Source organism: Pogona vitticeps, chromosome 11 (assembly GCF_051106095.1).
Source record: "Pogona vitticeps strain Pit_001003342236 chromosome 11, PviZW2.1, whole genome shotgun sequence".
Taxonomy (NCBI): domain Eukaryota; kingdom Metazoa; phylum Chordata; class Lepidosauria; order Squamata; family Agamidae; genus Pogona; species Pogona vitticeps.
Window position 1 is genome coordinate 18,048,614 of NC_135793.1, and position 72,089 is coordinate 18,120,702.

Genomic DNA, 72,089 nt, shown 5'->3' on the forward strand with positions numbered 1-72,089 from the left:
AGTAGTGAAACATTTTAATTCTATTATCCTACAAATGTCTCAGAGGAAGTAACTGAGACTTTAAGTGGCAGTTAATGAGAAAGAGGTGGACTATCTGGGTAATTTGTTGCTCTTCTCCTCTGTGAGTCTCTGTACTTTTGATGCATCGTTCGTTCGTTTAGTCATTTAGTCTTGTCCGACTCTTGGTGACCCCATGGACCAGAGCACGCCAGGCCCTCCTATCTTCCACTGCTTCCCGTAGTTGTGTCAATTTCATGTTGGTTGCTTCACAGACACTGTCCAACCATCTCATCCTCTGTTGTCCCCTTCTCCTCTTGCCGTCACACTTTCCTAACATCAGGGTCTTTTCCAGGGAGTCTTCTCTTCTCATGAGCTGGCCAAGGTATTGGAGCCTCAGCTTCAGGATCTGTCCTTCCAGGGAGCACTCTGGGTTGATTTCCTTAAGAATGGATAGGTTTGTTCTCCTTGCAGCCCAGGGGACTCTCAAGAGCCTCCTCCAGCACCACATAGCACAAGGAATTTTACCAGAAACTCAAAACGCTGCAACACCGATAGGCTCAGCTCTCGAACAACTTTGGGTATTCTTCATCCCTCAGCAACAATCCCTGCAGACAGCATCATCACTAGGGCTGTAATTGGGTTGGAGAAACTGGGGCTTTGCCCGAGGGCATCAAAATCCAGAAGTGGGTCTTAGACAGATTATTAGGTAAAATAATCAGCAGTATCTCTCAGCCATATTTCTCCCTTTCCCCAAGAAGAAAAAAAGTTATACTGAAGTATAAACTTCTTTTTCTTCTGGGGGGCAGCACTCCTTTTTTGGGGGGGCTCACCCCGATGCTACCTGGCAGAGCAGAGGGGAGAAGGTGTGGCATGCTCTAGCTTCTGAAACGGCTACCTCCAGCTCTGCTCTTCCCTCTGATTCGCAGCATGTTTGCGATGAAATGCTTGCCAGCCAGAGCGACCTTTGGGTAACCGCAAAGGTAACACTTAACTACGGCAAAAGTCGCACGTTGAATGGGATGTTCTTTCCACTGTGTGTACGTCTGCTATAGTTGCATTTTGAAAAGAACATACATTTAGGAAAGCCGTTTCCTGGCAGAAGCAAGCGTATGGCAGAGCTACCGAAACCTGAATGGAGCGCTCTTCAAAATCATTTGCAAATGGCTTTCGAATGGCAGCGAAGGGTGTGATTTGGTTTCCTTTTGACCAGTTTCTTTGCAAAATAAGGAACACCTGTGAGAACAAATACCAAACCAATTATATCTTCATGGCAGGGGAAAGGCGCGGATATGTAGCCAGCAAAAAACAAAAACAGAAGAACGAAATCCAACCCTAACCAGGAAATTGATGATTAAGTAACAAATGTATTGATCTGCTATGCACAGAGATAAGACCTTGTTGTTGCTGCTGCTATGTGCTGCCACGTTGCCTCCAACTTACGGTGACCCGGTGAATGAGCAATTTCCAAAATGTCTTTCCTCAACTGTCCTGCTCAGCTCTTGCAAACTCGAGCTTGTGGTTCCTTTAGGGTGTCAGTCCATTTCATATTTGGTCTTCCTCTTATTCTAACAAATTATGTCAATTTATTTATTTATTTATTTGATTTGTATCCCGCCCATCTGGTCTATGCGACCCCTCTGAGCGGCTAAGGAAAGGCGTGCAAGATTTGTCACTTTTAACCATCAGAATTAGAGATGGTCCATGCCTGTTCATTTACTGACCGAAGAGGTGCTCAACACTTCCTAGTCCCACCTCCTCTAGTGGGCACCCGCCCAGAGGAGGCAGGGCAGTGAATCTGGGACACTGACTCTGAGAGGACGCCTGCCTGAGGAGGCAGAGCTGACCTATCTCTCTAGAGCCTAACAAAACATTAGCTCAGTTCCACTAATAATACAATGCAGGGAGAGTGGAGAAGTCATGGTCCTCCAGATACTGTGGAGTGTAATTCCCACAGTTGCTATTAGATGTGCTGGATGTAGCGTCTCAAGATGAAGACTATAGCAAGTCAAGGTCAAAAGATTCCCCCACTGTTGCATGATTGCAATTAACTTTCCATTACCCACTATCTTTTTGTAATTGCTCTGCTTATATTGTTTATGTTTTGGTGTCTAGTTGTTGTTGTTTTTTTGGCTTGTATTGATAGATTTTTTGTTTCCCTTTTTTCCTGCTGCCTTCAGCCTTTCTCAACATTATTGTTTTCTCCAGAAGATGCCTGCCTCTTCCTCTGGAGGAAGACTTTTTTGTTTTGTTTTATGTCGTGTTGTATTTCTTTTTTTCTTCGATTGAAATTTTTTAAAAAATACTGAACTTAACACTTTAGCATTTGTCCACTCCCACATTTCCCTGCATCACAGAAGTCTTACTTTCTGAAGATGGAGGAGATAATTCATGAGGAGGCTCCAAAACATTAAAACACTGAAAACAATGAATTGTGGATCCATCATACAACTTTTTGACACTTGTTATTTGACCTTGGTTTTTGCCTGCTTTGTTCTGTGGGAGTAGAAGATGAAATGAAGATTTAACAAGGTACAGAGAAAGGATGGTATGTGTGAAGATTTTCCAGCTTGTATACTTTACTTTAAAAAAAAAAAAGCAATCTCCTCTTGCCATTTAAGTAAACTCATAAATATCAGTGCTAGTCAAAGCAGATGATTTCTTTGTGATTTTTTTAAAGATAGTCATGCAATTGCCTGGTGGCAGCCAGCTGATTTCTCTTATAATTAAGTCATAAATCAAAAGGGGCCATTTATAATACCCACAGTGAGCAATGCCAAACAGCTCAGGAAGCTCCAGCGGGTGACTCGCAGCCAGTAAACCCATAAATCTTTTATTTGCATTCTTAATTTTACACTCCGAATGAGAAGCACTTATCAGAATTATGGTTGGCCTGGAAGTTCTCCTCTGCTGGCTTCTGCCTTCTAAAGGAAACCCTGCCAAGCGTTTATGTCAGGGCAGAAGAACTAGAAATGAGGTCTGTACATCAACTTTGGTCAAATCCAGAGAATCTCCGTTGAAGGAGCTGTCTGGACCAATTCATGTGATGGCCCTGTTGAAGCTGAATAAGCAGTTTCCGTCTTGGTTTGAAGCCATGTCTATCTGGATTGATTCAGCGATCCAAACATCTAAAATGAGGAAGGGGGATAAGATTGTAGGAAAAGATTCTGTGAGTATGACTAAGAGGGAAGGAGGTGAGAAGCTACTTCTCTGAAACCTGGCCCACTTGCTCCCCTCTTCAGTACAGAATTAATGCAAGCGATATTCAACATTCTCTGATCTTCAGCAATGCTTATATGCTTTAAAATTACTTAACTGCTTCAGGAAGAATAACCACCAGCCAGTATAAATAGACTCTCCATGCTTTAAACTGTTATTTAAAAGCTTATATTGCAATATTGGAAACAAGAAATGAAGAACCTTACAATGCTGTCAACATACTGTGTGAACACATGGCAGGTAGAAAACAATGGGTAAAGTGGATAGATGGAAGCTCTTTCCCCTCTCATGCAATGCCAGAGCCATGTTATACCCATCTAGGAAACCAATGTGTTGTGGTGAACAGGGCAATAGAAGTAGACCCCAGGAGACCTGGATTCAATTCCCCAGCTCTGCCATGGAAACTGACTGGAATGGGAGGACTGGTAAAATACCTTAAATACCTCTACTTACATTGAAAATCCTATTAATAATAATTGTGGACTGTCAAGTCCATTCTGACCTATAGTGCCCATTTCAGGTTTTTCCAGATGGAGAATACTCTGAAATATTCCCTTCTTCTGGGGATGCCCTGGGGCTGTGCAGCTGGCCCAAGGACACCCAGGCTGGCTCTGCTCACAGGGGACGCCGTGTGGAATCAAACTCTCAACCCTCTGGCATCGCAGCTAGAGATCTAAAACCACTGAGCTATCTAGCTGGTGAAAACCCTATAAGGGCCACTGTAAATCAATTCTGATTTAGCAGCACATAATAGCAAATACCCATGTCAAGCAGCTGTTCAAGATGAGGGTCGTTTTGGAGAAAAAGAGGCCATACCCCTAATTTAGAGTAAAGTAGACAAGGATTTAAATCCAGACATTCAGAGGTTAAGTTCTCAGAGCCCTGTTCTTGGACAGATGAATCTGTCAGTTTCATTTTCTCCCCCATTCAATTTGTTGTTGTTTTTTTTAATCTTCAGTCCCTTCCATCCCAAATTTGGAAAAAAAAATGAGAGTATAAATTTGAGTAAACTTATTTTTAAAAATGAACTGAAATGAAGCTCTCGCCCATCCTTTGCTGCAACTCTGCCTTTGGCTTTGAAAATCAAATAGGCAGACAATCTTAGCAAAAGTGAGCCTCACTTCGGAAGATATGATGGATAACCTTCCAGCAGTTTTAAATATCAGAAAATGATAGCTCTAATGATGGAGTAAAAGAACGAAATCTGACCATTGGGGGGTGGGGGTGGAGGAATGTATTTTAAATTGCAGGGCATTAGCAACTATTACAGCCAAGCAAATAAGCAAATGGCCTCACGTTTAAGAGCACTACACTACCAAAGCAAGGAATAGAAAGAGAAAGAGCAGCTAAACCAAGTGCTGGCAAGGTAGACGCAGGAGACGTTTCTTTTAATCAACCTTTGCTACCATCTAGAGCAATAATTTCTAAAGAAAAAGAGTCTTTTGTTGGGGTGGGGAAATGTTCTTTACTCCTGCATATATCAACAGCCCACGTGTTCCTTTTCAACTGGTTTCCGCTCATTCCCTGAACATTGGCATGCTTTATTAAAATGTATTTTTATCATTCCAATGCATTTTGCTTTGAATAAAGATGTGTGGTGCAAAATCTCTCGTTATGAAGGACGTGTTTCTGATGGAAAGGTCATTTTTTTTCTCTCTCCATATACTGCAATGGGCTGAGTCTTTAACAGCCCACACAGAATACGTAGGACTGCCTGGACTTTTCCATGGGAAGTTGAAGAAGCAGAAGTGCCTAGCCCTGCCCTCTCTGTTTGCATCTGATGTGGCCATCTTCAAAAATCTGAGGAGGAATTCCTGCCGTTGTTTAAACTGTCCACATGAGCACAAAACCAGATTTTGCATGATTCTTGCTCACACAGAGAGCCTCTACTTTTTCATCTTGGCTCTAAACCCACAAAAAAAGCAGATGGATAGCCGTAACAGATAATCTCCCCCTCCTTATCAAAACAAAAAACACGCTGATCACCCTAGCTCCTGAAAAAAGCCAACAATTGTTCCCACAGCTATAAATACTCAACTATCCAACAAACAGCAACAGAGCATGGACAGAGTTCCTACTCCAGTCCTCTGAAGATGCCCATGGCCACAGAAACTGGCGAAACGTCAGGAAGAACCACCTTCAGAACACGGCCAAAGAGCTTGAAAAACCCACAACAACCATCGTTCTTTCTCTCTCTTTGCTGCAAGACAACCAGCCAGGCGGGTCAAAGAGTTTTCTACATTAGGAGACTAAATTTTCATCCATAGCAGCTCGTCCTAATCTTTCAATCCAATTCTATCCAGGTTATGCCAGAAATTCCACCGTATTTAGCAGGGAGTTACTGGGGAAAGACTGGGGTCACCTGGAACCTCATGATAGAGAAGTTTCCTGAGGTGCTAGTTTTCTATATGCAGGTTTCCTGATCTGCTACTTCTTCTATACATGGAGATGGGGTTTTTTAATTTAAAAAAAACCAAGGGGACTGCAGCGATCAAGATTATGTGGGACAAGGTGAGGGCTTTTAATTAAACCCACCAAACTAGCCCGTGACTCATCCCAGTTTTAGCCAAATCATGTTCTGCTCCGTAGCCTTCTTTATGAAACAGTTAAAAGGAACATCCTTCCAACACGATGAGAACACACACAGCTGTTCCAGGATCACAGAGATGCCACCAAAGCATGAAGAGCAGCAGAGACAAGAACTTAATAAAGGGCCAGGAATTCTTTAAAGATGAGGACATGAGATCAAACTCAGAATTGCTTTGTTATTGGAAATCAGCCATTTTCAAGAGCTCCTGCTTCAAAAATTAGACTTGGCTTGATTGAACTGAGTTTTTTGGAGCTTAGGAATGTTATCTTTTTGGACTACAACTCCCAGAATCCCCCAGCCAGCATGGTCATAGACTGGGGGATTCTGATCCTCCAAAAATATCCAAGCTGTTGGAGGTTTATATGAAATTGAGTCCCACAGAACTCAATGGCATTAACCCCTGAATAAATGTGATTTGGACTGTGTTGCTTCGTTATATAGACTCAGTTTCTGCCACCCATTTGTCCTATTTAAAATATGTTCAAGCTCGTAGATGAAGAAAACATTAAGGGCTTTGTTCAAAATCTGACTCAGTAATCTTAATGGTCAAACTAAATCAAACTATGAGATGTCTATTTTTCATCTAATGGTCCTATTAAAGTAGATGTTGAAATGAATCCTATTTGGATGTTATGTCCATACGACTGAGATCATGTAAGATAACAACAGTGAATTGCCTGTAATTAATGAGGTGTCGGTCATGTTGCCTAGTTGCATGTTGGGTATGTAACCAGGTATGTGACCAGCACCTTACTAATAAGTGGCAATTCACTAAGGTAACTTACATGATTTCACTTGCATTGGCATACAGTCCCAATAGGATTTTGGCCATTGCTTGCATCCTAACTAGCTCAAAGGGTTATTTTTCTAATATTGCACTGCCAAGCGGGTGTAGAAGCCATCAGCCTGTCCTGTCAGATACTAGGAACAGTTACAAAATTAGTCTATAGATTATTTATTTATTTATTTATTTATTTATTTATTTATTTATTTATTTATTTATTTATTTATTTATTTATTTACTTACTTACTTACTTACTTACTTACTTACTTACTTACTTACTTACTTACTTGCTATACCACCCATCTGACAACCTAGGCCACTCTGGGTGGTTTACATAATAAAATAAAATAAAAAAAAGCAGGCAATAAAATAAACTAATCGATACAATATCGACACATGAAGACAGTATCAATAGAACATTAAAATAAAATAAACAAAGCATGGCGGAGGTTAAATATTAGTGAATTCTGGTTATTTTAGCGTTATTGCATCAGATGTTGTAGAGTCTGGGAAGGCTTGTGTAAATAGCAATGCTTTTAATAGTCGCTTAAAGGTTCCCAATGAAGGCACTAGGCAAATATTGGGTGGGAGAGCATTCCACAATTGTGGGGCTACCACTGAGAAGGCCCAGTTTCTGGTTACTGTTTTCCGGGCCTCTCTCAGGGTCAAAACTCTCAGCCATCCAGCCTGGGAAGATTTTACAGGATGGGCAGATCCGGTCAGAAGGAGGTCTTCTGCCAGATCATGAGGCCCCAAACCGTTTACGGCTTTTTATGTTAACACCATTACCTTGAAGTTGCCACATAAATGAACAGCTAGGCATTTTTTTCCACCTTCATTTGGCAATAATTTTCATGGACCCTGGTTTTCAGATACAACAAGAGTCCTTGTTTTGGCTGGGACAGCCCAGTTAACATGGCTAACCCTTCTGGAAATTTCTAGTGTAAAGATCCTTTGAATGCAGATGTGACATTCTTGGTAAAATGTGAATGCTTCCAACAGGATAAATACAAAAAAACTGATCAAAAATTCACTTCCTTTCTTGAATGTCTTTTTCATATATATTTTTTTCCTTTTTAGCCACAGCACTTTGATTGTATCAGGGATCGTACAGAGCATAAAATGAGAACTATTGTTTGGCAAAGCACAGGGAAATTTGAAATTCACTGAATCAGATATAATAAGGGGAGTGGAGGGCAAATGGCTCCCCTAAATATATTTAGCATTTCCTTCAACTAGACGGCTCCTGGCTCATACAGCAGGGTGCTGATTCCAAACACTGCGGGAGGAGCTACATTTTTTACAAATCATTTCTTCACTGCACTTTTCTCCTCCACACCCTTTCTTCATCCATCTTGAATGCTGATTTTAGACAGCTTGGAATCACAGAAACCTCGGGTGTGAGATAGGTGCTGTGTATCTGATTGCTTGAGAATTAATCCCCCTCTTATTTGTACTTCCTTGTGAGTTTTATTCTTTTGTTTCTGAAATTTCCCTGTCTCACCAAACCCACCTCTATTGCGCACGGGCACAAGACTGCATCCATCAGAATGTTTGGACCAATGCTAGCAGAAGCCTCAGCTAACTCAGCTTAGGCTTGTGTGGCAATTCTTTAAAAATCCATGTTCCACTCCTATAAAATCAGCGAGGTGGACAACCTTTAGACTGCAGGCTGAAGAAGGGAGGTTAGAAGGGATTACAAGGGTCATCAAATCTAATGCCCGGTCAGTGCCGAAGTATCATCTACCTCTCTTCCTCTCTGGTAGTCTTCTAGATGAAAAAGGGCAGAGAAGATTAAGAGAGATTAAGAGGGGTGGTAGAAAGAAGGTAATAGAGAGAAGAGATGGTTTTCCTTTTTCTGGAACAGTAGCTTTCACCAGGCCTACTTTTAAGAAGCCCTAGATACAATTGCTAGGTGATATGCCTATTCAAATATGGTGGGTGTTTTTCTCCTGATAGGCAGATATTTTATTTCAATCAACAGTATGAAGTGGTTTAACTAGTAAAAAAACAGGGAGATGCAGCTTTATTTCTCATTCACTCCAGCTTTTGGTTTGAGACTGTTTGCTATTCTGGGAAACGTGTCCAAACCATGGCAAAGCTCCGTTGAGCAAGAGGTTATGCCCAAAAGAAGTCAGGCAGCTAGTAACTCATAAGCTGTTCCCCTGGGGGAAGGTGCTCTCTTGAACTTCACTTCCATTAATCATGTTACAGAAGCGATGCTGCCCAAGAATTGGTCTGCCATTGTATCTCCCGTGTCTACTGTATGTCAGAGGTAGCAAATTCTGAAAGTTCAGGAGCAATGTTACTTTTAAAAACAAAAGAGGCAGATCTGAACATCAGAACATTAAAGTGCACATTTAAAAACTACTAATAAAGTATCAAGGAAGAATAATACGGACAGCTTGCTCTACCACAGACATGCTCCATTTCGTAATCTATTCAGGGGGAAAAAGCATAAAAAGAGAACATCAAATTTAAAAAAGGTAGAGATTGTATTCTTTCATTCGGCCCCTAAAACAAGTCTTTTTAAAAAAACTTCTAAAACTAAAACAGTTGTCTTTGATTTGCTTATAATATGGAAATAGTAAAATATTGTTGCTGATGTCATTTTGGGTTGAAATTGCTGGTGCTCGACAGCAGGGGTCCCCAACCTTTTTCACCCCGCAGACAGGCTGGGGAAGGTGGGGCACCTCCGCTCTCGTGCGCATGCGCAAACGAACACACACATGCGCAAAGAAGCATGCACATGTGCAAATTGGGGTGTGGCACTTGTGCAGGCGTGCTTGCACTTGTGCGCATGCACAAACAGCAGTGTGGGGCTTGTGCAGGTACACGTTCTCATCAGCATGTGCAAATGGCCGTGCTCACATGGGCTGGAGCGCGCACATGCGCGAATCAGCTGTGAAGAGGTGAGTGTGTAGGGGTGGGGTGGGAGGTCTCTGCAGACTGTGGGTTGGGGACCTCTGCTCTACTGCAGCTTAAAATTAAAATTAGCAATGATCAGGGGGAGCATCATGAGGTGGTGTATCTTTGTATTTTTTTCAGTTTGCAGTCCGTTCCATTACCAGTATCAAAGCAGTAGGTTCTGTAACCCTCGCACACAAAAATACACATACACAAACCAATGCCAAAATAAAGCCTCAAATCAAGAGATTGCTAAAGCTCTTACTGAGACCGTGTGTCTCTGTGATCCTATGCACTCGTTTCCCTTTCTAAATGCAAACATCTCCTTCAGGTCCAGCTGCTTTCCAAGCCCCATGAATATTTTTGAATAATAACCAACATCCAGTGCCCAGTTCTGAGACGAGATCATCAGAGTTGCCTCTTCAAAGTTGTACTGGCTGCCATAAGTTCCTGCTTTTTTTCTTTTTCTGGCTTCCTGCTGTTTTGAATCAACTGGATTTTCCCTGCAAAAGAATCTCTAATCCCATTTAACAGTCTGCCTCCTTCCACAATGACAAAGAAGCAGCAGGTGATGAATTTGGATTTAAATTGCTTCCAGTTTTCTGGCTTAATTGGAGGATGGCCTTCTCTGTGGTGGTCCCCTTTATATCGCAGGGTCCCCACTGTTGTTCAGGGGGATCCCTCTGTTAGATGTTTTCACCACCAATTAAAGACATTATGCCAATCACTTGAGTCTTCCTTTAATGTAGTCTTTCTACATATTTTACCATTTTTTCTATGTTATGTTTTCAACCACTTGCTTTATTTCAGTATTGCAAACTGCTTCAAAATGTTTAAATGAAATGCAGTATAAAGTTCTGTCAATGCAGAAGTGAAGACTAAAAACCCTATGAAGCATCTACTGGAAGTGCGCTCCATGCATAGCAAGGGAGAGGGTCTCCTTCTTGTTACCAAAGGAACTGGTCTGACCCTTCAAGTCCACTCAGTTCTTGGAGGACAGAAAAGTTCAGGTCTGAGTCAACTGACTATAATGAACACTGACTCTTCACTTCATGAGTAGGTGAAGAAAAATCCATAGGCTGAGCCACAATCCTGCCATCTGCCAATGTTTTCTGATATCAAAGGCTACGCAAGGTCATACCAGGTCAGTAACAGCCTAAAACATGAGGGAAAAACCAGCAATCCCCAGATAGGAAGAGGAGAGTTCTGTCAAAACCATGAAAAGATGATGCCAGTCAGAGCTGACTATACTGGATGAGACCAAAGATCTCCCTCAATATCTAACATTTTCCTTTTGTCTGTTTCTACCTAAGATCCATGGTACATCCATAGTATTGTCAGGAATTTGCTGGCTTGTAGGCCTCCTTATGCCAAACTGCAGACAAGCAATCAGATCCGTTCTTCAGGTAAAGTTAGGTAGAAAGGAAAAAAATCTTTCTCTCCTTCTCTATTGGCTCACACGGTTACCTGCGCATCTCATCCAAGGCCCATGAAACCAGGGAGAAATTTTATGTATGCCATCCACCCATCCACAAATACCAATCCTGTTGTCAAACAATGGAGCCCTGTTCTTCATGAGATCTGTCCTCAAATCTTGCAGTGACAGAAAACCATTCGTAGAGTCTTCTAGATGTGCACCCATCTGAACCAGCTTGCCATGTTTCAATGGGTAGCAGATGCCTACAAGGCAGTAAACAACAAAACGGCAGGGCAGATGGAAGAGCACCTCAAGAACTACAACTCAACAGCTTGCTCCAACAAGGCCTGAAGTTCATCTGAAGCCTTTTATATTTGTTGGTCAAGACTATCAATTCCTGGGGAAAATAGGAAGGCTTGAAGTGATAAGCATCTGACTTGGAAGCCTCACATTCTTTCATCTTCTCAGAAGCTTCTACTGGGTACATTTGGAACTCCCTCCCACAGGAGATGAGGCTGGCCCCATCTTTGCTGTCCTTCTGCAAGCAGGCAAAGATCTCTCTCTTCAGGCAAGCCTTCCCTCAGTAATCTAGCGATTGGTGTGTGGTTTTTAGATGTTATTTTGTTTTCCATTATGGGGTGTTCCATTTCTCAGAGTGATTTATCCCCTCTTTTTAATATTTGTATACACATTGTTCCTAGCTTTAATATTTCCTTTTAATAATGTAAGATGCCTCTTTATACTCATTGTTCTAAACTTTAAATATTGTATTTCGATGTTGTAAGCCACCGTGGACCCTTTTCAAGGAGAAATGAGGGGAAAACTTCTAAATAAACAAACAAATACATTGTTAATGCTCTGGTTCACTGGATTCCCAAGATGACAGAGCTTTTTGGAGAAGTGTGTGCCATCTCAGCGCTACCACAAGCCTCACTGGCTACCAAAAGAGAGAATGGGTCCCAGGTTTAGAAGTCACAGACATTTCAGACTCAGGAATACCTAGCCCTTTAAGTTCCAGGAGCTTGGGTCTGATATTTTCTAGGCTGGAATCATAAGTTCGTCATGCTCTGAGTCCATGTTATTGCCACTGCTACAGTTTTTGTTATTTAGTTGTTTAGTCGTGTCCGACTCTTCGTGACCCCATGGACCAGAGCATGCCAGGCCCTCCTGTCTTCCACTGCCTCCAGAAATATGGTGAGATTCATGGTGGTCGCTTCGATGACACTGTCCATCCATCTTGTCCACTGTTGTCCCCTTCTCCTCTTGCCTTCACACTTTCCCAACATCAAGGTCTTTTCCAGGGAGTCTTCTCATGAGATGGCCAAAGTATTGGAGCCTCAGCTTCAGGATTTGTCCTTCCAGTGGGCACTTGGGGTTGAATTCCTTCAGAATGGATAGGTTTGTTCTCCTTGCAGTCCAGGGGACTCTCAAGAGCCTCCTCCAGCACCATAATTCAAAATCATCAATTCTTCTGTGGTCAGCTTTCTTTATGGTCCAGCTCTCACTTACACTACAGCATCAAGTAGTTGCACAGGGTTGCCTTTCCTTAGAAAACACGGCTTGTGAAGGTGAGCACCTTTATTGATGGTGCATTCATTGATTCTACTCACCTGCTGGAGAAGAGGATTGGTCATGTTCGACAAGCTGCAACTTTAAAACAAAATTCATAAACCATAACCTTCTATCTTCATGATGGATTTTATGAAGTTTTGGGAGGAACTGATTGACTTTATGGGATAAGGAAGAAAGCATTATATTTCAGAATTTTCCTTTTCGCTGACTTCAGCTAACACCTGTGATGAGTTCTTCAGAATGGTTTATGAGACACTGAGGTGGCACTGAGCATTAATAGATGTTTATCTTACCCCCAATAAAGATCCAGGAAAGGGTACAAAGAAAAACAAAACATTACTCACAGAATTATAAGACAAGGGCACTTAAAAGAGAATCAATGTCTATCAAAGTTGTCTGACAGCAAAGAATGAATGGGAGAATCTACTTCTTTCTCTCCCCCCTCCCCCCAAAAAAGACCAATAAACCTTCAGGTATTTAATATGAAGAGATGACAGATATTAAAGTGCATATAGAGGATGGGGAGACTGGTAGCAGCAGAATGCATGTTCATTTATTACTATCAGCACCATATTCGGGATGACTTTCAAAAGTAATTTGCCTGAACAGGCCACAGTCAAGAAAGCCTATTTCTTACCAATTGGCTGTTTTGGTTTCCTACAATGATGAAACCATTGTGGGCTGCTTCTCATCACAATAGTCACTCACATCTATCTGGAGCCATGCATCTCAATATAAGCACCAGAATTGCAAAGAATAGTTTGATTCAGTACTCTGACATGCATTCCATTGACCATATAACCAAAACATGTGGATCTCTATCAAGCTGTATTCATGAGTGGGTATGGGAAAAGAAGTGGGATTCTGAGAAACAGGAAGAAACAGGGAGGTGTTTTGAGAAGTTCTGAAAGGACTAATATGTAAGCTTGGGGCTTGAAAGCTTGCCCCTTGCCTGTCACTGTCTCCACATGATAGAGGGCAGTCTGAGGAGACTTTCGCTACCCATGGAGGCCCTTTCTACATAATCAGAAACACTGATTTTTCAAGATGTCCAATATAGGGAGACACCATTAATTTAAGCTGCGGCCCCCACCAGAGTTGGCTTGGGAGGTATGATATTCCAGGCCACAAGCCAATCATAGAGAGTTATCCCATCTGCCACTCTGGAGTGACTTGGTCTTTAATGGGCAATCAAGATACATCAGCATTGCCACAAAACTGTTCCAAATGGAGATGAAAATTTCCGGAACTACTTTGTTGACTTTGGGATAAAGTGTTTCTTCTTGTTGTTAAGGAAAGGGTTGGGCTCTTCTATCAAGACTATAATGATAACCACCTACACATCAGAACACATCACTTGTTCAGACAAAGTCTGATCCCAAACAGTATGCCTTCTCTTAGCCCTACTATTTATGGGGTTCGGTGGCCAGCCTGGATAGACAAACCTGTCCAGAAATGGAGAACACACCATTGTCCAGGAGAATATTCCTGATCTCCCTTTTTTCTATTCCCTGATCCAAGGGAACAGCTTCAGGCTGGCAATTTTCTGCTAATTGCTTAAAATATATGTTTACTTCTAGATCTATGCTGGAGGATGAAGTAGCTCCCATCAACTTATTTTAGCTTTCACTTTTAGCAGAGAAATTTGTTCCACCCCCATACGCATGAGTCATTTTTTGTAAAAGCTGCATTCACACTGCAGGGGGGGAAAGTGTCTGGGTAGGTTTAAAAATCTGCATTATTTTCTCAACCTTAACACAACTGGTTTAGAGATCGGCATTAGTTTAATGATCTTAAAACTTCAGAATTGTTGCTGTTCAGTAATCACCTCACTAGGTGATTAAAAAAAAAAACCCACTTCCCAGGAGACCAAATTCTGTGAGAAATCCTAAATATAGCATCCAGACAGCACATGATCATCGCTGCAAACAAAAGGAGGCAGAATATCCACCGTGTTCCATTATTCTGTCGCGACATGTCTGGGAAATAATTGAATATTGACCTTCTGATAAACTTCGTATCCCTAGAAGCTGCGCTTTTTTGTTTTGTTTTGTTTTGTCTTGTTTCGGTTTTTTACTGTGATATATGTTGGTTATTCAAGATTTCCTGTGCTAGTTTAGCTGACTTAAAGAAAGTGTAACGAAACAAATCAAGAAGATTGGTGAAAGCTTTAGTCCAGTTTATTGTCATTTAATGAAAGAAACCTCTGCAATTTTTCTCTTTTACATTTATATATGTGTGTGCAGGGTCTTTTCCATTTAATGTGATGTCCCAAAGGGAAATGATGGCTTGGAGAAGTATTCTTCATATTGGTGAAAGAAATGGATGTGTGTTTGCTAGAGTCTGTGGGTATTTTTTTTAAGTCCATTGTACTAGAGAGTAGACATGTACTCAGAGTGTGCTAGTCAATGGCTCCTTCTCAAACTGGGAGGAGGTAACAGGAGGGATACCACGTGGCTCGGTCCTGGACCCAGTGCTCTTCCACATTTTTATTAATGACTTGGAAGAGGGAATGCCGATACTACTCATCAAATTTGCAGATGGCACAATATTGGATGGAATAGATAATATCTTGGAAGACAAGAACAACATTCAAAAAGATCTTGATAGGCTTGAGCCCTGGGCTGAAAACAACAATGAAATTTAGCAGGGATAAGTGTGACGTTCAACATCTAGGGGAGGAAAAAAACCCAACTGCATTGTTACAAGATGGGGATACTTAGCTCAGTTATATTACGAGTGAGAAGAATCTAGGAATTGTTGAAGGTCAAAAGTTGAATATAAGCCAGCAGTGGCTGCAAAAAAAGGCAAATGCTATTTTAGGATGCATTTACAGAAGTGTAATCTCCAATTCTCATGAGGTACTAGCCCCCCTCTAATTCAGCAATGGTTAGTCCTCATCTAGAATACTGTGTCCCATTCTGGATACTGCATCTTAAGAATAATACCAACAAACTGGAGCAAATTCAGAGGAAGGCAATGAGGAAGACCAAGCCCTATCAGGAAAAACTGAAAGGGCTGTACATATGTAGCCTTGAGAAAAGAAAACTGAGGGGATATATGATAGCGCTTTTGAAATACTTCAAAGGTAGTCAAACAGAGAAAGGGAAGGATCTATTCTCAATCATCCAAGAGTGAAAGACACATAATAATGAGCTCCAACTACATGAAGCCAAATTTAGGTTGAATATCAGGAATAATGTCTTAACTGTAAGAGCAGTGTGACAATGGAATCAATCACCATGGGGCATGGTGAGCTCTCCAACGCTGGAGGCATTCAAGAGAAAATTGGACAGCCAATCAGATCTGCTTTGATTTGGATTCCTCTATTGTTCAGGGGGTTGGACACAATGTGTGTTGGATACCCTTCCAACCAATTATTCTATGTTTCTATGATTCTACAAGAGAGAATAACTAGAAGAGGGCTGATCTTTCTTCTTTATGGCCTTTCCCATGATATACAGCTCCTTTTCCACCTTGTACCAGATATTTCCCTTCTTACTTGCTCTGTGACAAAGTGAGACCAATGTCTCGGTAGTACAGAGACCCTGAGTATGTTCTTAAGAGCAAAAAAGACAGTGATTAGATTTGGCAGTCTTCCTGACAGTCATCATTCCACACCTCCCTAGACTGATTATAGAACACATTTTGACTCATTGAGCCCCACATTTCGTATACTTATAGAACTGTGGGATTGGAATGGACCCAAGGATCTTCTGGTTCAGCTCACTCCCAATGCAGGGATCAAAAATGTAAGTATCCCTCTGGTTGGCCGTTGACTTTTGCCTAAAAATCTACAATAAAGAGTCCATCACATTCCAAGGTAGTTCATTCTGCTATCAAAGAGCTCTTATCATCAGAAAGTTCTTAGTATTTCAGTAGAATCATTTTTCTTGCAATAGTCAGGACCTTTATTTGGAACAGGAGTAAACAAGCTTGTTCTACCTGGCATGAGAAAGTCCTTCAAAGATCTAAAGCTGGCTATCATATCACCTCTCTCTTATTTCTTGTCTAGACTAAACATCTCTGTCTCCTTCAACTATTCTTCAAACAAAGATGTTTCAAGATCATTTACCATCTTGATTGTCTTCTTTTAGCCATGTGCCAATTGGGCTATATCCTTCTTCAGCTATGGTGGCCAGTATGGGACACAAGTCTCCATTTAGGTCTCATTAGATCTCATTAAAGCAGAACAGATGGGTACTAACTGCTCTGAGTAGACATTGTCTGGAAGGGCAGGATATAAATCTAATAAATAAATAAAATCAAATAAATACTATTAATTCCCCTGATTATACAGTATTTCTATTACATTTCTATTAAAAAAAATTTGCTGTCACACCACCCTGCTGACTCAAGTTTGGTTTGTGGTCTACTAAGACCTAGATCTTTTTCATGTTGACTGCTGCCAGACCAGCTGGCACCCATCTTGTTATTTGTGCCTCTGACTTTTCCTGCTGAAACATAACACTTCACTTTTATCCTGCATGAAATGCATCGTCCCAGGCCTTTTCCATAATGGTGCCAATGGAAGGAAAAGGGTGCATCTCACAGTGGCTACCAATTAACAAGTCCCTGCTTGTCTTCTTGCTTGTGTGCCAAACCTCCTGGCTGGTGCACAGAAAAGAAACCAAGCAACAATTATTTAATGAGCAACACTTAGCCACTGTAAGATACACCACTTATTTTCCACTAGAGGAACTATGGATTTTGGAAATTCTGCTTATTTTGGCCCACATCTTCAAACTATTAAACTCATCTTGAATCTAATCATCTGGATTCTGTTTTCTGAGGTATTAGCTACCCCTTTCTATCTCCAAGGGCTATGTCGCATTTGAGTGAAACACTGCCCACAAAACCAGGCACACATTTGGAAATGCAATTAAATAAAAGTGCATACCCCAAAATATGCCAGATACACAGAAAGCTGTCTGACCTTGACCTCTTGAAACCTGTTTTTAAAACACACAAACAATGGGAGAAACTGCACACATTAGGTAAAATGGCTGACGAAACATACAGGTGGTATAAAATGTGTACCTTTTTCAATGTGGGAAGAATAAAACAAAATCTTGCAATTTACAAGAAATCAAGGGTAACACAACAGAAATGTAACCAAATGGAGAATTCAAATTTTTGACATGACTAGTTTTGTTTAGGATGGAGTACTCCGCTCACCTGAAAGGACAAAAGCAGGCGAGCTATTCAACCATAAAGGTAGAAAATGCTACTGGGTGTTTTTGAATTGTGGGGTCCCTGAAGAACTGTCCCCCAGATTCTCCTCAACTACAACCCCATCATTTCTAGCTAGCAAGACAAATAATTAGAAAGGCAATCCTCAACATCTGGACCACACCAGCTCAGGAGAGCAAAATGGAGGCCACTTCTGCCTGAGTACCTAAAATGTCAAACCATGGTCAGCTTTCTGTTGCTATGGTTACTTTAACTCACTTCCTTAAAATTGGGAGTTTAAAAGCCTGGATATTTAAGATGCTGTGTCTGCATTAACCTCCAGTTTCATAAGCCTAATACTGCCTGATTTTTTTTTTAACCTTGCAAATACAAAACTAGAAATCAATCAAATTGCAGTCCACTCACATTTTGCTCTAAGACTTCTTTGCTTTCATGGTAAATCTGTGTAACCTTGAGGATTCTCTTGATCTTTAAGCTGATTAGGAAAGAAAATCGCACTCTCTAAGCAAGATGCAGCTCCATGCTAAGTGTATTTAATACAGGAGATACAGTTTACATGCTTCATTAAGTTATATGTGAAATTACATTAAAGCTGCCCCATTAGTACACCTCTTTTAAATGACAGCCAAGCCCTATATTTGACAGGAAAATGAATAGCTTCATAAGAGCATTGTGATATATGAAATGATCCTCTAATATACTGAAAAATAATCTTTTTAATATGAACTGAAAACATAAATACGACATACATTTCAATGCAAAATTAACTAAACTATCCTTAATGGATGGGAGTTATTTATTGAAATCCAAAATGCGAGTCAATATAGATTACTGAGAAACATTCATTTTTAACACAAATGTGTCAGATTATAATTTTGTTAATGTTTCTCAATAATTCATTATGATTTATTCTAGGAACTTGAATGAATCCTGTTTAAGATTAATTCCCTTCTGCCCTGTGTCAGATTATAAATTTATTGATCTTAAATGGCTGTTTATCCAGAATCCTCAAACTAGTCATTATGAATTATTGAGAAAAATTAACAGAATTATAATCTGATGCCATGCAAAAGAAATGAATCATTAATGGATCCATTTAAAAAATCAATACTAATAAAAAGAACTGAAGACATGTTGTTAAACTGTTTCTTGGCAACTAGTAAGTTATTATATAAAACTGCAATAAATGGCTGACTTCCAAACATTTGCTTGCACTTGCAAAAATACTGTAACATTCATGACAGAACATGAAAAACTGCATTAACCTCCCTTTGATGTGTGTTGCCTGTGTGGAGGGGCAAAGCTCATAGAAAGGTGCTTTGGGGCCAGACCAGTAGCCACACTCACATGAAATTTGGATCCTCCCAATCAAACTGAACCTTTTCACCTCAAACAGAAAGCCTTTGAGAGTGATTCCTACCTTAAATGACCCCTATCTCCATTCTCCATGCTCCATGTGGTGCTGGAGGAGGATCTTGAGAGTCCCCTGGACTGCAAGGAGAACAAACCTATCCATTTTGAAGGAAATCAACCCTGAGTGCTCACTGGAAGGACAGATCCTGAAGCTGAGGCTCCAATACTTTGGCCATCTCATGAGAAAAGACCCTGATGTTGGGAAAGTGTGAAGGCAAGAGGAGAAGGGGACGACAGAGGATGAGATGGTTGGACAGTGTCATCGAAGTGACCAACATGAATTTGACCCAACTCTGGGAGGCAGTGGAAGATAGGAGGGCCTGGCATGCTCTGGTCCACAGGGTCACGAAGAGTTGGACACAACTTAACGACTAAACAACAACATCTCCATCCTGGTAACCTAATCATTCATGAGTCACTCCTTCACACTAAGCTTCAGGTTTTCATGAAGATATAAGGGGGAACCTTATGTAACGGGATGAATTTTTAGATGTGGGAGAGGGCAAAATTTAAAAAACAGAATTAACAAACACACTCTTTGGTTCTCTCAGCTTGACACAAGCTTCTGCATCTTAAAAACTCTGATATAAAGCAGCTGCCTGCATTTATGTCAGCATCAACCAGATACCTCCAGGAAAACTACAAAGAAGATATCAGCAACAGGCTCCTCCTTGTTTAACCCCCTAGCAACTATTATTCAATAGAGGCATGGTGTTACCTCCATACAATGGAAATGAAACCTCAAGAATACAATGAGAGCTTCATGTCTTTCGCATCTTGCCCCCTAGGACACATCAATCATGACAATTTTGGACCCCAATAAAAGAAACATGGTTGATTGGAAAAAATCTGGAGGCAGTAAAAGTAGATGGTAACCTTAGAGACCCCTGGAGATGCCTTCAAGCATTTGAGAGGTTTTTTAAAAACCTAACCTGAGAAAGCAAGTGGACTCAATTCTAGTGATAATTATCTTGAGCAAACTTGCTTTCTTCTCTCTCCTGCTGACCTTCAGAAGGGAGGAGAGGTTGGATCTGAGTTCAGTAGAACAAGGGTGTGTGTGTGAAGAGCAGCTGCTATACAGGACTAAAATAAAATAATTCAACATTAGAACGTGGTGAGAAAGTCTGGATCAATGATCACCAGAATGTGAAAATGACATGATTTCAGCTGTTATTCTTCATCAAGAGGTTTGCTTGTTGTGTATACATTTGGAGATATTTTTTTCAAGGGTCCTTTGATGTGAAAGGAAGGAAATGCAATGAAGGTGAAAGCATCAATGGCTGGAAACCACATCAAGGAATAATACAGTTTCTCAAGCCCAGCTGGCTCTTAGTGCCTTTTAAAAAATGTTTCTCCGCACCCCATTCCCAGTTCTGAAATGAAAATGACTGTTGGCAGGACCCTGCTGAAGGTATTCATAAGCCAAATTGGATGGCATATTTAGAGTGTTAAATAGTAAAGCAGGGCAATTAGCCCACTCTGCAATTAAAACATGAACAGTAAATAGTGCTGGCTCCTTTCCGAGGCGTTTCTCTCAACAGGTTTCTGAAGTTTAAGCAAGCACCTGCAAGCTTTATCTGCCACCAAGGGCTGTGCAACACTTCTGGCTAAATGTCTGTGGCTATCAGAAATTCACATGGATACAGAGTACCAATTACCTCTCCTTTATACAAAGGGACATTTCTCGACATAGGCTTTTTGGAAGTTGAAGAATCAGAAAGATGGGAGATCTTCAAGAAACAGAAGCACATCTCCTGCCAAGAATATGTTTCGTCTTCAGATAAAAAGGCTCACTTGTAAGACTAGGTGACATATTTCCTTTTGTTTGGCAAACCAAGTGACTATGGCACCATCAAAATCAGATGCCACTGAATCAGGTAAAAGAGAGGAGTCAGACCTGAATTTTCCCCCTTTTCTCCCCTTAAGTATTTAGAATTTCTGTCATTATAAAAGCAATGGGGAAACAAAATGTTCAGAAGATCCTAAACTGAGAAGACAAAATCTCAGGAAGTTAAAGAAAAAGGTGGGGAGGGTATTCTTATAAGTATCTCAATGTATTTGTGGATTTTAATTTTCTATGTTAGAAAAGATATATATTTACATGTAATGATGTTCTGTTCTGTTCTGTTCTATTCTATTCTATTCTATTCTGTTCTTCAACAGTCTCTGAAGGAGGTTACACAAATATTTTCTGGCCAAAACCTATTTTCCAGCAACCTATGACTCTCTCTTTCTCTATCCCGTTTCTCTCTCCCCTCTTTGGCTTCTTTCATTATAGGTAGGCAATAGCTTAGATATGATGTAAGAGGGAGGTTATAAATTACAGTAGCATATGGCTATAGATCTAGAATACACTAAATTCAGGACCCTGGACAGTACCTCAGAAACAGCCCAAAGAAGATATTCTTGAGCTGATTTTAGCGCCATAACTTGCAACCCTGCAACAGGGGTAAGAGACAAATTACCTCAGCACTGACCTGGTTTTATAGGCTGCCCAGGTGAGCTTCAGTCTCTCAAGTGCTGCTTCTGGCTTTTATATAGCTAATACGTTTACTTCAGTGATTAGCTTCTTTGAGGAGAAGGCTAAGAATGTAAGGACTGAGGATCTGGTTCAAGAATGGCTCCCAAGGTCTTTGTGCTTAGAGCCTGCACTAGCTTAGAATCTGAAGCCCAATGCTCGGAGCCAGATAGCAGTGCTGTTTCCCTAAAATTTAGTAGTTTGGTTATTGAATCCAAGATGGAGATACTAGTTTTGACACTGCTTTCCTGTTACATCCCCTGCCACTGCTACTATGCCATTGCTGTTGGTGCTCCTACTGCTGGAGAATCTGATGTCTGAGAGTTCAAAGCTTTGGACAACAATGTGTGCTTTGTCATGTAACCAACCAAGATTCAATCTGGCATCTCATCGATTAGTCACAATTAGCTACAGCAAGCCACACAAATCCTATACAAACACCGGTAGAATTCTAGCCATTCGTCCCTTTAAAATCCATGTAGGCTGGTAAGGAAAATTATTCTTTTCTGATATCCAAAACGTATATTTCGAAGAGGTGAAAGGCCCAAAGTTGCAACCGTGTACTGTATAAAGCTCTACTATGATGCAGAACCAAAGGACACCTGAAAATAGGGATACTTTTGTTCAACTTCAACAAATGACCCATGGTTACTTCTGCCTCCCAGCCACTATCACTAGTCCACAATCTTGAGTAAATAATGCTGACCTATTTGTTAGGTTGTTGTGAAGCACAGTAAAGATGAAAGTGCTACCTACTAGCTAATGTGGTTCTCACCTGAGAGATACAACTCATGCTTCAGTGACATTCTTTTTGAAGTGGTTTAGCTTCCATCTTGGCCAAGCCCTCACAAAGGATAGAGAGAACTGCAAAGTAACATAAGATATATGACTTAACTCATAACAGTTCCCAACCCAATATAAAGGACTCTACATTTGAAAATATCGTCAAAGCTCCAGTGATGTAAGGAAGTGAGAGCTGGACCACTGAAGAATTGATGCTTTTGAATTGTGGTGCTGGAGGAGGATCTTGAGAGTCCCTTGGACTGCAAGGAGAACAAACCTATCCATTTTGAAGGAAATCAACCCTGAGTGCTCACTGGAAGGACAGATCCTGAAGCTGAGCTTTGGCCATCTCATGAGAAGAGAAGACCCCCTGGAAAAGACCCTGATGTTGGGAAAGTTTGAAGGCAAGAGGAGAAGGGGGTGACAGAGGACGAGATGGCTGGACAGTATCATTGAATTTGACTCAACTCCAGGAGGCCAGTGGAAGACAGGAGGGCCTGGTGTGCTCTGGTTCATGGGGTCACAATGGAGTCGGATATGACTTAATGACTAAACAGCAACAACACAATAAAATGCCTTAAAAATATCTAATGATAGAACACCTGCCTTTATCTTAGATTTTTCTACATTATATACAATATTCAAAACCCTCCTAGTCAAATTCGCCATTTGTCATCCCTTTAAAAAAACATTCTGATCCCCTTTGATATATTTTGTAATGAACTTATTAATTCTATTTGCTGAAATTGCTGTAAATATCTTTGCACTTGATTTAATAACGAGATAGGCCTATACAAGCTTGGATCTGTCAGATCTTTATTGGGTTTTGGGATAAGTTGTTAGTGAATTTTTCCAAGATTCTGGTCTTTTTTTCTCCTTCCAATATTCTATTATAGAGTATTTTCAACTTAGGGATCAGTATTGATTTAATAGATATATAATATTCTGATCCCATTGCATCAAAGCCTGGAGTTTAGCCATTCTTTAATTTGTTGATAACTTCTGCAATCTCTTCATCCTTTATTTCTTTTTCTAATTCTCTTTTATCATTCTCTAATTATTTACTCTTTACAGTTTTTTTAATATAACTTTCTACATGGTTGAATTATATGCCATTAGAAAGATGGACTAATGAATGGGTAAAGAAGTACAATAAAGGTAAAGAATGTACAAGGTATGAATAATTTCTATTATCATATGAAGGTATTCAGATGAATTAGTCATTGAATGGCATAGTAAGTAAAATTTATAGACCTGCTAAATTTAGAAGAAGAAGAGATTGAGAATGAAGGATTGCAGCTGGCGTGGAAAGAAGATTTAGGAAAAAGAATAAATGGCGAAGAATGGATTACGATCTGGAAAATGAGTGTTTTACGATTTATGTCGGTGAGAATAAAATAAAAACTTTTAAAACTAAGTTTAAGATGGCATTTGACACCGATAAAATTGAATAAAATTAACTCTAATTATCTGAATGTCTGTTGGAAATGTGAGAAGGAAATTGGTACATACTTTCATATGTGATAGGAATGTGAAAAGTACAAAGATTTTGGAAACTAATCTTTAAGGAATTAACTGATATATGTGAAAGAGATATAGAATTTAATCCTGAGATAGCTTTGTTACCAATATTTATAAATGTGAAATATGATATGATGACTAGAGAGTTGATTGCCAAATTATTAACAGCAGCCAGGTTAATAATAGCTAGGATTTGGAAATCCAAACTTGAATTTCAGATGGAAGAATGGTATAATGAAATACGGAACACTGCTATAAATGATAAATTAACTTGTAATTTAAAGCTTAAGAAAGGAGAGATAAAAAATAAGTTTTATGATATATGGGGCAGATTTATTGAATATATGCTAACAAAAGGGAAAGAGAAAGTTCCAAATCAGGAATCAATGCAGTTCTGGAGAAAAGGACAACAAAGGAAGAAGAAGAATAAAGACAATGGAAGAAGAAGACTACATTGATTTCTATTTTGGTTTATGTATTTTATGTTGTAGATTATTTAAAAAAAGAAGAAAGATGCTAAATATTTATTGTAAGTGAATAAAATACATATTATTGTCTGAAAAAAAGGAATAAGGAAAAGTAAAAGTGGTAAATAAGTTCTTTATTAGAATTGAACCATATGATAAGACGTATGGTTCAGGCAGAATTTTATGTATGATAAATCAGATTTGGAAATACAGTGGTGCCTTGCATTACGACGTTAATTCGTTCCAGTGAAATCGCTGTAGAACGAAAACATCGTAATGCGAAAATAAAAAGCCCATTGAAACTCATTGAAACCCCTTCAATGTGTTCCAATGGGCTGGGAACTCACTGTCCAGCAAAGATCCTCCATTGGGCGGCCATTTTCGGTGCCTGTGCAGCGAGGAATTGATCCCAGAAAACAGCGGGGAGCCATTTTATTTACCCAGTGGCCATTTTGAAACCACCAACCACCGTCCGAAAATCTACGTTTTGCGAAGAATCGGTTCCTGAAGCAGGGAATCGATCATCACAAAGTGAAAAACCCCTATTGAGACCATCGTTTTGCATCGTAATGCGGGGCAATCGTAAAGCAGGGCACGACTGTAAAGTTGTGCTTAGCTCCCAGAGACATGTCACAAAACAAAGCAAATTTGCAAGAGATCTGAGGTTAGAAATCTCCTACTAACAATCATATATGTTCTGATGTTAAGGATTTTCCATTTCTAATAATGGTTGATCTGTAACATATAGTACTGCCTATAGAAACACCAAGGGGAAGATTACCACTCAGATAGGCAGCCATCAGCTAGCCAGCACATTCTGCAAAATACAAGGCCTTAACACCAGCCATCACATGGCTCATACAAGTGCTACTGGTTTTTCATACTTGCATTATCTTGGCACTGTACATGTATCATAAAACCCAGCATTTAGAACATATTTAGAGGGAGGTGTTAAGTCCTAACCCCTTCCCTTGTCACTGTTTTCATGCTTTTGGTGGCATATTTCAGGACAGGTTCCTGCTCAGGTCTACATCTGAGTTCTTGCTCCCATGAGGAGCATACACACAAGAAGGAACTCCTCCTCTTTACACTTGGGGCTGAAAGCATAAAGAAAGCAACAATGAGGGTAATGAGGCTAGGTGTTTCCATCTGCATGGGTTCAGAAACTAAGATTCAGCTTCCTCCAACAACATCTAATAACATCTAATAAGAAGACTGGGTTGGTGGGTCTCCTCCTGGCTTGTAAGCAGTCCTAGTCTTGTGTCATTCCTATTTACTTCCACCTGATTCAAAGATGCACTTGATTTTGGGGGGTCTTGATCTGGCAGTCTATGTGACTTTTCAAATGCAGCTTCATTGTTAGATGACATGTTTCTAACCCCCCTCCCTTTCTTCCCCTCTCCTTCTCGTTTGCTCCGAACAAATTCCTGCATATCCTTTCAATCATTTTCCAAGGCATCTCTGAGTGCTGAAATTGCAGTGATAAAGGATCTCACACAGGCAAGATACCAGAATTTAATCTTCCCAAAATGCTTGTGCGCAGTTTTGGAGTAATTCGAAAAGCTCAAAAGCCATGCAGATAAAACAGACTGCAAAATGGGACAGGATTTGACATATGTCACGTTCATTAGCATACTTGTCTTTGCACAAGTATAAATTGACCTCTTTCTGCACTGGCTGGTTTTAGGGAACCTTGACACAGAAGCAATTCAGAATCCAATTATGACGTTCAGAAGTCAATGCTACAGACCTACTAAACACCCGGTACAAATAAACCACAAGAAAATAAAAGAGCACAATGCTAGGAAATCCAGCAGTTGGCACAGTTGAATTCAACAGATTCTAGATGACTGAAGAAAGCAACCCACTGACAAATCCCAGCATCTGTACATTTCACAGGCTCCACGGAAGTAGCTGGCACAGCACAAAATAGCATCGTTGCATCTGGAATCATTATTTCCCTACAGAAAAAGAGTCTCTGCTATTCTAGATTTGGACTTGTTGCCATTGTCTGTGTTGCTCTTTACAGATTTCCCACAGATCCTCAAATAAAACAGAAATCTTCAAATATTTGCTGTTGGAAATCCCCCCCCCTCTCTTTTCAAAACATTCCAGCCTAATCTGGAATTCCATGCACACATAAGAATGCCGACTCGACTCAGTATTTCTGCTGCTAATGCAGCTTGGAAGGAGGGGGAGGCGAGGAGAGCAAACAATGCACTTGCATTGTGGCTTGCTGGCATAGTGATGGGGATAGATAATAATCACTTGCTGTCAATTCTGACTTATTTCGAGGGTTTTCCAGACACAGAATACGCAGAAGTGGTTTCCCATGCCCTTCTTCTAGGGGTGCCCTGGGATGCTGCAGCTTGCCCAAGGCCACCCAGGCTGGCTCTTCTCCCAGGAGTCACAGTGGGGAATGGAATTTTAAACCACTGGCTCCTACCCCAAAGCTGTGTCCACTGGATCCTGTCCCCAGGGTTGTCGTTGTCGTTTTGCACTATCTCAAGCCCCACTGCAGGTTAGGGGATTAAATAGTCAATAAAGATGTAGCCCAAGTTTCAAACCCATCACCTCTTTATCAATTGGTTGAGGGGGACAATCCTTCATCACTAGAGATGGACATGAACCAGAAATACGACGAATTGAGCTGGTTTGTGGTTTGTGGATAACAATGAATCACGAACCGCCATGAACCCCCGGAGAAATAATCCAGTCTGGAGCTTATTTTTCTGTTTTGTGCCCCCCTTTCCCCCTCTGCCACCTTCCTGCCCCTTTATCACTATTCCCATTGCCTCCCAACATAGTTCTGCCACCTCCTTCTCCTCTGCCGCCACTGCCATCTTTAGAGACAACAGCCCAGCCTCTCTTCCAGGAGCTCAGCCTGCGTTCCCTACATATGTGCTCACCTATCAGTTGCCTCTGAAGGTGGCAGAGGTGGCAGCCGGACCAGGTAAGGGGCAGCGTGAAGGGGGCAGGGGCGGCATCCATTTTGCTGATCCAAAATGAAGCCTCAAGCAGAAAGACGTTTGGTGCTTCATTTCGTTTCAGCAAAACATCTTGCACGAACGGAACCACAAGCACACACGCACACACACACACACACACACACACACACACACCAGTTTGTGTTTTTTTCCCCTCCAGTTTATTGTTCAGTTTGTGCCCATCTCTATTTATCACTCAATATGTCCGTTTGCAAAGGAACTTTGGAGAGACGCATTGCCTGGTTCTGATGTGAATGGCGCATAAAAAAACACAAATAGATTGAGAACAACAATTCCTTGGTTTCATAAACTAAGTGCTGCCATCATCTGGAAATTAAATAATCATTTGACAAGTTCCAGAAAGTGAAAAGCAAAGAGAAAAGCAATGCATCGAATATGGAGGAAATATAGTAACATACACCCTTTTTTTTTTCACTGTGGGAAGCTTCCAGCAGAAAATCAGGATTTGGCTTCTTTTCTGAGAAAGTATTAATGCAGAATACAGTGTTTTCAAATATTTGTTTTATTTTCAAACATACAATTACAGCACTTGAAACATGATTTTTAAAATACTACACAAATGGTTTGTGTTCCTCATCCTTTTTTCAAAGAAGAACAGTCACTATTCATTGCTTTAAGAGCAAAGTTAGGTAGACCGTATTAATAATACCTTTCCATCACTCGTTTCACCAAAACACTCTTAAAAATAAGGAAAAAATGGCCAAAAATCTGCCAAATGACCCCCAAAGAATCAAGGAATCAAAATCATTGGCTGTTCAGGTTGGGGAGTTCTGGGGAAAGTAATTCCCTGAGTTCAGGTCTGTTCTCATTTAAAAACCATCTAACCCAATGGCTATTGGCAGAACTGTAGATCCGAGAGAGACCAGGTATCATCCGCAGAGATGGGAAGCATTTCTTTTTCAGTTGATAGTTCCCAGAATACAATCGGCAGCAATGGTCAGTGGCCATATGGGTTGGGTAATTTGAGGAGTTGTAGCCTCAAAGGAAATATTTTCCATCCCTAACCACCTATAATAACCGCTGAGCGAAACTCCTTTATGAACTCGCCAAGCCAGCTCTCCCTCAGCGTTTTGATCCTGACTGCTATTTCTCTGACTTCTGATTTTTCAAAGGCAATTATCAGTAGCTCAGCAAACCTCATTAAGACTTCTGTGGCACAAAAAGCTGGGCCTGCTGATGCATGGATGTTCATTTTCTCTGCCTTCATCCTTCACTTTCTGTCAGTGGCTGCATTGGTAAATGCTCTGTCAACAAATTCCCCCGTTTTTCTTACTGGATGCCACACTTTAAAAGCAACTGAGCCACTCATCCATTTCAGAGCCAGCCAGCTGCCTGCACAGATTAAGGAGCTCTTATTAATGGGGACAGTTCATGGGTCAGTTGCATAAAGAAGGTTTGCAGGTAGGACTGGAAAATTACTGCCTGAAATCCTGACGAGGTGCCATCAGTGTGTCTCGACAACAGTGAAGTACATGGACTACAGACACCAAGAGTCTGGACTTGAGATAAAACAGCTTCCTATGTCTGCATGATCATCCATTTTTCCTGTTCTTTTTTCTGTTAACATAACTGCAGCATACTGTATAAACACAACATAAGAAAAAGCAGGAAAGAATTTACATGTCTTAATATTTGAAACAACTCAAAACAATTCAGAAAAAAACATAACTAAAATTGGTGTACCCATCACCAGTTTTGATTATGATGCTCTATAACCCTTTCAAAATAACATTATCTTTTGTTTGGGTAGGCAACCTTCACCTTCAAATAATACAAAGCGCAAAAAAGTTTGCCCTGTTCAAACGAAATTGTTCTCTTTTAACAATCCCTTTTTAAATGTTATATTCCGGGTAGGTGGGGCTCATCAGCCATGAAAGGCAGCCCATCTAGGAGAAGGAAAACTCTGATTTCGAACCTCCATTGCCCTGTGGCTATATCCACTGATGGAAAAGGCTTCAGGAGTTAACCTAGATGCAAAATCCGGAGCTGGAGTCCCGAAGGCAGTTCGTGTCATTCTGCCAACTCCTGCAACGTTACTGGAACCAGTTGTATTGGCTCTTGCCTTTCCATTGGACCATTTCAGCAACATGGAGAGGGGGGATCTGCTGCTTGGGTAACAGCCTATCCTCCATATTACTTTACCCAGGCTTCATGCTCTGGAGAGGACACTCCTCGATACAGAGCACGTTACCATGATCTCTCGAGACTGAGGGATGCCTATGATGATGATTCCATGTCAACTTATTGTTAACTGCTGGTTCCCAGACTTTCAGTTAAGTGAAAGTTTCCAACTTCTTGCAATTACTAATCTAGCTGCCATCACCATATGCATAATTAACTCTCTTTTTTTCTCAATCACATCATTCTTCTTCAAAAAATAAGCAATAATGCAATTCTGGAGAAAACGTCTACTGTTATTTGTACAATTGTTTCCATTTCTTTAAATACTAACTTCCAAAATTTCGATACTACTTGACACCACATTTGGAAAAAGATACCTACAACTTGTCAACTTTGGCATCACCAGGCAGGACAAAGTTCCAAACAGAGTAGTCCTAGAACGAGCTGGAATATTCAGCATGTACACATTATTGAAACAGCGACGTCTACGTTGGCTTGGGCATGTTGTGAGAATGGCTGATGGTCGGATTCCAAAGGATCTCCTGTATGGAGAATTAGTGCAGGGAAATCGCCCCAGAGGGAGACCACAACTGCGATACAAGGATATCTGCAAGTGGGACCTGAAGGCCTTAGGAATAGACCTCAACAGATGGGAAACTTTGACATCTGATCGTTCAGCCTGGAGGCAGGCAGTGCATCACAGCCTCTCCCAATTTGAAGAGACCCTTGCCCAGCAGGTCGAGGCAAAGAAGAAGTCATAAAAGCAGCAAAACCAGGGAGCTGGACAGGGGACAGATTGGATTTGTCTTCAGTGTGGAACAGATTGTCACTCTTGAATTGGCCTCTTCAGCCACACTAAACGTTGTTCCAAGTCCTCCATACAGAGCATGTCACCATAGCCTTTCGAGACTGAAGGATGCCTACCTACAACTTGTCCACATCTGCAGCATATTCTAGAGTATCTAGAATCCATCACACTGAATTTCACAGGAGTCAAATGCCATCTCCATGTTAATTTATAATTGTTTTATTTTATTCAGACAGACATCGATTTTAAAATTCTCTTTCTCCTTATACTGTTCCACAGGTTGGTGCTGAGACCTTTCCCTCCCCTTTAACACACACAAGTTGTGCGCTGACACCTTCATTTTCCACACTGGCAAGCCCTAACAGACATTCCCATTCCATCTGATGAGAAAGATATGGGGCAGTGAAGAAGAATCCTTAAATTTGCTTGAGTCCTCAGCAAAATTTTTGAGAGTGTATGTTTGTGTTTTTCATGACTTGACTATTTGTACTTAATTGTGTTGGGGTATCAATAACAGACAATGACACTCCCTAAAACTGTGCAATCTAAGTACCGAAGGGGGATTTTTAAGCAAAATATAAAATTTAACCCATAACAGTGTCTGTGACACATTTGTTGGAATCCAACTGAAAAATTATGCTAGCAAAATGACATTTATTTATTTATTTATTTATTTATTTATTTATTTATTTATTTATTTGATTTATACCCTGCCCATCTGGCCTACATTTATCATATATTTCAGCTGTGAATTGAGACAAATGAAGGAGTCAGCTTAAGCATTTGTTGTTGAGTCATGTTGAGTGAGTCATGTGACTTGTGTGTAACAGCAAATACCTAGGCTAACATCTTAACATGCTGTGACTCACAAATTAGAACTGCTGTATGCTGGCAAGTTTAACTCATAGGATTCTGGCTTTACTGTTTGAGGATAGTGAAGGCACAGTGACATTTCAGCTGCTGGATAGCTCTGTGTTTTAGGCATTTTGCTGTGGAGCCAGAGGTTGGGAGTTGAATCCGCCTCTCTGCCTCCTTGACAGGAGATAGACTCAGTGGTCGATAGGATCCCTTCCAGCTCTGCAGTTCAAAGATTAAGATTTTATGAAATAATAACACAGCACAACTACATTTTGCCTGCAAGAAGTGAGATATATTTATTTCTTACTTCTAAAATAGTGGTTTGGGAAGTTATGTGGGGGCAATTTTTAAAAAAAACCTTTTCCATTTTATTTTTTTTTCAATCAATTTAAAAGTAACAGATTAGTAGCATATTACTGGAATGTTAAGGTAAAGGTAAAGGTTCCCCTGACATTTAGTCCAGTTGTGTCCGACTCTAGGGGGCGGTGCTCATCCCCATCTCCAAGCCACAGAGCCAACATTTGTCCAAAGACAGTCTCTGTGGTCATGTGGCCAGCGCGACTAGGCACAGAATGCCGTTACCTTCCCGCTGAGGTGGTATCTATTTATCTACTTGCTTTTACATGCTTTCGAACTGCTAGGTTGGCAGGAACTGTGACAAGTGACAGGAGCTCCCTCCATCATGTGGATTCGATCTTACAACTGCTGGCCTTCTGACCTTGCAGCACAGAGGCTTCTGCGGGTTAACCCATAGCACCACCATGTCCCATAAACCTGGAATGTTACTCGAAACCAAATGTGGGCAAGCAAATGTGTCCAGCAGACATACACATTCACCCTAGACTTTGAGGTCTGTTCCTACTATCACACATCCCACTCAAAATTTTTTTTTTAATCCTTAATTTTGTAAATACCTGAAAAAGCCCCCTTTTGCCCTCTAGTGGCCATTTTTTTAAAAAAATGGGAGGTGTGCAAAGATGCAGATGTGCTAGGAGACCTCAAAGCATAGCAAAGATAGCATGACTTCCACAGTCAGTTTTTTTAAGGATATTCTTTAGGGCTACTTGGGCAGGCAGGGAGCTCTAGAGAGTACATCTGGACTGATGCGGAATCACATGCACTCCAAACTCCACATGTTGCTGATCCCTGCTCTAAACTAGTAATTGGTGCCCTTTTTTAAAAGTAATGCTCTCTTTTTAAGCAGCCAGCAGGTGCAAGAGGAAAGGTCAAACAGGCTGTGGTGCTAATTGGCTGCCCTGGGTGCATACACCCTTTGTTGTAAATGGGGATCAACCCGGTGAAGAATGTTGCTTCATTGCCTATAAATCAAAAGATGTTTGCACTTAGCTGGGGCTTCTCGTATAGAAAAGGATTAATTCCAGTCAGCATTTTTTTTTATGGGCACCTTTTATAACCAAGTGGTGTTTGCTTCGCTTTGCCAAGCTTTCACTCTGGATCCTCGGTGATTCAGCATTCATGGTAACAGACTGGCTCCAACTGATCTACATTTTCTCCCCGTACTGTTTGGCCTTGATCGAACTAATGATTTTCATCAATGATCTCAACAGCCAGTCTACTTATTTAGTCACGTCCAGCTGTGAGCTGGAATATCAAAACCTGCTCTGCAGATTGAGAAGGGGCAGATCAATTTCTGTTCATCTTCACTTCAAAATGTTTACCGTTTGACGGGAAAATTTTTAAAAGGCAAACAGAAATGGCCACAGTAGCATGTAATGCATTCTTGCATGCTATGCTAAGCCTTGCTCACTGAATGCAAGCTGCCATCTAAGTAGCCCAGCATTCTGTAGCTCCCTATGGATAGCCCACAACAGGACACAGAGGTAATAATACCCTAGATGCTCCCCAGAAACTGGCATTAAGGGGTTAGTGCCTCTGCTGTTGCAAGGAATGCTGCCTTTTAGAAATACTCAGAAACTTCAGTGGGTCCAAAACACTGCACCCAGATTGTTCAGTGGGGCTGTTTACAGGGATCGAATAACCCGCCCACCCATTACAGCAACTCCACTGGCTGCCATTCCATTTCTGGACACAATTCAAACTACTGGTTCTAATCTATAAAGCCCTAAACAACTTGGACCCAAGCTATCTTAAAGACCTTGTCTTCCATTATGAGCCTGCTTGGGTGTTAAGATCATTAAGGGAGGTCTTTTTCTTGGCCCCATCACCCTCACAAGGTGTGTTTGGTGGGGACACGGGAGAGGGCCTCCTCTGTTGCTGCTTCCAGGCTCTGGAACTCACTCCCACTGCCTGGTGGTTTGTGTTCATCTCTAGTGGTAACTGTTGTAGCTTTGGGAACATCTTGCCACTTTCCCAACTGCACCCAAAGTGGTTCCCCTTGTTCTGGGTTGCCATATTACCTGATAAGCTGAGCTTTATCTAGTTTCTGTACCCATTTATCTGGATCTCTTTCAAGTCAGAGTGCCAGCTAGACCAGAAGCAGTTCTACGCCCCACCCTGCCTTTGTGACATCACAAGGAACCATCACTATGACCTCACTAGGCCCCATACTCTAGTGAGTTTTAGCCCTTTCAGGAGGGAGGCCCAAAAGGAGGGAGGCCTGAAAGGAAAGAATGAGGAACTGGGCCTTCTCGGCAGTGGCCCCTCGCCTCTGGAACAACCTGCCCCTAGAGATCTGCCTGGCTCCCTCTCTGGGTGTCTTTAGAAGTAAACTAAAGACATGGCTATTTAGGCAGGCTCTCCCGCCTGCTGTATTTTAATATCTATATTTTTACATCTTGGGTTTTCGTATGTTATTGGTTTTATTGTTTTTAAACTTTGTTATGCCGTGAATAGGGTGTTGCCAGTACCCCATTCCATTCAGCTTAGGTGAGGCTGAGAAGGGATAGCAGATGAAATCATCATTCCTATTAGTCAACAGATGGGAAACCTCGACATCTAACCATTCAGCCTGGAGGCAGGCGGTGCATCATGGCCTATCCCAATTTGAAGAGACCCTTGTCCAGCAGGCCAAGGCAAAGAGGCAGTCCTGGAAGCAGCAAAATCAGGGAGGTGGACAGGGGACACATTGGATTTGTCTTCAGTGTGGAAGGAATTGTCACTCTTGAATTGGCCTTTTCAGCCACACTAGACGCTGTCCCAAGTCCTCCATACAGAGCACGTTACCATAGTCTCTCGAGACTGAAGGATGCCTAAGAAGAAAAATTAGTCAAAAAGTCTTCCTACCACCTAAGAGCCCTAGCTTTATTACGTCACTGGAAGTACCTAAAAGTACTTTACCTATGTTCTCACTGATTTTTTGCCTGTGCAGATGGATCCTTCGGCAGAGTTTTTGAAGGATTCTTCAACACAGTTTGAAGGCTATTGCCAATTTCAACATTGGGAAGGCCTGTGAGATGGGATATGAACCAAGCCTGCAAGCAGGCACATCCTCTCCAAAGAGGCCTGCATTCTGTATTCTTAGTGCTTACTGTGCTGTAAATAATGGAATACATGAAGGAATCCAGACAGGTTCATCTAATATGCCCATTCTGTCACAGTTGTTGTTATTGCTGCCGCCGCTGCTGCTGTTTCCCTTTTATTTTATTTTTTGTAGGCATCAAGCATGGCAATCTTATTTTCGCAAGCAATGAAAGGCCAGGGTTGTCTTTACAAAGGACACTGATGCATCATAAAAGAAGCAGAAAGCAGTGCATTCTCCTTTGTGGCTCTTTCTCAAAAGCGCAAGGCAGGTATGTTGGGAGATTAGCCATTTATCTGCGCCAAGCACTTTCCCCAAAACTTTAACTGACCCAGCACAATTAGGTTGCTGACAATGGCTCTTAAAACAGAGGCTAATTATTCTCAGTGCTCTTTGATGTGGCAGACTTCAGCTCTGCAAAATCTCTCTTCCTTGGGTCTAAATAAGATACGGACCGAAAGCTGAAGATAGGGTGCTTGTACTCTCTTTGTGTGTATATGTTGCATTAAGCTTTTATGGTCATTTTCTCTTCAAAATGGTGTGGATCCCCCCCACCCCCCATGACTAACTGATCATGGATACTGTCTTTAGTAAAGACCAGAGGGACAAATTCAAATTGGCCCTTTGTATTGCTAGTTTAATAATGCAAAGATAGAATATATATTGGAACTGCAGAGCTGGAAAGGACCCTATGAATCTTTGAGTCCAGCCCCTGGCACGCAGGCCTATGGGAAATCAAACTCCTGAGCTATGGGTCTGCAGCCAGATGCCTAAACCAGTGAGCTATCCAGCAGTTCTAAAGTAAATTCTTAATCCCATGTTCCACTTACAACACTAATGTGAAGGGTGACATTGCAGGACAAATTTGATGGGAAGTTAATTAGTTAAATACTAAGATACATTTATATCCCATGTTTTATTTTTATTTCAAGGGTAAAGGGAAATTACTTGGGATAACAGGGAATATATCATGCTATACATTATCACATATTATCTGTACTTAAACATATCATTGCATTAAAGACTTTTGTGTCTGTTAGTTGCCTATATAATTCCAACTACAGTGGTGCCCCGCTTGATGACGATAATGCGTTCCAGGAAAATCGCTGTTAAGCGAAATCGTCATCAAGTGGAAAAACCCATTGAAATGCATTGAAAACCGGTCAATGCGTTCCAATGGGGGAAATACCTGCTCATCCAGTGAAGATCCTCTATAGGGGAAGCCATATTGCATCGCTGTCTTCCAGAAATAAGTCCAGAAAACAGTGGGGAGCCATTTTGAAAACCCGACGATCAGCTGTTTTTAATCATTGTGAAGCAAAAAACTGGTTCCCGAAGGAGGGAACTGATCGTCGTAAAACGAAAAAAACCCATTGGAATCATTGTTTTGCGATAGCTATAGCGATCACAAAAAACTCATCATCAAGCAATTTCATTGTCTAATGGGGTAATCATCAAGGGGGGCACCACTGTAGAATTATTTGACTATTTTGTATTAAAATTATCACATTTGGCTTTCAAGTTATAGAACGGATCCAGTTATATATAGGGTCCATTTTTCAGTTGCTTCTTGGATTGAATTGTCCTTCAAAGCTTCTCTTAATATGTCCATCTCCACCACTTCCATAATATTTTCCACTAGTTATTCACAATTCCGTAATTCTGCTTTCTTCCATTTCCATGCATATAGTATTCTGGCTGCACTTATGAGATGTATCACCTATCTAAACTCTCTGGCAACATATTTAATAAGAATAATTCTAGTTTAAATAGTATATTACATAGCAGAACTTTCTGCAAATATCCATGTATTAGTATCCAATAATTTGTATTAGTATTGTATTTGTATTGTATTGTATTGTATTGTATTATTCATGTATTAGTATAAAAAAACAAATAGAAATATTCTTCACAGCTAAAGAAACTTACCTGGAATATGTAAGACAAATGCTTTCTTTCTTTCACTACTCAAATGCTATATTTTGAACTTTGTTACTGAAATACTAAAGTCTGTAATTAATAAACCTTTTTCTAAAGTTATAAAAAATACCCCATGTTGTATTTAATTGCTTAATATAACATATATGGTTTTGTTTCTCCTTCTTACTTAAAAATGTTCATTGAAAGTAACATCTGAAGAATTTTGAATGAATTTTGTTCCTGCTTATCGCATTACTTTTCGAATGTGTGACTTATGTCATTCTTACAAATAAATAAATAAAAAGTAACTCATTACATGTAACTATGTCATTTGAAACTCACTGCTTCCAGACTCTTGATCTGAGAGGTATAAGCTCAAATTAGGCAATACAGTTACCACATCATTTGAAGTGGAGTTCCCTGACGTAATAAAAGGTATCTATGTCCTAGCTTGCCCTTCTTCTGCATTTTGCAAATTAGCTTGTTTTTGATTGGTCAACCAAAGGTAAACTTGGGCTTCATTTATACGACTGACTGTGTTTGAAGGAACTGTGTGCCTGGAGGGAAACTATGCATTTCCCTTAAAATTTGATATGAAGCATGGAGAGCAACCAACCTAAAGTCACTCAAGGGACTTTCACGGATCTCCAAAACCCATGCCTGAACATTGCAGTACTTTGATTTTGAAACTAAACGAGAGACCCAGGCTGTTGATTCTGCCTTGCAAATGGCTCATACGCAGACTAGACACACTTACACACGAACATCTACACCGAGAAAAAAAAACCCAACAAAACATTTAATTTGTTTTCTCTTATTGTACCATGGCGCTCAATTCTTTACTTTCCATGCAACAACATAGACAAATTTGTACCCATCATTATAGAAAAGCAATGGCAAGAACTTCCACAGCCCATTAAAGGGGAAGAAAGATAGTAACAAGCTTTCCATTAACCAAAATCAATAGCATACACAACCGCAATTTGCTTCCACTGTTTAAGATATATTGCAGTCCAGTGGGGGTTGCTTTACGCAGGCTACGGAAAAACCTGAAAGCTATGCCTAGTAAAACAGATGCTGCAGGGCACAGCTGAGCCAAAATTTCCCAGAAGATTTTTGAGGCTTTCACCCCCTCTTTTTTGTTCAATGAAAGTCACTTTGCAACATTTTCTGTGAATATTCTCTACGAATTTTTGTAAAGGGTGCTATTCCTTCCATATGCATACACAAACACAGAGAGAGAGTGATAGCAAGGCTGAGCGATCTGCGAAAACATGGTCTAGCCCAAGGTATTATGCTGCCTAAATCAAAGCAGCAAATAATATCGAGATTGGTTTGGGAACTGACCATGAAAAAATTCTGCAGCACTAGGCCTAGAATTCAAATGAAAAATGGGCTAGCTAGGAGATATGAAAACCCAAAGCAGGGGGTGGAGAAAGGGACGCAGGTAACAAAAACAAGTGGTAGCCAAAAAAAGTGGTTACAGCAATTGCTTCCATTCCCTCAAGAGATCACATCACATACAGACTTACCTACTGACACAATACGGTTCTTCCAGACACTGCATTGCTGTTCAGACTAAAGGAAGTGTCACCGTCACGCCCGCAGTTGTTGGGTTTTGTTGTTGTTGTTGTTGTTGTTGTTGTTGTTGTTGTTGTTGTTGTTGTTGTTGTTGTTGTTGTTGTTGTTGTTGTTGTTGTTTACCGTGGGCTGAGCTGATGCTGCCAGGCTCTATGCCAGAGCTTCGCTTCTTACCTTGCTCCAAAGGATATGTAAATGCCTGTTCCCCAGTCCCTCACTCTGAGATTTGTCCCATCACCTGCAAAATCAGAAAAAGACCACAGGTCCATGAGAATTCAGCTGAAATTCTTAGATCTGGAAACCCTGTCTTAGACCAAGCAGGGGACTGGAGTACACAGCCTATATCATAGAATCATAGAAAAGTGAAGCTGGAAGTGGCCTACAACAGCATTCCCTCTGTCTATCAGGGAGGTGACCTGAACCAAAAACAAGATCAAATTAGTTTGGCAGGATTTGTTCTTGACAAATCCGTTTTGGCTTCTAGTTATCACTGCATTGTTTTCTAGGTGTTTGCACAATGACCACTTTATGATGATCTGTTCCAGGAATTTTGCCTGGGATAGTACTCAGTCTTCCAGGCATATTCGACTTCATCTCCCAGAAGCTCTTACTAAATGGGTCAGCTGGGAATTGAAGTCCAACATTATCTAAGTACCAAAAATTGGAAACGAGTGGCCTTATTTCATCTAGCTGGAAGTCCCAACGACACAACATGCAAAACAGGTCTTAGGTATAATGTGTTAACCACTTCTCCCAGCCCAAGGCACTCCAGACATGTTTGATTATTTCTTTCTTCACCATTTCCATAAATCTAAAATAACAAATTGACTAAATGCAGGCGCCACTGTTTGTGCTCGTGCAAAGGTCAGGCTGTTATTTTAGTGTTTGTTAAATGGGTAATTGAGCTCAGCCAGCAGGCCTGTAAGACACCTTGTTCATCTGTTTGAATGTTTTCATTTTCCAGCATTATCTTCTGCGTAAAAGCTGCCTGTTTATTCAGCCAGCGCTTATCTCTCCATTTGAAACTTCTCTGCAATAAATAAAAACGCCGGTCTCTTACGTTTGCAGATCCTTACTCCACTTTGATTTCATATATTCTCAAGATTGCATTTTGATTGCTTTCCTGATAACTGCAGTTTGATACAATTCCTCAGCGCCGACGTAGGCAGACATATGATATGAATGATCTGTACTTTTTATTGTTATTATTTCATTTTTTTCCTATTATGCAAAAGGAAACTCAAAACATTTTTCCTGTTTAAACCAAAAAAGGAAGAAAGAACAGGAACAAGAATAAAGCAAGGTGGCAGTTGCACTAGGATAGCTGTTCGTTCGTTCATTCATTCATTCGTTGGCCGAATAATAAATGATTCCCGAATTGCTTCCTTTTAGTTAGAGATTTAAAAAATCTATGTACTGTTCTGCTGTCTAACTAAAGAAATAGCACCAAACTGAAAAGTAAACTAAAGAAGTGATATTTTATAATTGGAGGGGAAGCCATAAACACATCAATAGCCTAAGCCAAGACGATTGCTAAAAATGACAGAGGCGGAAAGAGTCTGCCAACTGCAGAGGCAAGGTGTAGACATTTTTCTCTGTTCCATTCACAGAACTTTATAAAATATTTAGACCAACTTAGAATTTCAGCTGGCAAGACAGTTTAGCTAGTAATTGAGGATTCAGGTTGAAAGAAAAGGAGACTCATAAAAGGAAGCCAACTCCTTAGATGGTCTTTTTTTAAAAACTGATCCTTTTGCAAAGAACCTAGAAATACAATTTTTCTCCTATTCACATGCAAATCCACTCTTTCAAGGGCACAAAAGATATACAGAGGGGAAAAAATTAAAACATTATAGATTCTAATACCGATGCTATTTCATGCCAAGCAGAACTCCTCTGCTCGGCTTTTGTCTCCAGATTTTAAGGAGACGGCAGATGTTCCTATTCGGCTGGTGACTCAAAAGGAAACGTTCGTGGTAATTTCAACTAAATCATATCTGAGGCAAGGTTTGGCTGCTCCAGAACAGCTGCAGGGAGGGAGGGAGGGATGTAAAATATCAAAACGGTGAAGACAGCAGGCATGCTTCTCATCTAATGCAAAAAAGCGATTTAGGATGCCTGAGGATATACAGAGAAACACACATACCTCCTCCTCTATTTTGAGACTGTTTGCATTCTGATAAACTAGAAACATTTCATTATTTTTGTGTGCCTTGATTATTTGCTAGTTACTGACTTAGATTCATTTTACACCCCGCCTTCCCTCTGCAGTTCAAGGTGACATAAAAAATCTCTCAGCCTTCCCACTGTATTTGTAGGAATTTTATTTGCAACCTGGCTTGCTGTCTATGGTTTGTGTGACTGCGAGGGACTTTTCCGGGCTGGGGTGATTGTCTGTCTATGCAGCACTAACCCATCATTCCTTCCAGCCTTTGATTTCAAAGAGAGCCGTTCTGCTGAGTGATTCCTTTCCTCTGTTCGTGGTCATTTTTTGTTTTTATTTTGTTTTCTGTTGATCTATTCCATTGGTGGCTAAGTAAAGAAAGCCGCATGCACAAGTCTGTAATTTCAAGTAATTGTAAGTAAATAAATTATTTTATTCTTTCTCCTATAAATGTCCCAGAGTGAGTTACTGAGACTCAGGCACTTAGTTAATGAGAAGCGGATGCACTTTGGGGAACTTTGAAGCTGTTCTCTGTGAATCATTGAACTTCTTTTTGTAGTTGTTGCTTAGTCGTTGTCGTGTCCGACCCTTCGTGACCCCATGGACCAGAGCACACGAGCCCTTCCTGTCTTCCACTGCCTCCCAGAGTTGGGTCAGATTCATGCTGGCAGCATCAATGACACTGTCCAAGCATCTCATCCTCTGTCGTCCCCTTCTCCTCTTGCCCTCACACTTTCCCAACATCAGGGTCTTTTCCAGGGAGTCTTCTCTTCTCATGAGATGGCCAAAGGAGTGGAGCCTCAGCTTCAGGATCTGTCTTTCCAGTGAGCACTCAGGGTTGATTCCCTTCAAAACGGATAGGTTTGTTCTCCTTGCAGTCCGGGGGACTCTCAAGAGTCTCCTCCAGTACCACAATTCAAAAGCGTCAATTCTTCAGTGGTCAGCCTTCTACTGGGTAGCAAAAGAAATTGTACCAGAAATTCAAAACTCTGTAACATTACATCACAACCCTATGACATAGTTCAGGTTGGGACAGAGTGACTCGTTCATGGTCATCCAGGAAATGCCGTGGGCTCAGCTGAGTCTCAAACCTGAATCTACAAAATTCAGGCCAACGTTCTAGCCCCTGTAATATACTGACAAGATTATAATTTATTAAATTTATACCCCGCCCCTCTAGACCATGTCTACTTGGGGCAGCTTACAACATAAAAATCAATATAATATATATATATATAATCATTAAAAAATGCAATTACTATATTAATTAAGACAGTTAATTTAAGAAAAAAATTGCCAAGATGGGGTAGGATAAGGAAAGAAGAAATAAAAAGACTTAGCTGACTGGAGGGAAGGCCTGCCTAAGTAGTCAAGTTTTTAATTGTCTTTTAAAAACACCCAGCGAGGGTGCCAGCCGAATTTCTGTTGGGAGGGCGTTCCACAGCCGAGGGGCCATCGCCGAGAAGGCCCGGTTTCTAGTTTTTTTCCTTCTGAGCCTCTCTCAGCGTCAGGCCCCTCAGCCATCCCTGCAGGCTGTGACGGGTGATTCAGGTAGATCTGGGTGGGAGAAGACGTTTTTAGATATCTGCTCTAAAAAGTAGATAATCTGGATCAGGGGTCGCCAGTCCATGGGGTACATAAAACCAGAGGGACACAGAGGCAGTTCAATGGGATACAGCGTTTTCCTAAAAGCTACTAAGATTTACTCTCTTTCATGTCTTTCTGCAAGTAGATTAATTGAATTATTACACGTTAGCATTATTATTTGAGTTTGGTTTTCCTCCCAGGAATGCTGCAATGTTTTTAAAATCTCCTTAAGACTTTCCATAAGAGATCAATATAATAACAGAATGCCCTGTTAATGTGCAAATGCTATTTTTCCAATAAGAGAACTTTTTGATTCTCACATGGTCAGGCCCTCATTTCTGGCAGAATGATTGATAGGATGTGAACACTGGCGAACCAAAGATCTGGATTATGCTTGCAATTTACAAAGGGAAATTCTTGTACAAATGTGACAGTACCCTTCCATGCCAGTATTTTGGGAGTCCAATTTGTAAGAATGAGAAGTTCTAGAATGTCATAACTTTGACCTTTTGCAAACTCACATCATGTAAGCTTGAAAGATTCTTCCCCAACATTGTTATGAAGGCGGGTTTGGGCAAAGAGACTGAAATTCTGTATAGATATTTTGAGTTCATTCATGCATGCAAGTCATTCATTGGATGATGGTGTTTGAAGGAGCCTAAAAGGCCATTGAGTTCAACCCCCTCCTCAGTGCAGGAATCCAAATCAAAGTAGATCTCTTAGATGGCTGTCCAATTTTCTCTTGAATGCCTCCATCATTCGCCACCTCCCAAGGTAATTAGTTCCATTGTCATACTGCTCTAACAGTGAGGAAATTTTCCCTGATATTCAGCTTAAATCTGGCTTCCTGTAACTTGAACCTGTTATTACGTCTCCTGCACTATGGGATGATTAAGAACAGAACTTGGGTAAACTAAGGTATGAAGCGAATTAACTGAAAAAGTATTCTAGCTGAGATAACATAGAGGTGCTTGCTGTGGTTTTTGACCTCTGATAGCTTATTCTGACATGAATGGTGCAACAGGGATCGATGAAGGATGTCTATACATGTAAGAACTGGCACGCAATTCATATACACTAAAAACACTAGCAATGACACAAAGAGCTAGATGGCCTGTAGCTTGAACAAGGAGAGCAAGACTCCAAGCCACCCTCTGGCAGCAAATGAGATACCAGCATAGAGAATTAAGGTGCTATTTACAGGTGTCATCACAGTACAAATGAATGCAAAGTATTATTTCCCTGATTACACCGTAAACTGCCCAGAGAGTGTTCTAGCACTATGGGGCAGTGTGTTAGTTGAAAACAGCAACAACAAACTAGTTGATGACAGAAGATGAGATGGTTGGACAGTGTCATCGAAGCAACCAACATGAATTTGACCCAACTCCGGGAGGCAGTGAAAGACAGGAGGGCCTGGTGTGCTCTGGTCCATGGGGTCACGAAGAGTCGGACACGACTAAACGACTAAACAAGAAGAGTCTGTAGACATTGCCAAAGAGTCAACTGTCATCTCTAGAGATGGGCACGAACCAAACCACAAACTTCTTCCCCTCAGTGCTTTGTTTTACTTCAGCAAAATGGAGGCCTGCCTGCCCCCTTTCCACTGCCCCCATCATTTCCACCTGCCTGTTCCTGCTGTTGCCACCACTGCCTCTGCCTCCACCAACATTAGAGGTAGCAGGCTGGCTTCCCTTCCCACAGCCGACCCACTCTCTCTCTGCACATGCGCCTGCCTAACAGCTCAGCAGAGGGCGCATGTGCCGGGGCAAGTAGGCTCAGCTTCAGGAAGCCAGCCTGCTGCTTCTGCGCATGCACCCAGCTGGTGGGTGGGCACACATGCAGAGATAGTGGGCTGGCTCTGGGAAGGGGGGGCCAGCTCATTCTCTGTGCACATGTCCACCTATCAGCTGGAAAAGTGGGCACATGCACAGAAGAAGCCACCCAGTTCCCCAGCAGGAATCTGAAAAATGAACAGTGAACTGGCTCATTTTTCAGAGGTTTGCGATGGTTCATAGTTTGTGGTTTGTGAGCAGCCCTGAGCCATGAACCATCATGAGCAACCAGTTTTTCAGTTTATGCCCATCTCCAACCATCTCTTGAGCAAAAGGGTGCTTTTTGAATTATAAATGGCATTTTGTTACAGATTTTTCTTCCTCTGAAAAAAACAACCCCTTCCTCCATTTTTTAAAAAATGGAGCCAGTATAGAGGAAACTGAAGTGAACATAAATGGATGGTTTATATGCAGGCAGTGGATGCTCATTAGAAGCAAAGAAAGAGGTAATAGAAATATCATTTTTCCCTGTCAGTTATGCTGCTAGAAATATCCCCCAGTGGTGCAAACTTCTAAGCTTCAACAGTAAACACAAATATCAAAAAGTTGGTGCATAGACAATATTGGGAAGTTGTATGAGTCACAAAGGGACGGGCCATATGGTAATAAGGAGGAAAAGCAGCCATTTAAGTAGCCATAGGAGGATCGTTTGTTTTGCAGTGAGAGCCAAAAAAAAATTTTTTTCTGCAGGGAGGGGGAGGAGAAGAAGGAATTGACAACACAACAGAGAGCACCTGGTTTGGCCAGCTGGAGTGACTGAGCAAGGCCGGTTCATATTTGCCTGAATGCAATTCTTTCCTTGTCATCTTCTCAGAGAGATAGGAAGTCGAAAAATGGTGACTGCAATGAAGATCAGTCGTGTCCTGTAAAGCAGCAAACAACACACAGTGCAACTTGCCTAAATCTGCACACCACTTCACATTCTATTCAGAGCAGGGGCAGGTTGTGGTCCCAGCTGGGAGGGGTCTCACCTCAACATTTCAGGGTGAAGTATCCTCCTCTTCTTTGATCACAGGCTGCATATGGTTCGATCAGGTTCTTTTGGAATCACACCAGCTCTCTCTCTCTCTGAGCAGATGAAGTTGTGAAGTCAGGGTTAGCCTTAACGGTTGGCATGGCTGGACGCCTCTTGAGGTCCCACATCCTCGTAATACTCAAGAGCTTCCTGGACTTGCTTCCCTTCTTCACCTTCGGAACTTCCTCGTTCACCTGGGTCCTGTTTCTCATCACAGTCTGCTTCTTCCCTGACACAAAACAATACTGGTTGAGAGTACGAGGTAGCAATTCATGCCATTCCTGGGTGGCTCACTGGCTCTCTGTCCGATGAGGAAAAAGAGTGACAGTGAGCAGGTAAACCCATTGAGAGGTGTGGGGTCATTGAGAAGGTTTGCCTGTAAGGCCCTCTAAAAGTTAAAGATTCCCCTTGTCATTTCATCCAGTCATGTCCAACTCTAGGGCATGGTGCTCATCTCCATCTCCAAGCCATAGAGCCAGCGTTCATCCAAAGACAATCTTCCGTGGTCACATGGCCAGCACGACTAGACACAGAATGCCGTTGCCTTCCCACCGAGGTGGTACCTATTTACCTACTTGCATTTTTACATACTTTTGAACCGCTAGGTTGGCAGGAGCTGGGACAAGCAACGGGAGCTCACTCAGTTGTGTGGATTCGATCTTACGACTGCTGACCTTGCAGCACAGAGGCTTCTGCGGTTTAACCCACAGTGCCACCACATCCCTTTGTTAGTCCTTCTAAAACCTTGAGCCAACACTGCAGGTAACAGTGTTCCATGATGTGGGGCAAATTTCTGACCATATGTGAGAAAAGTAAATATTTTGACAGCTTCAAAGCTTGGGAGCATCTTGTCAGAGATAAGTTTCTTAAGAAAAGCCAAAATCCTATTAGTTAAACCCACCAGTGTAGCACAATTCATATAAACCTCAGTGCCAAATTGCTGCAAGTTAAGAAGTTAGTGTAGGCAGGACATAAGCTTACCATTTACCTGTAGTTATTTTATACCACAGACCAGCAGCTTGCAACAGCTGCTGGGTTGCTTGGTTGGTTTTCAAAAGCATATGTAACTACCTCTGCTATGTTTGATTCATGAGAAAATAAAGTGACAGATTCATTTTTTAAAAAGTAGTTTCCAAGATCAATTCACAGAAGGCCCTGTGAACAGGCCTCCTCGTGAGCAGAAGACTCCAGCTGGAAGAGCAATTTTCCACGCTCTCGTTGAATCAAGACCTATCATTGAGCTTGCACCAAAGGCTCCAAGTGACTGCAGGAGGACGAAGAAGGAGTAGTAATGTTGGTTCATCCTCTCCTCTTCCTTTTGGAGGTAGTATGGAATCAAGATGGAGAATCAGTCATCAGCCCTGGCACCAGGGAGAAGGTAGATGCATTCAGGAAGAAGGACCTCCCTGGAACATCTCTTTCCCACCAACCCACCGAAAAAAAAACAGACCCAGCATGCTCTGGACTGCAGTTCCAAATTCTGGTGGTGGGCTCTGGTAGTCCCACAAAGTAACCTTTCCACGCTTTGCTCTGAACTGGCTTTTAGACACCAAGCATCACGGCCATTGCTCCAGATTAAAGATTCAAAAGTTATATGGTTGGATTCAACTCCTACCTCTCTCTCTCTTTCTGTTCTAATCAGTCAAACTCACTTAAAAAGCCTTCTCATAAAGGAAAGACATATTTTCCCTCTTTCTCCTTGGTGGCAACATATGGAAGGAGGCATATGGAGAGCTAACTCCCGAATGCTTTTGGTGTTGCAATGTTCAGGCTTTCTGCAATTTGTTCCTTGTTGACTCGCATAATATATGACCATCTTGCAATGCAAATGTAAGATCCCCTGAACAAAAGAGGAAAGCCAGGTTCAACAAGGATTTTTTTTCTCTCAACAGGTAGAAGAAAAAAGACATTTGGTTTAATTTGAGCAATGTCATACCACCCTAAATATTCTGGTTGTGGCTGATTTCAGAAGCCTCTCGGGGCTTAGTCTGGTTAGCGAAATTGCTGTTTAGCGAAATCATTGTCTAGCAAAAAGCATTTCCCCATTGGAATGCATTGAAACCTGTTTAATGCATTCCAATGGGGAAGAATCGTCGTTGTCTAGCGAAGATCGGCCATTGGAAAGCTGCTTTGCGAACTGCCAATCAGCTTTTAAATCGCTGTCTTGCGAAGCTTAGGTCCCGAAAGCACCTGTTTTGCGAGCGCAGACGGAGCTGTCAAAATCATCATCTAGCAAAAATCAGTTTGTGAAGCAGGGACCAAACATTGTCCAGCGAATTCCCCCATAGGAATCACTGTTTTGTGAATCGCTATAGCGATTGCAAAAAGCCAATGTCTAGTGAAAAAACTGTCATGCGGGGTAACTGTCTAGCGAGGCACCACTTAAATAAGGTTTTGTGGTGAAAATAATTACAACTAAAAACAACCATGGTAACCCACCCCAGAAAATACTTTGTGACCCTCTTGGGGTAATGACCCACAGGTTGAGAACCAGTGGTCTAGAGAGACCAATCTCTCACTCAGTTTAAGATAGCATCCTATGTTGCTAAACAATATGCATTTGTCTTGTGAAACTCACAGATTACCTCCTTCCACTTAAAACAGGCTTTAAGCACATTGGATTATTCGCCTGTAGATTCATAATAACATGAAACCAAACCAAGAGCTTGCTCTTCCATCTCAGCCTTCCCCAAGCTGGTGTCACTACCCACTGTAGCCAATATGCTCTGATGGGCGGCATCCAAAATTTGAACCCAAATTAGATTTAAATCCCAGTTTATCCACAAGTCCCATTTTATCTTCAAATCCTAGATTATCCTGTTGTGTAAATTTTTCCTCTCTTTAGTTCCATCTCTGTAACATAAAGAACAGTGACCAATTGGGTTGGCATGGCAAACAAGATAAAGTCTCACTGACACCAGTAAGGGATTTCTCACTCCATCCCCCTCCAGTCAATACAAGCTTTAGAAGAGAGTTTTCCCCTCCCCTTCAGGGATAAAAGGGTTAAATCTCCATTCCTGCTGAAATGCTATTAACTATCCAGAGTTTAGAAAACTACTTTTTGGATTACTGGGCCAAACATGCCCCTCGGCCAACAGAATCAATGACACCTGGGGGATTCTGGAGATTGTAGTCCAAAAGGAAAACTCTTCCAGTCATCACAACATACACACAAACACACAACTCTTGAATTTAAAATAAAAGCAAAGAAAAAAAAAGAGCATTAGATGAACAGATGCTTTTAATTTAAACATAGTTCGGCCCACAAATGCAAATTCTTTTTCTAAGTGTGTGCTATCAGAGATCCAGAAGGTTTTAAAATCACTCTTTCCTTCCCTCTGCTGAGTTCATCCTTGGTGTGCATCAAACGGTGCTTACATCAAACGTTCATGTTTGCCCCAAACCCTCATGGTCAAAGCTGCTGCTGGGATTTTTCTGCCTCTGTGGCTTTCTGTGACTTTGGCAGAGTCCCTCTTTAAAAGGCCTGTGATGTGACCATCTGTTTATCCACCCTCAGGAATAGCTTTGCCAGATCAGAAAAAGGGGATGACAACTTTGCATGGCCAATCACCATGTCAGTGTGCCGCATGGAGACAGGGAGACAGACGAGACATTTACATATCGCAACACAAACTCAGCGGTGAGTTAATTGAAGTCGGCAGAAAGGAACCAGAAAGTGGCAAGCTGTAGATTCTTATCAGCCACAATAAGCTCTCTCACATAGAGACTGCTACGCTACAGAAGAAGAAATTTGCAGGACTGAGATTTTTCCAGCTCATATATTGAACCAAATGCAAGGGAGCAATGAAATGCAGTCAAACATTCATGAAACTGACCCAGGAATTTGACAACCACTCCAACAAGTTTTGTTTTCCAAATCCAGATGTTTAGGACTGGAGATGGGCATGAAGCACTTTGTGCCATGTCATCTAAGCCAGTGGTCCCCAACCTTGGGCCTCCAGATGTTCTTGGACTTCAACTCCCAGAAATCCTGGCCAGCAGAGGTGGTGGTGAAGGCTTCTGGGAGTTGTAGGCCAATAACATCTGGAGGCCCAAGGTTGGGGACCAATGATCTAAGCCACAGGTGCCGCATGATCACTTTCCCCACTCTGCCCTGCCTCCTCATCTAAGTGGGCAGCTGTTGGAGGAGGCAGAGAAGGGAAGTCTGTGCTCCTGCCAGAATGGAAGATCACATGACCAGGAGGGAAAGAGCAGCAAACACTGACAAGTCAGTGGGAGAGCTAGCTGAAAGTGGACAGACAGCACATGTGGTGCCATGCTGGCAACTTAGATGACATGGCTTGAAGTGCTTCATACCCATCTTTATTTAGGGCATTTCATGGAAAATAGGCAGGGCCGGCCCAAAACATTTTGCTGTCTGATGCAGAACCATATGAGAAACAATGAGGTAGTCCTGCCATCCCACATGGGATGCACTTCTCCTGCAGCTAGGGCCCTCCTAGGTCCCTGTCTATTGTCTCCGTCATCCCCTCCCTTCAAACAGCTGCTGATTCCCACTTCTTCAGATTGTTCTCCCTTCTTTTGCATCTCATAGAGACTTTTTTTAACCTTACTTCAAACTACTTTCCCCTTTGGAAGGTGAGGGGAGAATCTTGTCCTGCCTCGTGCTCCGTCCAAGTTGGTGGGAGCTGAATTTTGAAGACCTGGAAAGCTCATGCCACCAATAAATCAGTAGTATGTTAGCAGTTCTGATAAAAATACGGCCCAGCTCATAGTTGCTTCTCCTTAGGAACCACATCAACTACTGTGGATAGGGTTATACTGGCAATAAGAAGCACTGCTGAATCAGGTTTTTCTTAAATAAAATGAGTTTTAAAAATCCTGGCTACACGATGCAAATGGAAGTGTGGATTTTTTTTTTTTTTGGCGATAAATCATGAGCTTAGGTTTTCTTAAATAGGAAGCAAGGTATCTTATTGTGCCTGCAGAGGGTTGTTTATTTTAATACAGATGTAAAATTGCTTTATTTCTAAGCATTTTGGCTTGTGTGAATGCCTCTGGTTGTGTAAACTTCCTTGCAATGGATGCCTCCCACAGTCACTCCTGCCCCTGCTGTAGGTTATTTTTAATTTAAAAAAAAACATATTTCTTAGTGGGATCGTAATAATGATGGGGGAGAGGGAGAGAGAGAGATACTGCTGAGCTGGCAAGAGGAGAAGTGCAGAAAAAATTGTGAGCTGACAGAGGGAGAAAGGTTTGGTGGGGAAGTTGTCCCCTCCTTTATATAGTGAAACCAAGCTTCTAGGCTTCTGGAGGAGAAGAGGAGGGAATGGTTTCCTCCATGACAAGAAGTGACTCTCCCCATTGGAGTCACTGGAGATATGACCTTCAGATAGGTTCCACTCAATTCATTGGTGTTTATTTGGCCACTGACATGCCCAGGATTGCACTGTTGAGCTTCACACAAACCACTACTGGCCAGGGTGAAAGAAGACACAATTCACACACACAATGTAGACCAATACAAAGAAGTGGCGGGGGGGGGAGGCTGCCAAAGTGCATCTAGTTTTCAAGCCACTTCCACAGCTAGAGAAGAAACTAGCACCACATCTCATCAAGATAGCATATTCTCATCTTCATCGTTTCTCAGCAACTGGCAGTGGCCTGAAGTTTGGAGCTTTCTGACTTGGGGAATAAATCTTCAGGAAGAAACACAATTTGCAAACGCAGGAACAAGCAAATAGCAACACAAGGTGGGGAAACTGTATCATGAATATTTCAACCAGTTGCCAAGTCTCAGAAGTCTCCAGAAGGAAAACACAGATCCAGAAGTTAATCAGGCAGAAAACTTCACACTCTGAGATGACTACAGAGATGTTATAGCAACCTTCCTGTGAATCCTGGGATCTCATCTCAGCTGGCCTGTCTCAACCAATTATGTGGAGACCCAGCTCTGTCCAGATGCTGTAGGACCTCCTTGCTACTGCAGAATACATCCCGATAAGGACTACAGAGAAGCCAAAGCAGACATTTTTCTGATAAATAGAATTTGCGTAATGAATTCATTACTAGGGAGAGGATTTTCAGATTTTCTGGACTATGCATACCATAATTCTTAATTATGGGAGTTCTCCCCAGCTCATGGGCACCTTAGAAATACCTGAATGTGATGCAGCTGGAAGAAAGGCCCACATTAGAAAGTTTTGGGGCTTCATTAGGCTGAACTTCAGCCAGGCTTTGTGCTCAGAAAGCAAGCTCCCCTGAGGAAAAGGAAGTTTGGGCAGACCTTGGCCTAATTAAGCCTCAAAGCTTTCTAATTAGGCCTTTCTCCCAGATGCATCACATCCCGGTATTTCTAAAGTATCTGTACAGGTAGGTTGTTTGTTGTTTAGTCGTTTAGTCATGTCCAATTCTTTGTGACCCCATGGACCAGAGCACGCCAGGCCCTCCTGTCTTCCACTGCCTCTCAGAGTTGGGTCAAATTCACGTTGGTCTCTTCGATGACCCTGTCCAACCACCTCGCCCGCTGTCGTCCCCTTCTCCTCTTGCCTTCACTCTTTCCCAACATCAGGGTCTTTTCCAGGGAGTCTTCTCTTCTCATGAGATGGCCAAAGTATTGGAGCCTCAGCTTCAGGATCTGTCCTTCCAGTGAGCACTCAGGGTTGATTTCCTTCAAAATGGATAGGTTTGTTCTCCTTGCAGTCCAAGGGACTCTCAAGAGTCTCCTCCAGCACCACTATTCAAAAGCATCAATTCTTCAGCACTCAGCCTTCTTTATGGTCCAGCTCTCACTTCCATATATCACTACAGGAAAAACCATAGCTTTGACTAAGTGGACTTTTGTTGGTAAGGTGATGTCTCTGCTTTTTAAGATGTTGTTGAGGTTTGTCATTGCTTTCCTCCCAAGAAGCAGGCATCTTTTAATTTCGTGGCTGCTATCCCCATTTGCAGTGATCATGGAGCCCAAGAAAGTAAAATCTGTCACTGCCTCCCTATCTTACTTGCATTATTTGCAGTCCTGAAAATCAGTGGTGGGGGGGGAGAGATCTCTTACAGTTTGGGAGAGGTGAGCCATACCCTGAGATGGAGGAGTTTCTCTTTTTCCTCCCCTTTCCCCATTGGTGCTCTGCCCACAGGTGGTTAAAGCTTTCATACAACCAGCACCGCCAATGGGAGCAGAGTGAATTCCCCACCCTTGCTGCCTGCCAACCAAACCTACCGCCTCATGGTTGGGCCTGCCCTTGGACCACCACCCTCAAATGTTTTGCAGAAATGGTCTCCATTGCCAGTGCCAGCAACAGGAATATTCTGCCTAAGCATTCTGCTTGTATCAGGGAGGTCAGGCGCTGCCAACAGTACCTCACTGGCCATTGTGAGAAGGCTGCTTGGCTAGGATGATTGACTAGGATGACAGATGTTGGGGAACAATTCCACACTTCTTAATGCTCTTGATGAAGGTGATTTCTCTGTCTTTTGCTGTAATGACTTTTCTGTAGTGTCATAATCATCTCTTACTACAGAAAATCATCATGGTTTCAGCCTAAGACTGGTTTAACCAATTCAGCTTTCAGCTTTCAGTAGAGCTGAGTCAACAACTCGTTTCTGTTTTGCATGCCCAATGGCTTGAGGCTTGCACAGTTTGATGCAAATACTTCCTCATTCCATTGCCTGTGGGTCTGAAACCCACCAGGACCCACTTGACTTGCCAAATGACTGATTGGTGAAGAGGTGGACACCTCTAACACACTGATTGGTGGAATTGCTTGTTACCCTCCCTCCTCCTACCCAAAGATACTATAAATGCTTGTCATTGTACATCTTGGTCTTTGTACTAAGTGCACCTCTACATGGAATACATTGCTTTGGCTCATTCGCATTCTCTCTCTGTCATTCTGCCTCCAACCCCAGCAAGAGGACAAAACTCTAGGTGTAATTAGGCGAGACCCACAACAGTGGACCAGATGTTGCACAGGACTAATGGTTTGTACACATGGGTCCTTGGGGTGTTTTGAACTTTGGCTCACAGAAGCCCCAGGCACCAATGATCAAATATCAGTCATTCTGAAAGCTATACTCCAATAACATCTGGAATACCCAAAATTGGGAACCACTGGGAAACATGCTCTTCTGTTCTCCATCTCATGAAACCATAGGTTTTTCCAAGGTCTTTAATCTCATTCAATCAGCTCTTCAGCTTGACTATACTCCGGTAGAAAACAGAGCCTTCCTGACATGCATACCCATGCATGAAAATAGTGCTATAGAAAAAGGCATCCATTTGAGATTTCCGATTATGAGGATGGGCCCAGGACAAACCTGTTCATTAGCTCCTTGAAAATGATCCCAGGACAAATAGTACTTGCTTTATGATGTCCCGAACTCTCACAGAAGTCACAAAATAGATCGGTTTTGTAGCAATTTCAGCTCCTTTTCACAATATTTGTCTAGAGAGGATGATACAGGAGGTTGTAAGACTGAAAAGCCCATGTAGACATTTAAATGAATAGTTAAATTCCTTCTGTGCCAGAAGGTTGCGGAGAACTGAAATGGTATTAAACTAATCAATAGCTCTGCTACTCTCTCTCTCTCTGATGGCATAAGCCCCAAAGATTTATGCATTTTTGCAGAATATGAGTCAGAATGCAGAGAGAGACATAAAAACTGCAAAAAGGTTAGAAGAGGGGGGATTTGCATGAATTAGGATCTCATAAAACAGTAAACAGTGCCGTCGGTGAAATCAACATCACTAAAGGCGTATCATTCTTCTCTCTTTGTTTTGGGCCCTGACTCAGAGAATTCTCCAGGAATTCTCCAGGTAGAATTGTGAGAGTTCCAGCCCACACCTACAGGCCCACATATTTGGCTCACCTGGGGCAGGACCCATTTGTGAGGCTGCATGGATGTCTTGGACTTTGTTTCTTGTTGTGAATATACAAAAAGGAGGAGGCAGTGCTTCCTGAGCATCATAGTTCTTCAGGAGGTGTCCTGTATAACAGTGGTCCCCAACCTTGGGCCTCCAGATGTTCTTGGACTACAACTCCCAGTAGCCTTCACTACAACCTCTGCTGGCCAGGACTTCTGGGATTTGAAGTCCAAGAACATTTGGAGGCCCAAGGTTGGGGACCACTGTTCTATAAAGCTTAAGGCCAGCAAGACCACACCTACCCAGGGAGGGCAGCTGGAGCTCCCTTGTTATTCATTGGCCCAAGATAACCTTGCAAATAGGGCCTGGTCCAGGTGAGCAAAATGCAGGTGTCTGCACATATTTGTAAGTGTGGGTCTATGGACCGAAACAGCCAGAAGTCTGCCTGGGGAATTCCTGGAAAATTCTGAAAGCTGGAATCCAGGAAAAACCCAATAGCACAAAGCTAGTTGTCACTAACTAGCTCAATCTCAGAATGCACATATGATATAGCTATAGTTGTTTGATACCACTTTAATTTCCATGGCTTCAGCCAATTACATCCTAGGATTTGCAGTCTGGTGAAGTACTTTGAATTCTCTGCTAGAGAGCTCTGGTGCTATGGCTTAGAGGAGTTACTAAGGCAGTGTTTCTCAAATTTTGTTCACCAGATGTTTTAGATGGAGTACCCAGAAAATGTAGAAGCATTGGGGGACATGAATTATCTGGAGAATCAAACAGTAGCAACCATTTCCCTAGTTCTTTCTAGTACAGAATATTATGCACTTCTCAAAACCACAAATTGCAGGATTCTACAAGATAGAAGGTCACATAATGAAGGTATAACCATAATATGGAATTTGGATTTATGGATTTTATTTATTGGTCCACATTGGTGCCTATATAGCCTACCTATAATTTTTGTTTAATTGATATTCTAACAAGCCTTTTCACAGGCCTTTTTATGACACCCATGTCAGCAGTCAAGATGGTCTACAGAATACCCTCTTGTGAAAAGTATAATTCACAAAGGGACACCAAGAAGAGAAAAATCTCAGAACCTCTTTTTTTTTCAGTTAGCCAGTTCTCACCCAAACACAAAGCAATTGTCAGGACTGTTTTTCAAGATGTTCTCTGAGCATTTATTGCTTGGAGCCAGAAAATAATCAAAATATCTAGAAGATATAGTAATAAGCACAAAGGGGTATCCTATAGACCATCTTGATTGCTGCCATGGGTGTCGTCAACATTCAGGCTGCCTTTTGCTATGTAAAGATTGGCATCCATTTTGCTGCTGGCAATGCAAGCAAAATACTGTGCAGCAATATTGGGTCATTTCCTGGCACGAATCATGGATGCAGAAGCACAACATCCCACATTCATAAACTGGAGGTTTTTTGAAGAACGTACAGTAATAAATGTAACAAGTTAATGACATTTAATATACAAATACAGCTATTAAATAAATATGCTTATGACTTGAGTCTTACTCAAGACTGTTTTGCTCAGAAACCAGTCCTACTGAGTTCACCCGATGCTTATTCCCTGGAATGTGTCTTTAGAGTTGCATCCAAAGTCAGGGAATAGAAGGGGGAAAAATTCACCGGCAAAAAAAAAAGAAAAGAAAAGGCAAATCAGAAATCTGTGTCCCCCATGTATTCACAAAACACATATTTGCACTTCGGAAAAGTGCTAAAATGATGAAGAGACGTTGTAACTTTCTTATCACCTCAGGGATGTCAACTTTTTCACACAGCCACTAATGCTTTTAGGCTGTAGAATAAATTTCCCTGTTTGCACCGCAGTTTGAAATATCAGTGAACTTTCCCTGGAACCTGGTTCAAATGAAGAGCATCTCACCAAGCCTGCAAAGAGTAAGGCACCAATTCACAACAGCTGTCCATTAAGGTCCTGACAGAACTTCCTTGTTAAAATCCAGTGGGCCTCTGAAGATCAGAAACCAGTAGGTCTTGGCAAGTTTATGCCTTTGGACTACAACTTCCGAAATCCCCAGACACATTGTCATGTAGTCTGAGAATTCTGGAGTGTATAATACCAACCAAGTCACTTTTCCAAGGTGTGGAAGATGGGAATAAACAAGGGAAGGAGCAATAGTGAAATAATGAACCATATGTTTTACATGTAGAGCATCCTAGTTTCATGCTGAAGGTATTATTTACACCAACTACATTTTGTCTGAAGTCCTGGAGAGGTGCTGGTGGTCCGTGTTGCCAACACGGAGCTAGACAGATCAATAGCTTGACTCAGTACAATTCAAAATCCCTGCATTGCTATTTAAATTATTTTGTTTAAATCAGTTTCTTGAGGACTGCAACCTTACTTTATTTTTAAGGAAAAAATCATGGCTTAGTGGAAGAGCAGCAGTTTTATACCAGAAGGCCACAGACTGAATCCCCAACCCTTCCAGGTAATATTAGGGAGAAAAAAATCTGAAACCGTCCATGAGTATTAATGAATACAACTCCATATTATCAGTTGTTATTAATTTTGAGGAGTATTTTTTTTTTACCTCAAGTATCAGAAACAGGATGCTGGAGAATAGAAGACAATGTTATTGCACTTCTGTCCTGTTAGTGGCTTCCCAAACACCTTCGGCTGGCCAGCTGAGCCTGATCAAACACAGCTCTTCTTACTTCTTAGATGTCCTTCTTATGTTCTTCAGATGGTATGAACTGATGTTTCACCCTTTATAGAGCTGATGATGCTCTTGATTTCTGCCATGCTTTGGGGATAGCACACTTTGTGAAGCCTTCAATCTGATCAAACACAGCTGTTTTTATGTTCTCAGGTATACGTATTGGTGGCTTAAGTTGGTATAGCACAGCTTCCTATATTAACTAAACTTTATATTTATTCTGAACTTTCCCGGAAGCATCTATCTAGTCATTTTTGAAACACAAGGCTAGTTTAGAGAAAGCTGTGGTCTGATCCCAGCCAGGTGCTTCCTATACAGTGGTGCCTCGCTAGACGATGATAATCTGTTCCACTGAAATTGCTGTTTAGCACAATCATTGTCTAACGAAAAGCATTTCCCTATTGAAATGCATTGAAACCTGTTTAATGCGTTCCAATGGGGAAGAATCGTCATTGTCTAGCGAAGATCGGCCATAGGAAAGCCGCTTTGAGAAACAGCCGATCAGCTGTTTAAATCGCTGTCTTGTGAAGCTTAGGTCCTGAAAACACCTGTTTGCGAGTGCAGAGGGAGCTGTCACAATCATTATCTAGTGAAAATTGGTTTGCGAAGCAGGGACCAAACATTGTCCAGCGGAATTCCCCCATAGGAATTACTGTTTTGCGAATCACTATAGCGATCACAAAAAGCCAATGTCTAGCGAAAAAACTGTCATGCGGGGTAACTGTCTAGCGAGGCACCACTGTATTTGTACAAATAGCATTCGACTGCATGATGCGTAGCAGTCTCTTTCTCTCCTTTCCACAAGGAGAAGATACCAAATTTCTGTAGAGCTCCGTGCTACACCATCAAATTCAGCTGGAAATGTGCAGTTGACATCAACAGAAGACAGAACACATACAGTACATCCCTAGGGTGTCTGTCCATGTGTACCGTAAACAACCAGTTTCAACATTGGCTTTAAAAAAAGCAACGGTATGACCATGCTGTGCTACATTTCATCATAATAGCCAAACCTGCCACCGTTTCTTTCAGTGTTTTCTTGATTGCATAGCTACTAATCAGCTTGGTAATCATGTTGTTGAAAAGAGCTGTCTTGGTCATGCAATAGGATGCTTTCCTTTTCTCTCTGTTCTTTCCTTTGCTCAGAAACGGTCAGGAATATTTAAGGTTTGGGGAGGGGAGTCACCCAAGGGCTCACGGGAAGACATACATTTCATACCGATATTCACAAAAGCTAATAAGAATCTCTATGTGAGCATTATCTTCTAGACCAGTTGAGAGCAGCTATGGGAGTTGGTAGGGTTCTTAAATGGATTGTTGTGCTCTGTTGTTTTAAATATATTTCAGTATTGATTTTTATTATTGTTTTAAATGCAATATGTGTTTAATTCTTTTTAATATTTGTACACCTACTGTTTTTAGCTTTTAAATATGGTCTTTTTTTAACCATGTAAACCGCGTTGGGTTCTTTTTAAGGAGAAAGGCAGGATAAAAATATTTTAAATAAATAAATAAACATATCCCCCAAATTCCCAGACCATGTCCGTTCTTTCCTAGGAACCAGATACCCAACCCACTGAGCTATCCAGCCAGTTTTGAAGGAGGAAGTAAGTCAAATTAAAGATTTCTATTGTCAGTTGATGACATCCTCTGAGTTGTCACAAAGTTATACCAACTGGATTCCAGCCACAATATAATGAATTTACCATACCATATATTATATATCACTTTGTATGTATTATTTCATCATGATATATTATAATTGCAGACAAGTATTATGATGCAGATGTTCAGGGCCTGGTTTTCAGTTTGTTTTGTCGATTAGAGTGAGCTGTCCTAATCTGCATATGGGAGGGGAAATAGCTATTATTTTCAAAAATTTCTGTAATTAACAAACAGAGGGTCGTTTGCAAATACAATGTGTTGTGGTTAGCATTTCTCTATTACAGCTGCCTTCGAATCTTAGCCAAAGAATGGGCATTTATATTCTTTCTCAGTGTTGTACTTCTGCCAATTGACGCTTGTTTGAGCGAGCGGCATCCATACTCCAGAAAAAGCCTTGAATGCTGTAATTCTGCAAACGGTGGCAATCGTAATCATCCCCTAAGTATCAAGCCCAGAACAATCTGACAGCTTTGTTTGGCTGCATCACAATATTCCTTTAAAAGTAAAGATATCATAAACAGCCTGATGAGAAAACAATTGCGTTGGAACAGAAGGGAGGGTGTTGCAGGAATGCAAGCAGAAAATAGACAAAATCAGTACAATGGGGAAACTGCACAGGGGGAAAACTGCAAGGAGATATTAGGAAATGTTGACTTCTTTGCTATCTGAATCCCTCACAACCAGTTCCCTGGGTTTCATCTCTTTGTGCCAGTTCACACTGTTGTTTAGTCGTTCAGTCGTGTCCGACTCTTTGTGACCCCATGAACCAGAGCATGCCAGGCCCTCCTATCCTCCACTGCCTCCCAGAGTTTGGTCAAATTCATGTTGGTCGCTTTGATGACACTGTCCAACCATCTCATCCTCTGTTGTCCCCTTCTCCTCTTGCCTTCGCTCATTCCCAACATCAGGGTCTTTTCCAGGGAGTCTTCTCTTCTCATGAGATGGCCAAAGTATTGGAGCCTCAGCTTCAAGATCTGTCCTTCCAGTGAGCACTCAGGGTTGATTTCCTTCAGAATAGATAGGTTTGTTCTCTTTGCAGTCCAGGGGACTCTCAAGAGTCTCTTCCAGCACCATAGTTCAAAAGCATCAATTCTTCGGCGGTCAGCTTTCTTTATGGTCTAGCTCTCACTTCCATACATCACTATGGAAAAACCATATCTTTGACTATGCTGACTTTTGTTGGCAAGGTGATGTCTCTGTTTTTTAAGATGTTGTCAAGGTTTGTAATCGCTTTCCTCCCACGAAGCAGGCATCTTTTAATTCCATGGCTGCTGACTCCATCTGCAGTGATCATGGAGCCCAAGAAAGTAAAATCTGTCACTGCCTCCATATCTTCCCCTTCTATTTGCCAGGAAGTGATGGGGCCAGTGGCCATGATCTTAGGTTTTTTGATGTTGAGCTTAAGACCATTTTTTGAGCTCTCCTCTTTCACCCTCATTACAAGGTTCCTTAATTCCTCCTCACTTTCTGCCATCAGAGTGGTATCATCTGCATATCGGAGGTTGTTGATATTTCTTCCGGCAGTTCACATACCCATGTATAATTCGTTGACTTCTCACTCCTGTAAAGTATTCTATTATTTCTATTTCTTCGAACACATCTTTCCATGAATATTGATGCCAGGTTTTCCTTTTAGGGATTTTAAGTGAAGCATTTCTTTAAAAAAATAAACCTTTTTTTAAAAAAATGTGTTGCACCAAGGCATTCATATACAGTACTTCATTTTCCATTAAAGCTCACATTAAAAATACAGCAGTTAATCTTTAAAGTGCCTCAATGTCTTTGTCTTCTTTAAGTTTTTGCTTCTTCTTTTTTATTTTGTGTTTCTCGTTCATTTTTAAACAAGGCTTTTCTCTTGAGGCTACAGTGAAACTCTTCCACTGCAGTTCCTTCCAAAGCAAAAGCTGATGTCCAGGAAGGTTTTCTAAATAAGAGGCTGCATTCACATGCATAGTAAACAGTAAGAGGGGAAGGGTGTTGGGATGACCTGTTCATGCAATGGATGCAATGCAATACAGACGCACCATTATTCCCCACCTCTGTTTTGAGACAGTGATGGTGGAGACTGGTTGGTGGAGCAGAAGGCAGTGCAGGCAACAGCAGTGAGAGGCAGGGTGACAAGCAAGAAAATGAGCAGGTAGAGCAATGGGTAGGCATTCATTCATACATCCAGTGCCACATCCCACTCATTCACTATACTACTCATTTGTGGCACAGAAGAATACACTTTGTTCCTGTTTGCTTCTCTTTTTCCCCCTTTATCCCTGTTTCTCTCTCTCTCTTCCTCCAAGATACACACACACATATACATGCACACATGCATTGTGAGTCTAAGGCTTCAACATAAGAGGAGCAGAAGTTAGGATCTGACGCTCTGCTACTGCTAGAAAATTAAGTCAGGATGGGCTGGCTGGAGATAGCTTGAGCTTGAGGTAGGACATCATGCCACTTGCCCTAACGAACCAGCCTCTACTGAACACCAGGGAAGAAGGTGGTTTACTTGCAGTTATCAGAAGTAGAAGACAGTTTACCTGATGTTATCAGAAACAGGGAGCAGATTTTGCACCATAGTGGTGCCTGTATACGTCTCCCAGCAGAGTCTAGTGTCTCCAGTTCTGTGTGGGTAGCAGATCCCTTTCGGGTTTTCATCGAAACTTGAAAGGAGGTTTACAAGGTGCTGAACTTTTTGAGGTTTAGCAGCCTGGATAGATCCTGTACAGTTCATACTAAAACCTGAGCAGTTCACCACCCCTATAAAATAGGAGCCATCACTCTCTCCCATATGACTTCTATGTGTTTGAATAATTCCCATGTTCTTGTGTGGGGAAAATCATAAAGAACCATTTTGAGGAAACTATCGAAGTGAGAACTGCCTTGCACTTCTGAAGTTAGAGGGCCTGGTTCTCAATAACAATGATCCCACATATGGTGCAGGATGCATAAAAATGCACCCACCCTATTCCACCTATGTGGTCCATGCAATATGCAAGGTATCTTTCTATATATATAAAGCGTGTGTGATAACAGTGGGCACTTTGCTAGCATAAAATGAAAAGCTATTCTTTTTCCACTTTGGGTAAATAGCCATGTAGACATTTGCCACCCACATACATTTATATGCAGTTTAAGTACAGCAAGTTCCAAGTAAATCTTCCATTTAATGGACACAGAAAATGAGAAATTAAGTACACGGGGAGCAAATCCTGATTTCAGCACACTTGGGTTTACAAAGAGTTTTAGAAGACTAGACGCTCTTATATAAGCTCAGTTTCTAATAGTACAGAAGATTTGAATGTTCAGTAGAATAAAACCAGAAATAATGGTTCTCATTTGTATCTTTCAGTCCTCAAATATATCGAAATACAGTCTGGCTAACTGCTCAATTACCCACATCTTCTCTCTCTGCTATTGGAGGTGGCAACCCAAACATTTTCACAAAATCTATGCTACATCTTCTTCACTGAGATCTTAACTTGCTGGTTCGGTGATGCTTATTAGGTGCTACTATCTGGATTCTGCAGGAGCTGTGTTGTGAACTCTGATTCTCACTTTCTTCAAAATTAACATAATGCCACCAGTCCTTTTGTTAAAAAAAATTAAAGAGTGCAACAACAACACTTTAAAAAAATCATAGGAAGGAGGATTCTGAATAGAGGAAAATCAAATATTAACCACAGAACTTTCCTGAATATATATGATGGCTTGTAAGGAAAAAGCAAGTACAGTGGTGCCCAGCATGATGACGATAATTCGTTCCATGAAAATCGCTGTTTAGCGAAATCATTGTTGTGCAAAAACCGTTTCCCCATTGGAATGCATCGAAACCCGTTTAATGCATTCCAATAGGGAAAAATCGTCATCGGTTTGCGAAGATCGCCCATAGGGCAGCCATTTTGTGAAGTGCTGATCAGCTGTAAAAATGGCTGTCCTGTGAAGCATCGGTCCCGGAAACATAGGAAAGCCATTTTGCGAAGCCGCCAATCAGCTGTAAAAATTGTTGTCTTGCGAAAAAACGGTCCACGAAGCACAGACCAAATCATCATCAAGCGAAATTCGCCCATTGGAATCACTGTTTTGCGAATCACTATAGCGATCGCAAAACCTCATCATCATGCGGATTCGTCATTTTGCAAGGTCGTCGTCTAGTGAGGTACCACTGTATAAACATCCCCTCATAACCTTTAATTATTGAGGCTAAACATATTTTCATTCCGCCGCTCATAATCACTCATGTTCAGTGACTGAGGTTAAGACCTTTCATGACCTCCTGTGCTTGTTTGCTGAATCCATTCAAACAACATTGATGGCCATCTTCCATGTTCCAGGGATAACTCACATTGCATATGAAAATTGTTTCTGCCTAGACCTGCAGTGTTGATATGAACACAGAAGACCACTGTTGCATTGGGCCCAGACATGCAAAATATGGCATAGAAAAAGGATGTAGAAAGCTGCCTGCTATCAATTCAGGATTCAGCTAGATAATTCACTTAGTTTCAAGGAGTTCCCTTGGTGTTGAAAGACATTTGTCGAAAGAAATTTCTCCCGACATTCAATTGAAACTTCCTGTAACTTAAGCTCATTATTATGTGTCCTGCACCCTAAGATGATCAATAACAGATCCTGCCCCTCCTCTGCACGACAATATTCTAAGTATTTGAAAAATGCTATCACATCTCCCCTCAGCCTATTTTTTCTCTCAAGGCTAAACATGCCCAGTTCTTTCAGTTATTTCCACCAAACAGTATTGAATTGAATCAATTTTAGAAGCGAGGTATTTTAAAAAGCTCCTGCCAGCGGGTTGCAAAGAACCTGCTTTGCAGCCGATATAAATCAATTTCCGCCTTGCGTCATATGAACAATAAAACCTAAATCAATTTAAATGATGTTTAAATGTGGTTCTTATTGCCAGTGTGACTACAGCCTTAGTCTGGCAGGATTTGTTCTTTAAAAATCTGTGTTGGCTTCTAATTTTTACTGCATTTTTTCCAAGGTACTTGCAAACACGTCCCTTTTTAATCTGCTCCAGAATTTTCCCTGGCATTGATATCAGGTTAATTAGTCTGTAGTCCCAAGGTTCCTCCTTTTCGCCCTTTTGAAGATTAGGGACAACATTAGCCCTCCTCCAACCATCAAGCACTTAACCCATCCTCCATGATTTCAAGAAAATCATAGACAGTGGTTTTGAAAGTTCTTCAGCCGTTTCCTTCAATACTCTTGGATGCAGTTCATAAAACCCTAGAGATTTAAACTCATTTAAAATAATGCGTTTCTTTCTTTTCTTACTTTATTCCTATCAGAAATTTGCAAAATTTAAAATTATGGACATATTGCCTTGCTGCCCTTTCTTGTTGTTTGTTATCATTTTCTCATCCCTACCAAGTAGCTTGAACCACTATTTCTCCCCCCCACACCCTCTTTTTTGCTAGGCGCATATTGAATGCCTTTTTTTGTTGTTTTCAACATCTCTTGTCTTGCTAATCTCAGCTCATTCTCAGCTTTTGACTTCCTAATCTCATCCCTGTAGTTCTTGCTACCTGTCTGTACTCTTCCATTACAGCCTCATCTTCCTATATTTATTTATTTTATTGGACATCTACCCTGCCTATCTAGACCAAATGTCTACTCTGGACAGCAGAGTAGTGTATGTATCCTTTATGATTTTTAGATCCTATCTGATATTTTTGTGAAACCACACTGGTCTTTTTTGTTGTTGTTGTCTTGCACCCTTTTTTTTTTCATGTTGGACTTGTTTGTAGTTGTGGCTTTAAATTTTCCTTTTTAAGAAACTCCCACCCATCTTGGACTCCTTTTCCTATCAGGATCTCCCGCCCTGGGACCTTACTCATTATTGATCTGGGTTTATGAAAATTAGCATTCCTCAATTCCAATATACTTATTTGGCTACATTATGCTTTTGTTTCCTTTGCAATCAAGAGCTCAAGTAGAACAATTCTGCCTCAATGGAAAGAACTCAGCCAGGAAAATCTATATATCCAAATGACAAAGAAATAATGTTCTTATTTGATTCTTCTGCATCTTAGGTATCTTATTTTCTTAGTCATGCCGTTCTGTATCTTACTGATTCCAACTTATTTTCTCATTTTCTATAGTTTACTTTAAAATGATTAATAATTGTGTGTTATCAAGTTGATTCTGACTTATAGTGAGCCTTTCCATGGCTTTCTAGGTATCGAATATTACCGTTCATTTCTTCTTGGAGGTCTCTGGGACTTTGCCGCTTGCCCAAAGCCACACACGCTTGTTGTTCTCCCAAGAAGAACAGCAGGGAATTGAGCTGCTGACCTCTGACTCCACAGCCAAACACCTAACCCGCTTACCTATCCAGCCATACCAGCAAATGAAATATACAAAATGTAGCTCTTGCATGCTACAGAGTAATGAGAAGCTTACACAATATGCCTCCATCTGGTTGGTTGTCCCTGCTAGAATGGATCTATTGACTCTGTGCTGAATGGTGAATCAACACTTACGTAAATCTCTTGGATTTAATGGGCCTGTTCTATTTGGGATTACTAATCCTCACTGTCTACGCCTACACAACTCTACACAGAAAAAATCCCCACAGCACTCCATGGAACACATTTTCAGGCACATGCCGGTCGGATGCCCAGAAAAGCAAACGAAACCTCAAACTTTCCTGCATTCTTCACTTTGCCAACAGAGCATCACAACAAAGCGAGAGACAAAGGCTGCACGGCTTCATAAACCATGGTTTCTTGCCACCAGTGATGTTGAACTTGTTTACCTGTTATTCTGTTCTGTCGGTGCTACTATCAGAGACATCTGCTGCTGGCACTGGGAGAGTTTGTTTTTAGTATCTTCAAGATGTCTTTGTGTGTCATCTTTTTAGAGAAGCAGCAGCTGGGAAGGCTGATTATGTGACCTCCTACCTGACTTCCAAGAAGCTAGGAAGCTGCTTGTGCTAATAATAAAAAAGTAGACTCTCTCTCTCTCTCTTTTTTTTTTTTTAATTCTCTAAGGGCCTCAATTTTCAATCACGTTCTACCTTTCAGCCTCACACAGCCGGAAGCCTGGCATAAACTTCAAACAAGCAGAAATACAACGCTGACCTATGTTCTTGTCTCTTTCTTAGTTAATGTCTTGAGCAGGATACGAAACAGTAAAAGAAACAAACAGCGGAAAGATCTACTGGTTGTGGCCAGCAAGAAAACAGGAATCTAGCTGGATTCCATGCCTTAAAAAACAAAGAAACAAAAACACTTCAGTTTCTGAATGCATGATATTGTGCTTCTGTATCCGTGATTCCAAGCACCACAATATTGCTGAACAATATTGTGCCCTTGTTGCCAGCAGGAAATAGGATACTGAATTTGGCTTAGAAAAGGGCAGCCTGAATGTAGACAACAACCACGTCAGCAGCCAAGATGGTCTACCTACCAGATGCCCTCTTGCCCTCACTGTCATTTCTTTGAGGCATTTTGATATCTAGAGAACTTGTTGAAAAACAGCCCTTACAATTGTGTTTGAGTGTGAAGTTAACTGATGAAAAAAAAAGAGTCATAGGCAATAAATCGTTGTACATGAGATGTAACTCTTACCCAATTTTAGCTAGCATGTGCTGGATTATGGAGGAAGCCAAAGAGTTCCAGAAAAACATCTACTTCTGCTTCATTGACTGTGTGGACCACAGCAAACTATGGCAAGTCCTTGAAGAAATGGGAGTTCCTGACCACCTTATCCATCTCCTGAGAAACCTATATGTGGGACAGGGAGCAACAGTTAGAACTGGATATGGAACAATTGATTGGTTCAAAATTGGGAAAGGAGTATGACAAGGCTGTATATTTTTTTCCCTGCTTATTTAACTTATTTGTGAAAGGCTGGACTGGATGAATCTCAAGACAGAATTAAGATTGCCGGGAGAAAGATCAACAACTGGCAATGGTGCGGCTAAAAAATATTGTAAATAAATATAAATAAATAAACTTCAGATATGCAGACAATACCACTCTGATGGCAGAAAGTGAGGAGGAATTAAAGAACCTCATGAAAGGGGAGAGTAGCAAAAATGATCTGAAGCTCAACATAAAAAAAACTAAGATCATGGCCACTGGTACCATCACTTCCTGGGAAATAGAAGGGGAAGATATGGAGGCAGTGACAGATTTTACTTTCCTGAGCTCCATGATCACTGCAGATGGTGACAGCAGCCACAAAATTAAAAGACACTTGCTTCTTGGGAGGAAAGTGATGACAAACCTCGACAGCATCTTCAAAAACAGAGACATCACCTTGCTGACAAAGGTCCGCATAGTCAAAGCTACAGTTTCTCCAGCTGCAATGTATAGAAGTGAGAACTGGACCATAAAGAAGGCTGACCGCCAAAGAATTGATGCTTTTGAATTGTGGTGCTGGAGGAGATTCTTGAGAGTCCCCTGGACTTCAAGGAGAACAAACCTATCCATTCTGAAGGAAATCAACCCTGAGTGCTCACTGGAAGGACAGATCCTGAAGCTGAGGCTCCAATACTTTGGCCATCTCATGAGAAGAGAAGACTCCCTGGAAAAGACACTGATGTTGGGAAAGTGTGAAGGCAAGAGGACAAGGGGATGACAGAGGACGAGATGGATGGACAGTTTCATCGAAGCTACCAACATGACTTTAACCCAACTCTGGGAGGCAGTGGAAGACAGGAGGGCCTGCCGTGCTCTGGTCCATGGGGTCATCAAGAGTCAGACACAACTTAATGACTAAACAACAGCATGATAACTTGCACTGCATTTCTGTCAGTCTACAGATTACAGTCAGTTCCCGGCTGGATTTACCACACAAGGAATTGCAATTTTACAAGTGGTTTCACAATTTGGCAGCATACATATCAAGTACCCAGTTATGCATTGGCATTTCCAACCTGCTACTAGAGGATAAACAGGAGTAGAGCTCAGAAAAAGGTTAGGTTTTGAAGCAAAAACACGCTAGTTGGGAGATTCTTAGAGCTGCAGTTTCAGAAAGCAACCCTATTTCAGAGTTTGAATAGCAGACTGCATTCCTTTGAACTAGCTGCTCTGAAAACTGGAGCTACTGCCATTTGCCTGCCAGAGTTGTACACATCATTTAGATTTAAGCTTTTAGAGAGAAGAAAAGAAAAAAAAGACGGAGCCAGTAATTTTAATTTTTTATTATTTTTCAAAGCTGGCCAGTTGGTAGCATCTCTGTTAGAAACATGAGATCCACTTATCGGCGTGGGTTTGGAAAGGCAACAAAACCTTTAATCAGAAAATCTGCTTACTTTGTCTTTTTCCTAAGTCTTTCCTTCCTAAAGTTTCACGAAATAGGTTCCAGGGGAATCAGATTCCCAAACTAGATCTTGCTTAGCATGAGTAATCTATAAATAGTTACTGAGTCAGCTGTTTTTTCATTCATTACATACTATACTTTAGTACATAAGACAACAACGAGAGAAATAATAGAAGTCATGGGTGCTTTTCATTATACAGTTGTCATTATCACTGGTTACTACAATTACGTTTGTTCATGATTTTCTAGATGCTTTGATCCAATGTGTTTTATCAAACGGACTTTTAAAAGAGTTGACATTTACTGAGGCTGCACTCTTAACTGCCCCTTAAGGCACTTACACATCTTCCATAACTGTGTGCTGTCTCACAAACAACAGTCATCCCTTATCCCTTACTATTTAGAACTGCGAACAATTTTTCCTTTTCTTGAATGATCTCTGTCACCAACCCAGACAAAAATCCAGTGTTCCCATTCTACACTGTTGCTGCTAAAACAACTGCCACAGATAAGGACCGATTTCACCTCGCCCTTCCAAAATCAAGAATGCCTTTAAGTGAAACACTTCAGTGGCATTCCATTAACCATGTGTCGTAACACTGACCAGGGACTTGTGTGGGTATCATATCTTATGACTGCTGGCTATAAAAAGGATAAGCAGGGGTTGTAAACCAAGAACAGATTTATTCTTAAAAAGAGAACAAAAGGTTCAAAGCACAAATAAGCAATTGCTGTAGATGTAACAACAATGTTAGGGACGTGGGGGCGCTGCGGGTTAAGCCGCAGAAGCCTCTGTGCTGCAAGGTCAGAAGACCAAGCAATCGTAAGATCGAATCCATGCAACCGAGTGAGCTCCCGTGGCTTGTCCCAGCTCCTGCCAACCTAGCAGTTTGAAAGCATGCAAATGCGAGTAGATAAATAGGTACCACCTCGGTGGGAAGGTCACGGTGTTCCATGTCTAGTCGCGCCGGCCAGGTGATCACGGAAACTGTCTATGGACAAAATGCTTGTTCTATGGCTTGGAAACAGGGATGAGCACCGCCCCCTAGAGTCGGACATGACTGGACTAAATGTCAAGGGGAAACTTTACCTTTACAGTGGGGTCTCTACTTAAGAACGTCCCTACTTAAGAACAATCCAACTTAAGAACAGCTTCTACTTGAGAACAGAAATCCAAGATAAGAACAGGAAAAAAATCTTTCCTGCTCTTTTTTTAACCTTAGGTCATCTTAGGTTAAAAAAAATTCTCCCCCTAGTGGTAGAATACGTATTAACCAGCTTTGCATTAGTTCCTATAGGAACTAATGCTTCAATGTACGAACGCACCTCTACATAACAAAAAAAACAGCCAGAACGGATTAATTGGTTTTCAGTCCATTCCTATGGGAAATTTTGCTGCAACTTAAGAACGTTTCAACTTAAGTACACCATTCCAAAACGGATTAAGTTCTTAAGTAGAGGTTCCACTGTAGTTTCTATGGACGGAAAAGAGCAGATACGGATTAAATGGTTTTCAATGCATTCCTATGGGAAATGCAGATTCAACATAAGAACTTTTCAACTTGAGAACCAGCTTCCAATACGGATTAAGTTCTTAAGTAGAGACCCCACTGTACTTTAACAACAACGTTACCCAAAAGGGATTACACTTATCCTCCCTCTAGCTAGCTCTCAGCTCCAAGTGGCAGCACAAACTAACAAACTTACTGACTCTGTCCTTCATGCACAGCCTTGCATACAAAATAGAGTCTATCCAGTTAGGAATCGGCGCAAAGACCATTCAGCTCCCATTTCCATTCATGAACCTTCTCCCACATCTCTTAAGGGTCATAACTAGTACTCCTGGCACACATCTTACATACAACTGCCAATCAACACCCAGCCACTTACAGTGCATGCAAATACAAGCTTGTACATAAAACATATATACAGTGCTAAATCACCACAAACCTCCTACAGAGTAACCCCACTGAACTCACTGGGGATTATTTCTAAGCAGGAGTGTATAGAATTCAAGAGGTTGTGCTGGATTGTAAGGAAAAAAAGTTTTTAAAAAATGACCTCTTTCCCCTCTGCAAGGAACCAGGGAAAGCTAGATTTTTTTTCATTTATTGTTAAGTGACATATCACTTCAATGGCTTGCCACCTAAGTGAATTTGAATGTGAATTTCGTTGTATGGGTATACTGTGTATATACTTACAATGACAATAAATTATATTATTATAGCAGTGAATTGTTGGGGAAAACACCAACCAATGTCTCTTTGCTGGAGACCACACATAGTGGAAATAAACAGAGCAATCCCACCTGAGCCAAAACAAAGCAAACAAAACCCAGTAAGAAAACCTGCTTGTAACTTACATTACAGTAAAGAATTCTGCTTCCCCACTAGCAGATTATATAAATGATCAAGCCACCCTGGGGTCAGGGAGCAGTTTGGCTGCCTATGCAAGCTCCTATGGGTCAGTTACTACTTGAGAGATGGACGTCCACATCCAGCTATATAAAGACAGTGATATAATTGAATTACTGCAACCACTAGCCAGAAAACATCAAGAAGAGTTTGCCCATGCCAGCCACTTTCTTGGACCTGAATCCATTACTCTCAGTTCTGAAGAAGACAGACTCACTATCCAGGCACAGAACGCATTCACGTCTTTTCCGCTCTTTTCTTTTCTAAGGCCAATTATGCTTTATCATTTTTCTTTTTTATTAAAAGAAATAATTTCCATCATTTGAGATTTTATAAAGCCATAAACAGCCCTTGATTACTCAGCAAGTTCTGAGAAGCCATTTGCTGATAATTATGTGGTATTCAGGAGGAAAGGAAAGGAAAGTTAATGCCATTACACTAAATTCAAATTAAAACAGGCTGGGCTTTCTGCTTTTGCTTCTTTGGGTTCATTAGTATTGCAGCAAATCAGTCTGAAAGGAAAAGTAGACGGTGGAAAGAATAATGTGGCTGTTGAAAACATATATATTAAAATGTATTAACTTGCATGCTAAAGTAGACCCTTTTTTATTGTCGCTGTTATGAACTTTCACTCATCTGTGCCAAGAATTCGTAGAACATCATTCTAGATATCGCATTATAGTTGCAGTCAGCAGCTACATATTGATAAGGTCTTCTCAATTACTATGTCAAAAATGGGGAACTAGGATGTGGCAAAGTTGCTGTTGGTGACTACAGTTCCCACAGTCATTTAACCAACATGGCCAGTGGCCATTCGTCCATCCGTCCATTCATCCACCCACCCATCGATCCATCGATCCATCAATCCATCGATCCATCGATCCATCCATCGATCCATCCATCGATCCATCGATCCATCCATCGATCCATCCATCCATCCATCCATCCATCCATCCATCCATCCATCCATCCATCCATCCATCCATCCATCCATCCATCCATCCATGTAGACCTGGTCTCTCTCTCTCTTCCCCCCCCCCCCCGGAGGGCAGATCTGGCCTGATCTATCACTTTGGAAATGGAGAACATCAATCTGGCCTCCTCACTCTTTGCTCCTCATGTATCTTCAATGAAAGCAAAAATGATACACTGGCCAGCCTGCATGGCCTTGGGCAAGCTGCACAGTCCCAGGGCACCTCCAAAAGAAGAAGATACTAAGGTACTTCTGCTAACTCTTTTCCTAGAAAACCCTGGAAAAAGTTACCATAAGTCCAAATTGATTTGACAACATACAATTATTAGACACACACACACACACACACACACACACACACACACACACACACACACACACACACTTTTTTGTCTTCTCTTGTCTTCAGTGCCAATTGAACCTTTGTTTCTTCAAATTTTTTCCCCATCCGCTGCTGCCAGAGCCTTTTTATTTCATTCTGGTTGGTCAGAGGTTTGGAGGAGTATGACTCCCATTGGCCTTCGCCATGACCCCATGACTCAGTAGTTAGATGCTGAGGAACTACACTTTAGAACTTGACAGTTCTTACTGTCATTCAGAACAAAATTGAGGACAACACTAGAATTACCTGCTCGTGGTTCTATCTATAGAAATTGCTTTTTCTGCCTTACAACTGGTTCTGGCTTTGTCCGCCATTTTGTTTGCCTGTGCCATTGCAAGTGGTTGGTGGGGCAGAAAACATACCAGACAACAGTGGATTGTGATAAGCACAACGTGTATGGATAAGCATACATACATGCAGAACATACATACATTTATAAGCACTAGTGCTCTCTCACTCACTCACTTTCTCTCTCTCTCTCTCTCTTCCCCTCTCCTTTTTCTCTCTGACAGGTAAGCAAGCAATGGAGCCCCACTGTAAATTTGCTCTAGGTTTTCAGTCTGGACTTTAAAAGAGCTATCCAAGGTACTAACCTCATAGGGTTCAGCACCTTGAGGGAATCTCAAGTAAAGTTCAGACGAAACCCAAAGGAGGAATGACAGTCCATTGATATTATAGCCATCAGCCCCTTCATTACAAGCAAGGATTCAGATACACACTGCAGAAAAGGAAGCACTCAGTCAGGAGTAGCTGACTCTGGTGGCACAGTGCCTCATTAGCTCCAATAGGCCTCTACCACAAGATGCATCTTAGCTTAAATCATCCATTGTCATTTCACTTAGAGCCTATCCCAGCTACAAACCGTTAAGCTTCAAGTGGCATGCATTTGTCTGAGTGATGCTTCTCAGAGCTGGCTTGCTTGCTCTGCAACAAGACCGTTCAGTGAAAACTGAACTTAGAGGCTGGGTTGACTAATTTCGGCTCCCATTTGAAGAATGACTCATCCTTTTTCATTACTGCAAATAGAAAGGGAATCAATCCAGATAGTGTCAGAAGAGTTGCTGTGAAGGACGGCTGACTGTCCTACCGGATCGTATGCCAAAGAAACCCCATAATCTTGAAACTCTCAGAAGCACG

General features: G+C 41.4%; 1 long non-coding RNA gene across 1 annotated transcript; it reads right to left on the bottom strand.

Moving 5' to 3' along the window:
• Positions 1 to 27,872: 27,872 nt before the first annotated feature.
• Positions 27,873 to 41,767, bottom strand: LOC140702311 (uncharacterized). Its single transcript, XR_012081433.2, has 2 exons — positions 38,068 to 41,767; positions 27,873 to 28,968 (listed from the first exon to the last, which is right to left on the bottom strand). It is a non-coding gene; the product is annotated as an uncharacterized LOC140702311 (long non-coding RNA).
• Positions 41,768 to 72,089: the final 30,322 nt, after the last annotated feature.